General features: G+C 35.8%; 5 protein-coding genes and 1 non-coding gene across 7 annotated transcripts; 2 read left to right on the top strand and 4 right to left on the bottom strand.

The window, feature by feature from the left end:
- Positions 1-35,669: 35,669 nt before the first annotated feature.
- Positions 35,670-36,778, bottom strand: LOC143558011 (nicotianamine synthase-like). Its single transcript, XM_077046942.1, has one exon. The coding sequence runs from the start codon at positions 36,767-36,769 to the stop codon at positions 35,792-35,794; it is 978 nt and encodes a 325-aa protein (XP_076903057.1). The 5' UTR covers positions 36,770-36,778; the 3' UTR covers positions 35,670-35,791.
- Positions 36,779-38,165: 1,387 nt separating this feature from the next.
- LOC143558041 (U6 spliceosomal RNA) lies at positions 38,166-38,267 on the top strand. The gene has a single exon (XR_013139662.1). It is a non-coding gene; the product is annotated as a U6 spliceosomal RNA (small nuclear RNA).
- Positions 38,268-45,951: 7,684 nt separating this feature from the next.
- LOC143558010 (uncharacterized) lies at positions 45,952-48,332 on the bottom strand. The gene is made up of 2 exons (XM_077046941.1): positions 48,230-48,332; positions 45,952-46,855 (listed from the first exon to the last, which is right to left on the bottom strand). Exons 1-2 carry the CDS (start codon positions 48,300-48,302, stop codon positions 46,080-46,082), a joined length of 849 nt encoding a protein of 282 aa, XP_076903056.1. The 5' UTR covers positions 48,303-48,332; the 3' UTR covers positions 45,952-46,079.
- Positions 48,333-50,347: 2,015 nt separating this feature from the next.
- LOC143558008 (tRNA-splicing endonuclease subunit Sen2-2-like) lies at positions 50,348-51,127 on the bottom strand. Its single transcript, XM_077046940.1, has one exon. It carries the CDS (start codon positions 51,102-51,104, stop codon positions 50,382-50,384), a length of 723 nt encoding a protein of 240 aa, XP_076903055.1. The 5' UTR covers positions 51,105-51,127; the 3' UTR covers positions 50,348-50,381.
- A 4,305-nt stretch (positions 51,128-55,432) lies between these two features.
- LOC143558007 (uncharacterized) lies at positions 55,433-56,964 on the bottom strand. 2 transcript variants are annotated; one of them, XM_077046938.1, is made up of 4 exons: positions 56,871-56,964; positions 56,651-56,772; positions 56,010-56,125; positions 55,433-55,925 (listed from the first exon to the last, which is right to left on the bottom strand). In XM_077046938.1, exons 2-4 carry the CDS (start codon positions 56,762-56,764, stop codon positions 55,613-55,615), a joined length of 543 nt encoding a protein of 180 aa, XP_076903053.1. In that variant the 5' UTR covers positions 56,765-56,772; positions 56,871-56,964; the 3' UTR covers positions 55,433-55,612. The 2 variants fall into 2 exon arrangements, with proteins under 2 accessions (XP_076903053.1, XP_076903054.1); XM_077046939.1 differs by having other exon boundaries at positions 56,875-56,943.
- Positions 56,965-59,034: 2,070 nt separating this feature from the next.
- On the top strand, positions 59,035-60,972 carry LOC143558006 (uncharacterized). Its single transcript, XM_077046937.1, has 3 exons — positions 59,035-59,207; positions 59,290-59,396; positions 60,733-60,972. The coding sequence occupies exons 1-3, from the start codon at positions 59,039-59,041 to the stop codon at positions 60,955-60,957; spliced, it is 501 nt and encodes a 166-aa protein (XP_076903052.1). The 5' UTR covers positions 59,035-59,038; the 3' UTR covers positions 60,958-60,972.
- The last annotated feature ends 1,797 nt before the right edge of the window (positions 60,973-62,769 follow it).

Below are 62,769 nucleotides of genomic sequence, written 5' to 3'. Positions count from 1 at the left end.
GGTCCAAGTGGAAGTGGTCCTGAGGCTTGATCTTGAAGATCCCTTTCCACCATTAGAGTAGATTTTTATTTTTGTATAGCTTCTTTTGTATGCGGGTATGTACCCAGCAATCTTTGTAATAATTGAATTTCGATGGAGTAAAGATTATTTGCCAATCCCTTGCCTTGTTTATTTCACGCATATTCTGATTTAACTTAGCAATTTCTTTAGTACTTAGATAATTTAACTTTTCAACGTGGTAGATAATAAGTTAAAGTTTTGCGTCCTCTTTCATGATTGTGCGGATAAGACCGTCACTTGCACTTAGTAGGATGGCTAAACTTTACCTATATCTGACCTGCGTTGAAGTTTTCTTCATCTTTTCCTTTGAAATTTTCTAAGTGTTTAGAATAAGTTAACCTTTGAACGTGGTAGATAATAGGTTGAAGTTTTGCTTCATCGTTCGTGATTGTGCGGGTAAGACCGTCACTTGCACTTAGTAGGATGGCTAAACTATACCTATATCTGACCTGCGTGGAAGTTTTCCTCATCTTTTCCTTTGAAATTTTCTAAGTGTTTAGAATAAGTTAACCTTTGAACGTGGTAGATAATAGGTTGAAGTTTTGCTTCCTCGTTCGTGATTGTGCGGGTAAGACCGTCACTTGCACTTAGTAGGATGGCTAAACTATACCTATATCTGACCTGCGTGGAGGTTTTCCTCATCCTTTTGTTAGAAATTTTCTAAAGTATTTTGAATAAGTTAACCGCTCGACGCGCGGTTGTCAATAGGTTCGGTTTCCTCTCATGATTTGTGCGGTTAGGACCGGCACTTTCATTTAGTGGGATGACCAAAGTTTACCTATGACTGACCTGCGTGAAGGTTTACCGTTTTTTGGGTTTATGCGGGTTTTGCCGCCTTCCCCACGCAACGACTTTCCACGTAATTATGCGGTGAGTACCGGCATCAGTGTTGAATAAATTAACCGTTCGACGCGCGGTTGTTAATAGGTTAGTGTTCAGTTTCCTCTATCATGATTCATGCGGATAGACCGGCACTTTCATTTAGTGGGATGACTGAACTTTACCTTTAACCGACCTGCGTGAAGGTTTGCCGTTTTTTTGGGTTTATGCGGGTTTTGCCGCCTTCCCCACGCAACGACTTTCCCCGTAATTATGCGGTGAAAACTGGCATATTCGTGTGGAAAGTTCATAAGTATAAATGTAAAATCATCAGCATCGATGTTCTAATGAGAATCATTTCCATTAGAAGTGGCTCTGGGCCTTTTCTTTACAAATTTGGAATTGATCTACATGCAAACTGTGTAATTGAGCTCCCTTCCATGTTGTTGGGATGGGAGTGCCATCGAGCCGATATGCACCTGGTTCGGGATCTCGTTGTTTACGCAGTATGTAGTCTCCTGCATTGAAGCTGCAATGCTATTCGTGTTTTCCCCAGCTGGGGTTCTACACGCATCAGCCTGTTCAGCGTTCGTTACGCCACGAGGTGTGCGAGCGTCCCATCTCTGACAAATGCTTCGACGATGTCCTTTACGTCTGTGCATTCTTCAGTGTTGTGGCCTTTTGTCCTGTGAAAGTCACAGTATTTGCTCCGATCAGCATTGTGACGATGTCGGATTATTGGAGCCTTTGGCCATGGGAGCTCCTCAGTGGCGAATATCTCGGTGACGCTTTTGGTGAGTGGCGTCCATCTGGAGTTCTGGTTTGACTGTACGTTATCCCTTCCGCCTAACCGATGTTGCAAGCCGGATGTGTCAAAGTTTACCCTTGACTGCCAAATGCCTAGCTTCCGCTTTTTGTTTAGTCGGGCGGTAAGGACGTTGTCTTCTCTTGTTTTCTGGGTGTAAAGGTTTGTGCTCTGGGGGAGATCTCTACCCAGTTGCTTCTCCGTTTCCGCAAAGCGTTTAGCTGCTGTCATGATGGCATCCTATGTGGATGGCATGCCATCTTTACCCGTTAAGGTGCGGATGAGCTCTGGGTCGTTTGCGCCTTGGATGAAAGCAGCGCGAACAAGATCTTCGCCAATATTACCCAGACTTAGCTTCTTTGAGTTGAAGCGAGTGATGAAGTCTGGCAAAGATTCATCTTCCTCTCGAATGCATTTGAGGATTGTCCATTGCTCTTCGGTATACTTTCTTTGTTGGCTGAAGTGTTGGCTAAATTTTTGCTGGAAGTCTTCCCAATCGTAGACGTGATGGACCGGTAGACGATCGAACCACGCTCTAGCTGCCCCAACAAGCGTCATTTGGAACATGTAACACCACGTAGGTTCCGTCCAGCTACTGACGGTTGCCCCCGCTATGAACCTGTTCAAATGATCGTCTGGATCAGATATACCATCGTAAGTGCCGATGTTGGACATCTGTTTGGCACTTTTCGGGACGATTGCTTCCGCAATGTCCCTTGCAAATTTGGACGTTCCCGCCTTTGCAGCAGTTGGTGTAAATGTTTTGGAGAAGTCACGTGGGTTTCCACCTGCGTTTTTTGGTTTGAAGGTTTCTCCAAAACGCCTTCTCGGTTGGGAGTCCGTTTCCTTACGCTTCCCTTTCGCCCTATGACGAGGGTTTGCGTCACTATCGGATTCCTCCGAATCATTGTCTCAGTACTCTCCGAATTCCTCAGGCTGTTGGAGTGAACGTAAGCGTTCATCCAACTCGGCTTGGAATTCTTTTTGACGTGCTTCCGCCCACGCTTTAACTTCATCGAGTGTTTGGCGGGGGAGCCTCGTTCGTTGTCTCTCTAACTGGGTATCGGTGAATCCCAGTGAGCGATTATTTACCGCACTTGCCCCAGCTTGGGTAACTGGGGTAGTGTTCGTAAAATTTACTGCACTTGCCCCGGCTTGGGTAACCGGGGTAGTGTTCGTAAAAACTGTGTAGTCGCCGGTATCCCCCTGAGTAGCTGGGGTTGTGGTTACCGGAGTTTCTTTAACCATCTTTCCAGAAGTTTGAAAAAACTGAAAAGAAATGAAGTTCTAGCTTTTTCCCACGGATGGCGCCAATGAAGAAACACTAATCGACCCTGGGCAGATTACGGATAATCTGAGGGTTAAATAGATGTTTCCCACGAGGGGTTAGATCCGGCAAAGATGGTTCTTCTGATAACCTGCAAAACAGACACCGTGAGCTCGTCACTGAGAAGGGGGGGTACCTCCTTGTGACCACCCTCCGGCGTGAGAATCAGACTAGATTGCTCTTGAATATAAATGTATATTAAGAGATTGCTAGAGCAGATATCAGGTATAAGATGTAAGATACAAGATAAGATGAGATGATCATACCATTTGGGGTATTTATAGCCGAAGGTAGGTTTCCAAGAGGATATAGCCGGCTGAATAGTATTCCTGTTCTACCAACTGTGGCCTACGCACGTGCCATGCTGGCAGTTGGTGGGTAGGCAGCGGCTGACAGTGACCAGGCCTGCTGTGTACTATTCCTTTTCCACCAACTGTAGGCTATGCACGTGGTATGACAGGAGTTGGTGAGTAGGTAGCGGCTAATAGTGACATACAGTACAAGAGCATGCTGCTCGCCATACTGTTGTCAATGGGCTGTCGTATCTCTGGTCAGATCTTTTGCCCATACCTCGTCAGGTACAGTACAAAAGGTCTTCCAGTATCGTACGGACTGGCTCATTTGGGCGGGAGTATTCCCCCTCCCGCCTTTGAAAAAACTCATATATCCAACCTAGCGTAAATCTTCTCCCATTATAGAGTACATTGTCCATACTCCCAACGATATCAATGTTTAGATCGGTGGTGAAGGTGTTTATCATCAATCTTGCAAATATTCATCCAATCAGCCGATATCACATTCTTGCATAGGAATTGTTTAGTGCTTTATATTTCCACCACCATTTAGATAATAAGACCAAATTTAAATCTTTTGAGACTTCCACTTCTCAAGCCTCCTAGATCTTACCCATCGTAATTATTCCAGCAATATTCAACAAATTTGGAAATTCTCATTGGCCACCACGGCCAATTCCTTCTCGATAACCATAATTGGTGCTTTGAAGAGCAAAATTAGTATAATTATTTTTTTATAGACCAACCTTTTAGAAATATTATTCTTCACAACCTTTTTATAATTGGTTTTTAAAACTTAAAAAGAAAATGTTTACTCGCAATCGAAAGGCTCAACTAACTAAATGGTAATATGGCTGGTTAAGAATTTAGACATAGCCTATATTTCTTCTATTTATATCGCAATTCCAAAAACTCAACTCTTGTGGAATTTTAAATTGAGACCCTGACATAGATAAAAACAATGTAAATTTTATCTCTAACTAATCATCCTTTATCTAAAGCTAATGATCAAGATAAGTTGGTCACGCACAGAGCCAACTCAAAGGGGGTTGATTAGGGCGACTGACTCGAGAGGCCGCATAATTGTTAATACATATGTGTGTGTGCTTTTTATATATATAATTTTGGTTTTAAAACATTAGTCTAAAAAATGACTTATTGGTCTAAATATTTCATTAAAGTTAAGATAACTTTTTGTAAAAATGGCTCACTCATGCCTTGTGACGGGCAGTATAAGAAAGGAATAATAATTAAGCATCTTTTAACTATAGTGTAGGACATAACCAAAGATGACAACACCAATGTCTAGGGAGCACACGTCTTGTTGATTATACCTCAATGGCCCCACACCTTGAGATAAGGCTCCCGCCCCAATGAAGGATCTCCAATAATTCTCAAAACGGCATTGAGAAATGAGAACATCAGGCCACAATATACCGCTAAAATTCAATTTCTTAAATGATTATACATTAAAGAAATATATATGTTAGGTGTAGGTGCGATCGACTCCTGTGAATTTTTTTTTTTAAAGGTGTATATATATGTTAAAATCCTGATTGACATCTATACATTTTAAAGCCAACCCTCTTTCGATCAATGTGTAATTTTTCTGGGTCCGCCACCTAGTTGCTTGGATTGCATATTTTTAAGCAGGTTATATCTTCATGCATTTACCTATACAGTTAACACAAAATAATTTTTTCACATGCCATTCAACTAGAATAGTTAACTAAGATGCCAACTAATTCTATTATCATTTATAGAATTACTAATAAAGTTACAAGTTTAACTTTAAATGTTGCATTAAATGAGATTTTTAGATATTTATGAATTATAAAATTTATTTATCATTATTTATATCTTATAAATCAATAAGGTATGTTATTACGTATATTATTAAATTTTATTTTTTGATATATTTTTTAACCACCGGTGTATCATACTAGATATATCTTAGTATATATTAATTGAAGTATTAAAGTTTTTATTTCTTGGTTACTTGGTTAATTAGTGCATACGGAATGATCTTCTAACACTCATTCAGTTGAACTGAGCCTAGATGCAAGAGGGTTGGGGCTCAATTCGGTTATTCGGTCAATTGGTCAAGTGTGTGATGGTGACATGAAATCAAATCATGATCTTGTATTTGTGCATGTCTAGTAGCTATAGTTAAGGCTGAGGGGTGTGGAGCGCGAGAAAGGGCGCAACAGGACAGCCGTTCGCGCCCCGGGGCGCGAGCACCACACCACCGAGGCGCGAGAGGGGCGCGAGAGGGGCGCGAGCGCGGAAAAAGAGGCAGGCGCGGATGGGCTAGCGGCTGAGAATGGCGTGAAGGTTTCTTGGTTTGCGTGAATATAGCCGTTTGGGCTCGTTTTTTATTAAAAAAAAAAATTTTTTTCCATACAAATTTCTCTATATATTCACCTATATCCAACACAAACCCACAACAATATAACATACAATCTTTTCTCTCTATTAACCTATATCAAACCCAAACCAACACCAATATCACATACCACACCCAAAACCCAAAATCACCCCATCTTCCAAACCTTTTTTTAAAAACATGGCTGGAAATTGGTACCCAAACCTAGAATCAGATTACAGTTACGACGATTTATGGTCGGCACCGGACCAAGCGATGTTTTATTCGGGGTCGCAACAACCATCCGGCTTTCAACCATCCAACATACAACCGTCTCCTAACTTTGTAGTTCCGGAGACACAAGAACCAGAAGGTGAAGCTGCGGGACAAAGAAGACGCGTCCACCGGAAAAAACAAATTGCAACGGACGGGTCGGGTTCGGCTTCGACCGGAAGGACGAAACGGAAAATCACTCCGTGGTCATCGGATGAGAAGGAAGCCCTGTGTCGGGCTTGGATAGTCACTTCTGAGGATCGGCGTTGCGGTAATTGTTTTAACGTTTTTAAAAATGATTTTTAATAAAAAAGTTAAATAAAAAAGTTAAATGACTTACAAATTTATTTATGCATTTTGCAGCGGACTACCAAAAGAGCAAGGTCTTTTGGACAAAGGTTAGGGAGACGTTCTATTCGCTCGTTGGGAGTACAGAGCGGAACGCCGATATGATTTCGGGTCGGTGGACCGAAATCAGAAAATTTGTCGGCTTGTTTACTAATCTGTTCAACAGGAACGCCGGTCGTATGAGACCAAGTGGCAGTGACGATTTGGCGGTTTATAATTTCACTGTCGAAGAGTGGAGGCAGGAGTGCCTGCGGAGGTATGGGACGGTGAAGACGTGGGACGATGTAAAGGTGTGGGAGAGGTTGAGAAGGTGTTCTAAGTGGGTTGAGCTGGTGGCGCCGGACGTTGATGCGGAAGTAGGGCCGAAACGGACTAAAACTAGTTCGTCTGGAGCGTACAGCACTTCCGCCGGGTCGGATTGCCGGGTTGGATTCGACCTAAACGTTGCGGGGGAGGAAACGTCTTCACCGCCGAGGAGGCGGCCATTGGGAAGGGACGCCAGGGGCAAAAAACCGGCTGAGGGGGAAGCCGTAAACATCAACGATCTTGTTGAATCCCTCAATAAATTCAACAAAACCATGGAGGTGGTCTTTAATGACAAAAAGGAAAAAAAAAGAATGAGAGATTTGGAATTCCTTACAAGAGACTTCAGTAACCTAAATCCGGTCGACCAAATGCTGATGGAAAAACAAAAGGAACGTATCCGGAAGAGGTTGATCGAAGAAGACCAAGCCGAAGAATAAGAATAATGTTTTTTTTTAGTACTTTAATTTTTTTTTAGATATTAATGTGTTTTTTTAATTAATGTGTGTTTTTTTAAATAGTTTATGAGTTTTTTTAATAATACGTTTTTTTAATACATTTATAAAAAAATAAAAAAAAAAACCGCTCGCGCCCCCTCTCGCGCCCCTCCACACCATGCCCCGGGGCGCGAGCACCACTACTAACACCCATCTTATCAAGTTTCTCTCTCTGCCACACGTCACAATATTATTGGCTGGCGCCCCCACTCGCGCCCCCTCTCGCGCCCCCCACACCCCTCAGCCTAACATGTGGCTCGAAATTGTGAAATGACAGTGAATAGACCCTCGGATTTCACTTCGTATTTTAATAAATTTATAATTATTGAAATGATGGTAAGTTTCATTTTATATATGTACTAGATTTTATCCTCCGTATTACAATGGTTGTTTTACATTATTCGTTTTTAATATTTATTTATGTATATTTGGATTTTAATTTTTATTTATTGTAAGAAAGTTAATAATTAATATCTTTGAGGTTTGATTATGAAATGGTTTCACAAATAAATGATATGTTATAATCCGATTTAAAAGCTATATGGGTTTGGTGATACCCATTACCCGTTTATTTTTTTTATTATAAAATTGTTTATTAATTATAAATAATATATTTTTTAAAATAAAATAGGATATTAATTTTTAATATATTCCTATTTTATAGGATTTGCATATCAAATATTTGATGAAATTATTTTTTAATATAATGAGATGTTATAATCCGTTTAAGAGCTATATGGGTTTGGTGAGACATTTACCCGTGAATTCGGGTCAAATGCGTGAGAAGCCTTCATTTACAAATAAAGTAATCTGATGGCTTGAGAGAATGGTTATTTTACATTTTTCGTTTTTAATATTTATTTTTTGGATTTTAATTTTTTTTTATTATAAAAAAGTTAATAATATACGTAGGGTTTGATAATGAAAAGGTTTTATAAATAAATGATATGTTATAACTCGTTTAAAAGCCATCTCGATTTGGTGACCCATGACCCGCTTATGTTTTTTACTAAAAATTGTTTATTAATTATAAATAATATATTTTTCTTTTTAAATTAGATATTAAATTTTAGTATATTCCTATTTTGTAGGATTTTCATATCAAATAATTGGTAAGATTAATTTTTAATTTAATGAGATGTTATAACCCGTTTAAGAGGTATCTGGTTTTGGTAAGACCCATACTCATGAATTTGGGTTAAATCAATGAGAGACCTTCATTTAAAAATCAAGAAATTTGGTGGCTTCCATAAAAGGGGGGAGCGACCACATCGCGACACATAGGATTTTTGGGTTTTTGTTTATATATATTATAGATAGATTATAGATATAGATTCTCAAAAGCCCATATAGTTTACCATCTTTTACTGGGATGACCAAATATATATATTAAAACGAAACAGGCGAGCTTCTAGCAAATAGCCAGAAATTGAAACATACAAAGGGTAAAAGGAAAACAAACCTAAACGAAAAATAAACGAAATAGAAGCCGATTATAGCAAAATTACAAAGTTAAACTTATACCATGTATATCAATCCAGAGCCGATTGTTTACTCCTCTATTTCACCATTGGAAGGAAGTAATTTTTATGTCATAAACCAATTTTGTAACCAATAAGTGCTTTTTAATTACTGAAAACAAAATAATTCATCGACCTCCAAATCATCCAAAATTTAACCACGTACCCATCTAGTTACTCGACACGTTTTTTCCATGTTGATATATTTCCTTGATTCCTTCTTGTCCGAAAGTGGCTTGTATAGCCACCTCTAGAGACCATCAAAAATTTTCTGAATATGGGGTTAATTTATAAGTAAAGTTTATCTAATATTTCTTTGGATGCTTTGTGTTATAAATAAATTAATTTTATCTAATATGTTTCCATTAATTTGGACATTTCCACAACATTGTGCACAATCATGTATCTTTTGCTACGTTATTCCCGGAAAAACGTTACATAATTACTTGGTCAAACAACAAAGTTGATATTAGTGTGAAAAATAATATATTTATGTATTTTATTTTTTGCAATAATTCGCCTATGTTTCTCTTACGAAATTTGCATGTGTATTTTACATAAAAAAAATTCTTACACTTTTATAATATCGGTTAAATTTATTTAACTACACACAAATATATATTCAATAATTTTTTTATTATACGTGTGCAAAGACGCAAAGTTGAAAGTTTGAAACGACGTCTCCAAATGGAATTAAGTACATATACAATAAATTTTGTTGCCCTTTGGGTTTTCTAAAAGATGGAGTTAACTCTCTTGTTGATTTATAATAAGAACACACCACAAACTATGTAATTTGTACTATTAGTGCTAATTACTAACCGTACTACATGGATCCAAAATCGAAGAAATCATCAAAATCAAAACATGCATATTCAATTTATTTTTCAGCCAGCAATCAATAATTTGGTCAATCATACATATACGTAACCGGGTTACAATATGTAATACAATACCATCGAAAGCTAGCCAATCTAGTCAGGGGATTATTTTCAAGGGTGCAAAGATAATATATATAACTGATAACTACGGAGTCCATCAACTAATATAACTCGACTTATAATAAAGGAATCGAGTTCTAGTTGACATTTTTTTTTTTAAATTATTTCAATATTATTTTTTTGTAAATAACAGGTTTCCATGGTTGTTGACGAAAAACCGTACACAGTCTCATACCCGTCCCAAATCTTTTGAGTTTTAAGTAATGTACTCGTGAGGGTTGTTGGCCGGCCATCCCTACTTAGAGCAACCACTAGCAACTTGTGTGGGCTGCGCTTGAAAATTTGAGACGCAAGAGAAACGGACAAAAAGCAGTAGAGATGGCGGTTGGCCATGCTTAAGAAAAAGTAGTTTCCAACCGCTAGTAAATCATATAAGAGCATTCTCATCCAACCCATTATAATATGTGAGTGGTGTTTTTATAATTTAGAGAGTGATTCAGGGTGTTGTGAGTGAAGAGTTTTTATATTTTAGAAAAAGTAGTGATTTTTCTGTATATTTGAAAAGTTACTGTTCATCCCCTATAATTTTTTAATATATTTTGAAAGTGGTTGTGAGTGAAGGAAAGAGAAAAGGTAATGATAAAAGGTATAAAAAATATTATTTAATTAAAATAAAGAGAGAAAATAAAGTGAATTATAGTGTAATTTTTGGTTTGAAGATAATAGATGGGATGAGAACGCTCTAAAAAATGAAAAAAAAGGTCTATAACAGTTAGTTAAAACACTAAATGATCATATTTGATAAGTTAACAGCTAGTTACAAATAAAAATATATTTGCACTATGATATAGCACCTCAACCCACTTCAAACTCACACCAATCTACAAACTCTCACAAATTATCAAATTAGTATAAATGAGAACTTTGGCACAACAAAAGTGAGTTCATTTTGTTATTGTATATATATTAATGGTTTTGAAAGATAACACATGTGTTGGTGTTAGTTGGGTGGTTGTGTTGGTTAGTGAAACTTCTTGTGCAAGTTTGCAACCCAGGTTTGAATCCTAGTTGAAGCAAGTCATTTTGTTATTATTTTAATTATGTTGTTTATGTTTACAATAGAATGGTTTGTCTTTCAACATTAACTTTAACGTGGACCAGATAGTTGTGTTGTTGAGTGAAACCGACTGAGTTTGCGTACAATCACCGCATTTTGTTTTAGCATCGGTATAGTAACGAAAATTGGCAGGATACCAATTTTATTTTTGTTTTTTAGATCCGGTATCGTAACAAATGTGACGGAGACCGACCGAATTTGTGTAGACTCATCGCCCGAGATCGACAACACTCGGGTTTTACCAAAGCGCGAGCTTTAGTAACCGACGACACCCCATTGGTCCACCTTAGTTTTTAAATTGTTTTTGTTTTAGTTCTGATGCCATAACGCACATAACCAAAACTAACGGAATTCGTGTCGACTTACCGCTTCAAAGCAGAGACCTACAATGCTTGGGTTTTACCAACTCCCGAGTTTTACCAACATGCCCGGCGCAAAGCGTCGGGTAAAATACTAGTTATGGTATAAAACATGAGCTTCGGTGATTATGAAAACTCCCTAATTTCCACCTCCACCTCCTATCCATGCCTCTTACTCCTGATACGCGATTTATGCAAATAGCGCGAAGCAGTACGAGGAATTGATATATGATGACGCTCGTAAAATGTGCTCGATTGTCAAGTAGCATTAAATAGTAGGATCAAGTTCTACATGTTCAATGGGGAAACGTAAGTAAAAAAAGAGGGGTCATGAAGAAGGAGACAATCTTCTATGGAATGACCACTTTGCTTCAGATCCGGCGCTCCTTGGTATCCACTTTAGGCGTCGGTTCTGGATGCTTGTCCAACACTTAAGAGTTGTCAATGATTTGCAGGGCCGGCCATGGCCTATGGCAGAGGGGTCGACGGCCATAGGCCCGACTACCCGTAGGCCCGAATTTTTTTTTTAAATTATATGTATTTTTATAAAAAAAACTATATGTACTTAATGTTTAATCTTAATTAAGTAATAACTAACTTGGTCTAGTGGTAAAGGGTATGACTTCCAACCCAAAGATTGTGGGTTCTAGTCTCATTTGATGCATTTTTAAGCTTATTTTTATACGTTAGTTTTTTACACAACCCAAGTCACAACCAAATAAATCAATTTAAAAAATAAATTATTTAAACCTAACAAAATACTATTTTTACTTAAGGCCCAAAATATTTTTCGCCTTCGGCCCAGTTTTTTTTTTCAATTCTCGAAGCCGGCCCTGATGATTTTTCAGCCAATTATCCATATTTTACACAAAGAAATATGCGATTAGTAAAAATAGTTTTTCCCCTATCCATCTACAAATGTGCATGGGTCATATGTCAGCTAACATGCATGCAACAAAACAACTTACCAAAATGAGGAATACATATGCACGTTGGTGAAAGTATGGCGAACAAGTGTCTACGAAATTTATGTAGGCATGCTATTGAACTACATTAAAGCATCTATAAATTAATAAGTTATTAATTTAAAGAGGTTTACGTATGACCTTTAAAATTCCAAGTTTAATGTACATTCACAAATTAATTGAATTTGTCAAGTTCGTTGTTTTTGAATAAGTAAAATGTTAGTTCATGGTACCAAAAAATAAATTACAAAAATAAGTTTAAGCCATATTTCTTTTCTATGTACATTAAACATGGTTAAAATTTGACCACTATAAAATTGTCCATTAAAAATTTTTAAAAACACATAGCTGTAATTATAAATACATTTTTTACCAGAAAATTATAGAATTTAGAATCTTTTTGTGATTATTAATTTATGGTTTCGTTAGGACTAATATATATATGCTGAGATTTAAAAAAAAATATAATCTTACTATTTTATCGACTGGGTCCAATTTTGTGATGATCCCAGGTTGAGATTGGACAAATTGCTAATTTTATCAAGATTATTAATTTATCAAGGTTTTATTGCATATAACTAAATTTAAATATTGTATACATATTTGTGATTTCAGTTGTAAAATGGTAATTTTAAAGAATTAATATGCAAAAAGAAAATTTTGGATTAAACACCTCGTGTTTGAATTCATATGTATTGTTGGAATTAATTGCCGTCCTCGAGTCAATGAGGCGGGTTGGGCCGACCCATCGAGCCTATGATGGATTGGTGTCTTGTTTATCAAGTTGAGCACATGACTTGGTTTACATAAAATAAATTACTTGGTGAACAAGTCGAGCCAATGACTTGGACAACAAGGAATTTATTTATTAATTATTATTTAGATTTGTTTTTACCAATTAGTATTTGAGTATGATTATGTTTTTTGTATTCTAGTCTAGTTGGGTTTTCTAATCTAAATTAGTATATATACCCGAGCTTGTGGGTTATATCATTATGAACAACAGTTTATGTATTGTAATTTTCGAGCTAATGAAAATTACAAAGATCGAGCTTATGATATAAATTTTCGTTTTTGTGTTTATTGATCCTGATCACCAAACTTCAATTGGTATTAGAGCTTCGTTTAAAACACGAGTTCTGTGATTCGTCTCAAGAACGTGCGATGAGTTTTTCTTGAACACAAATTAATTGTTTCGTTCAAACAACAATTAATTTGGTGATCACGTTTTTTACTTCTTTTGCTGTTTGAAGATTTTGGCACAAATCTATAGGTATTTTATTAAGCATTAATTGTTGACAGTTAATTGTTTTTTCAACGACGAATATTTGTTTGCTGTTCGAAGACCAAACCCCTTTTATTATATTTGAAGAGCAGCGTAAACTCCAAAGTTGTGAAGGAATTCAACATTAATTCGACATTATTTTACGGCGGTGATAGACTTTGGGTTTCTTTCACAGCGGCGAAAGCAAGATCATCGTCATCTTGGCATAATTCGTTTTCAAGATCGATTCAAGATTCCGGCAAACCTACGGTAGAAGACAAACCATGACAAGCTAGTCGAGTAATCAAACCACTATTTCTCTACAATGTCCGATGCTAACCAAAACGAATTACACCATGTGGGCTGTCCGGATCAAAGCGGTGTTCCGGTACCATGGAATATGGGATGTTATTGAACCGGGAAGTAAGGACGAGAAGAAGAATGGTACCGCCATCGCTCTTTTCTTTCAATCCATACCGGAAGATCAAATCATGCAAGTTGCCCTATACGAGATGGCTAAAGTGATTTGGAATGCCATTAAAGTTCGGTATGTTGGAGCGGAGAGGGTTGTAGAAGCACGTCTACATACCCTAATAACCGAATTCGAAGGAATGAAGATGAAAGATACCGAGTCTATAGACGACTTTTCCGGGAGACTATCCGGTATAGCCTCAAACTTTGCCTCGCTCGGTTCTCCACTCGATGAACAAAGGCTGGTAAGAAAGTTTTTTACAAGCATGCCTAAGCGTTTTATAAACGTTGTTGCCTCGTTAGAACAGGTTATTGACTTGAAAACCATAAAGTATGAAGAAGCGGTAGGTAGATTAAAAGCCCATGAGGAACGTGTGAAAAGTGTTGATGACGAACCCGAGAATAATGGGAAGTTACTGTTCAATAGGGCTAATACTGGGAAGTTTAAAGGGAAGAGCAAAGGAGAATATGAGCAATCCCGTGATGACTCAAAAGGTGACCGAAACAAAGAAGGTAATTCGTGGAAGAAAATGGATTATTTAGGGGTTCAATGTTTTCGTTGTGACGAGATGGGTCACTTCGCCTCGGTATGCCCAGAAAGAAGAGGAAAACGGGCCTGTAGGTCCTCTAAATGGATCTCAAGACTTGACTCGGATCAATCTGTGTTGTTGGTTAGCGGAAATCACCAACGACACTCAGATCTTAGTTTGCTTGGTTTATTTACTTAAAGAGAGAAAAGGAGAGAAGTGGGTGAGAGAATTCTTTTTATTTCCAAGAGTTGTTTCTCTTGAGTTGTGAAAGAGTTAGAAAAGGTTATGGAGAAATGGGTAAAGTGCCCTTTATATAGGGTCCCCATTTCTCCAAAGTTTACACAATAAACTTACAAAATAAACGTACCGAGTACGTACTACACCGACTAAAGCAAAATAAAATGACATATACAATCCTAAAAACAATATATAATATTGGCCCTACAATCTCCCTCTAGGATTGAGTATGTCGTGGAACATTCGTCAAGTTCTTTGCTTCATCTTTATTTCTTGAAACTTAGTACTTGTCTTGATCCAGGATCTTGAACCAGATTGGATCTTGAACAGTTTTTTATTTTTCAGTTTTATAGACTTGAACTTCAATCTTATTTTCTGGGAAGGATCGGCAACAGCAAATTTTAGAAACATCAGATGCGGGAGGCTCGACATCTAATTTTCTCTTGTTGACTTTCTTGAGCCGACTGGTTTCTTTCCTTGTCTTCAGATACAATCAGTTCCTTTTTAGGTTCAACCACCAACTTTCACGTTCTCGTTTTCTTTTAAGTGCTTCAACATCTGCAACTCCAAGCAGACTTGATCTTGATCTACCTGTCCATGTATAACTGCACAAAACTTGGAACGAATAAGATTCGTTCACAGACCCTCTCGAGGGTCAAAGAAGAATTTGTTCACAGACCCTCCCAATTTCAGTTTCTCAACTTGTAAATGATTTGTTTAATTCCCAGATTTCCAACGAACTTTGCATGAACGACCTTAACCACAAAACACGTGATTTTGAATAAACAATGTTTAATAAAATATGTACGAACACAATAAAAACTTAAAATCTTTTTGGCATTTTCATATATTTTAATATTACGAAAATATATACATAATATTTTGAAGTTGAAACAAAAAATAAAACAAAAATAAGATAGGAATAAAGATGAAATTAATATTATATATCAAAAATATTTACTTTAAAAGTTTAGTAAATTATTTTTCTGAGAAAGATCACAACAGGGAATCACATTATCTGTTAACGTTCTAGATCACACTTCTATTTGGACATTATTATGCCAAGAACCCAAAGTCGATTGTAGATATAATTTGTCCACTTTAAACTTATCAAGTATTTTGATGTCAACATGATACGTTAGGGTACAATTAGGCACAATGCTTGTGTGGTCCCCATTTAATCCGACAAATTACAGACTCCATCATACCTCGGGCTTAATTTGCTTTCACATGTCACCTCAACTTGACTTAAACCTTTCTTAGTTGATCACAGTAATCTTATTAACACACTTGACACTTTGACTTTGTGCACTTGAAACTTTGTACACTTAACTCGATCTAGAAAGATTAAAATAAAGCAGAAGTTCAGGCCATAACAATCAGGTTGGATAATACCATATTATCGCGCAGAGAAAGTCCAAGGCTTGAACAAAAGAAAGAAAATAAAACAAAGCAGAAGATTCAGGGCCTTAACAATCAGGTCGAATAATACCATATTATCGCATAGGAGAAAGTCCAAGGCTTAAATCAAAATAAATGAAGAAATAAAGCAGAAGTTAAAATTCCTAGAACTGACTCTTTTTCTGACTTTTTTCTTGATTTTTCTTTTTCTTTTCTGACTCTTTTGTTTTTCTTTTTCTTGTTTTTCTTGACGCTTTACTTGACTCATTTCTTGACTCAATAAAAATTAAAAATGACATTGATTTTTCATAAGACAACTGTGACAAGGTAAAGAGAGGCTTGGGTATGACATGTTTAATTGCATTTCAGCCTTCATTAATATGACTTTAGTTGGAGTCGGCAACCGCTTCATCACGTGTAACCACTAGCATAGGCAGATATTTAAGTTTATATCACTATGACACTTACTCATTTGTCAAGCCTATCTACACATCAAGCAATGATCTTGTTGGCTTTTTATCTACTCTTTTCATGTGCTAGAATCGTTAGAGATAATTTCTTAGCATTTTTCAATTTTCTCAAAATTTTAAAAATTTTAAATATCCGACTCCCTCTAAGCAGGAGCTCCCTCTAAACGGGACAATTCCTTTTAGATTTTCTTAAAAGTAAGATAAAATCTTTTTGGTAAATCGAATGATTTTGTTTTGCTTTTCTTAAGATGAATTGAAAATCTTTTTGGTGAGTTAAACTTAACTCATTTTCTCCCTCTAAAATTGTGACATATTTGAAAAATATTTACAATTTTATATACAAAAAGATAGATAGTTTGTTTTCATCAAAATTGATCATGCCGATCTATTCGACCCGAAATTCAAATCGAGCATGATCGATGGTTTTAGTGAAAAGGTTAGCAAAGTTGTTGTCAGATGGACTATCTTAAGCATGCATTATCACATTGTATGACAAAGTTGAAGAGATTCAAACCGAGATCCAACAGCTGATGCTGGATCCATCACTTGAGAGAAGCAGTTGGACGAGGTTGGTTTGAGAAACGCTCGAAAAGTTGTTGTTGAACCATTTAAACAAGGCTTCCCTTCCATGAAGTTTGTCCTCCCATGTCGCTTATGAAAGACTCGAATCTGTCATCAAATGGTTTAGCATCAAATAGAAAGAGTTCGTCTCCCATCATATGCCGGGTGCAATCACTATCTAAGTACCTAATACTATTGATAGTCCTCCTTGATTGACCCTTCATGCACTAAACGTTCAAATAGACATGGGTTCCCGGGATACTTTTGTCTCGGGAAGGTCAACCGTAAATCGACCAAACTTGATTTTATTTCCCGAAAACCATTTATTTCTTGTTGGAGCCTCACTTGATGAAGAACAGTCCTTAGGAATCCAAGCAAAAACTTGTTCCTTGGTTTTGTTAATTTTGGACTTTTCTTTTCTTGATTTTGAAACTATTTTTGGTGAATCCTCAGACTTTACAGTCTTAGGATCCCTTTTGATTTTATCCTTCTTGGTTTTTCAAAAAGGTTTCTTTTTGTGTTTTACTTTATTTACTTTGGATCTCACATCCATTTCACTAGGTTCACTATCAACTTGATCAGTCCTTGAATCAGGGCTACTAAAAGCTCCTTTTGGGGACTGACTAAGCCGCCTTTGAATATCAAGTTATTGCATGAACCAGTGCTTGCAATGTCATGCAAGGTGAGAAGAGTGACCACACACAAAACAACACTTTCTCCTAGGAGTGCCATAGAACTCTTCTGAACTATAATGTGGTTGGTGCGATGGGAAAGGTGATCCTTGGAAAGGAACATGATTATAAAACACATTTGTGTAATATGGATCAACAAAATTTTGTTGATAATGACCATAGTAGTTGTTGTCACAGAAGTTGTATGACTGAGGATCTCTTGATTGATTGGTTGTTTGAGAAAATGATCGTTTATTTGGTGGAACATATTTACAAGAAGTACTTGCCTTTTCATTTTCAAAAACTTTGCTTTTACATGAATTATCCTCAGTCTCACAACTTGATGATGAACAACTTGATATGTTCACCTCAACAGGCCTACTTTCGTTGACAAATTTTTCAACAAAAGTTTCATCACAAACGGTTTCATAATCTGAGTCAGAAGAAGAACATTCATTTTCATTGCAAACGTTTGTACAACTATCATCACTTGAATTATCACAAAATACATAATTTTACCTTGACTTTAAACTTCCCAACATGGATTCACAAACTTAATTACAAACTGGATTGTTAATAGTTTTGGTTAGATCCACACATGATTCAAAACGTGGTTCTAACTTTCCTTTTAGCTTACAACCCAGGTTAACCGTCCCACATTCACCACCATTTACATCACCAGCTGCTACACAAGACACATTGATGTCAGATTTATCAGATGATGGGACTGGAGCAGCAGGAACAAATTTCACAGGCTTTGGTATTCTACCAACCCCGTATTCCATTTTTTCCTCTGGAAAAGTATTATAGCTAAAGTGGGGAAAACTGGTGTAGTTATCATTGAATGGTGGTGGTACGGCAGTGTAATCGTACCCCAACCCCGCTTTAACTTTAGTACTTTTCTGGGCTCCAATAAGATCATCTAACTTCTCAGATGATGCCTCAAATTTTTCGACTTGTTTTTCCTTTTCTTTCTTATCAGAAACTTCGAGTTTTAATTTCTTAATTTCTTCTTTTAAATCATTAATTATGTCTTTATAATAAATGACATTATGCTTTTTTCGAAAAATTTCAAGTCTAAGATTAGCTACATCATCGTGATGAGTTTTAATCTTTTCAACGTAGATCTTGTCAGCTTTTACATATCAGCATTTTATTGACGAAGTTTTGCATTTTCTTTCAAAACTTCGTCTTGATGATATCTATAGTATGTGACTTTGTTGATGCATGCTTGAGAACAAAGATTGTGATTTACCTCATTAGCTGGTGATGTGTCGGGAATGATAGGACATGCATGAGTACTTTTACCGGCATCACTTGTCCCAACTTTATTACTTGTCCCAACTTTATTTTCTTTGGACTGATTGTTCATTTGAAGCTTATCTTCCATTATTTCAAAAGATTTGATGGTAGAAGCCAACTCTAAGAGTGTCATGCAGATTTGTGGTTCTTTTGATGGTAACCACATTGATGCTCCATGTATAAGGCAGTGAATTCAACAGCTTCATGTTGATCTGAAACAAACCATTGATGATACCGACACTTCAAATCTGTTGATGAGAGAGGAAACCGATTCTCCTTTAATATGTGTAAACATGTCGAATTCTCTTTTCAATATTTCCTTTCGGCTTTCTCCCATATCCAGATTTCCTCCAAGCTTAGGTTCCTAAGACATTTTTTTAACTCGATTTTTTTTAAAGAGAAAAAAATTTTAAGTTTTTTTTTTGCTACAGTACCGAGTTGCTACAGTGCCGAGTCGCTACAGTGTTTCGCATGAATTGCTACAGTACCGAGTCGCTATAGTGTTTCGCATGAGTTGCTATAGTGTTTCGCATGAGTTGCTATAGTACCGAGTCGCTACAGTGTTTCGCATTAGTTGCTACAGTACCGTGTTTCGCATGTGTTGCTACAGACCCGATGCGAAGCGATTGCTACAGTACCCGTGCGAAGCGAAACGATTTGCTACAGCACCCCCCCCCCCCGCGCGATTGCTACAGTACCTCGGAAGCGACTGCTACAGTACCCGATGCGAATTTTTATTTTTTTTTGAGAATATAACACCCAAACTTCGAAAAAGTCAAAAAGACTTTAGTATAAAAATTAATAAATCGGCCTAGATCTGAGTTTTTAAGCCGAATCTGAGCTCAGACACAAAACTTAAAATACTAAAAACTTGGATTTAGTGATTCTCGTGTGTTTCTAAGGTGTAAGGGACTCCAAAAGAGATGAGTAACACGAAATCAACCTCAAATCCAACAAAAACTAAGATCAAAACCCGAAAAGTTTGACCCGAAAACCACAAAAAGTCGAGCCGAAAGCTCTGATACCACTTGTAGCTCCTCTAAATGGATCTCAAGACTTGACTTGGATCAATCCGTGTTGTTGGTTAGCGGAAATCACCAACGATACTCGGATCTCGGATCTTAGTTTGTTTGGTTTATTTACTTAAAGAAAGAAAAAGAGAGAAGTGGGTGAGAGAATTCTTTTTATTTCCAAGAGTTATTTCTCTTGAGTTGTGAAAGAGTTAGAAAAGGTTATGGAGAAATGGGTAAAGTGCCCTTTATATAGGGTCCCAATTTCTCCAAAGTTTACACAATAAACTTACAAAATAAACGTACCGAGTACGTACTACACCGACTAAAGCAAAATAAAACGACATATACAATCCTAAAAACAATATATAATATTGGCCCTACAGGGCCGAAGCAAACTTAACTGAAGTAAACGAACCGGCAACAAATAAGGAAGTTTTGATGAAGATTAGCATCAATGATCAAGTTTTTTTGAATGAAGAAAACGTGCATCCGAAGCGGTACGAGTCGGAATCGATGGAGAATGGTTTTTGGTACCTCGATAACGGGGCGAGTAATCATATGATGGGCATGAAATCTTATTTCTCTGAATTAGATGAAACCTTTGTTGGGCAGGTGTGTTTCGGTGATAGTTCGTGTGTTGACATCAAAGGTAAAGGTTCCATTACAATTACTTGTGATGATGGTGTTGAGAGAATTATCTCAAACGTTTATTTTATCCGAACTTCACAAGCAATATTTTAAGTTTGGGACAAGCGACAGAGCATGGGTGCAAGGTGATTATGGAGGATGACCAACTTTTAGTTCTTGAAAAATCGAGAAAGGTGATTACGAAGTCGGTTAGATCAAGAAATCGGTTGTACAAGGTTAGGCTTTGGGTTGAAACACCGATTCAGGTTGAAACATCGATGTGTTTGTTATCAATTACTTCGGTTAAAAAGTTTGATGACCGAAGTACCCCTATGGTTAATCTCGGTACCGAACCCTGGAAAAAGGAATGTCGGAAGTACGGCCCGGTTCAGAACTAAATACATGTTTCTCGAGATGTGATATGTTGGGACTTATATTTTAGACCGACGCATCGAATTATTATAATTATGGGTGAAAAATAATTAATATTTTTGGTCTCAACCAAGGGTGGATGGCTTGAAGACCAAGACATGCTAGACTAGTATAAATAGATGTATTTGTTAATTTTTCTAGCAATGAGTGTATTGTGTAGTGTGTGAGATCTAGGGTTTATCTCTTTGAGAGAGCCGCCGCCTCCAGGATGAGCTCTCCTGGAGGTGGCTTATCTTTATTGTATGTATGTGTGTATGTATGAGTGATTTGTAATGACAATCTTTGATGAATGAAGTCATACTGCCACTTCTTTATCTTTGTGAATCGATTGCATATGTTTGTTCATCCAGTCTATTGTTCATTGTAATCGATTCAGGCTCTCTCCCGAACACCACTCATCCGTCCAATACCCCCTTTCAAGAGCGAATACGATTCGATCCTTGCTCAGATCCGAGCTCCACCGTTTATAACGACCTTTATTCACGCTTCCGCACCGGGGATCGGTTCTGAAAAGTGGTATCAGAGCTTGAGTAAGCTCACTGAAGACCACGTGACTGAAGGTTTGTGAGGAAAAGTGAAGATTAACTGTGCATTGCTATTGATAACATCAGATCTGATAAAATGGAAGATCAAGAAGTTTCAACCAACAAGATTCCAAGATTACTTGGACAAGAGAACTTCATAAAGTGGAAGGTGTTGTTTGAGGCTGCTGTGAACTACAACGATCCAGAACTTTGGATGGCTAATACTGAAGGGAATTACACTCCTTTAGCCGCTCCAAATAACAGTGCTGCGGTAGATCTAAGAATGAAAAAGAGGGATGACAAAGCATTGTCCATGCTGAAGTTGGGACTTTCATGAGAGATTCTAACCACTGTAAATCATCATAAGAATGCTAAGGATATGTATGATGCAGTGATTGAAATGTTTGAAGGTAATACTGAGTTAAGAGACATAAAGAAAGATCGACTGAAGCAGCAGTTGGACAGGTTCAAGTTTAAGGAAGGAGAAAGTCTAAAGTCAGTGTTACAAAGGTTCATGACCATTGTAAATGAATTAAGGACCACTGATTTGCAGATTTCCGACTTTGAGCTTAACAAGAAGCTTTTATCATCTCTATCTGGGGAATGGTATACTGCAAGCAAGTTCATAAAGGAAAAGGCAAGTTTTCCTACCTTCAAACTAGATTATGTGATTGCCTTCTTCAAGGCTGCTGAACATGAAATGATAGAAAATCACATGATTCGAGAGGACAAGCCAAGCTTTCAAATGAACAATGCACTTGTGGCACCCATGGGCAACCTCTCTGTCAAGAATCAACAGCCTATTGTTGAGGAACCATCAGATGCACACTCCTCATGTAACAATCAGTCAAGATTCAATGTGCAACTGATTGAAGATGACCATCCATCTACTGGAAATGGGCAATCAAATTTTGCATATCACAACCAGACTCAAGGAACAGACTATCAGGCCTTGTTCTCAATGTTCACTGAGTCTTATCATGCCTTTGTGGCCAAGAATCTGATAAACACAAGCATTGTGCAAGAAGACTTAGAACAAATTGATGCTGATGATTTAGAAGATATGGACATCAAATGGCAAGCGGCCATGTTGGCAGTAAGAAGTAAAAGGTTGTATAACAGAACTGGAAGAAGTAGTTTCAATGGACCAAATGAAAGAATTGGATTTGACAAATCCAATGCCATCTGTTATAGCTGTCAACAACCTGGACACTTTGCAAGAGAGTGCAACATGCCAAGACAGTGTGGAAATCAACTCAATCAAAGTCAGTTCTATCAGAATCAGAATCAGAACTTTCAGCAGCAAAGGACTCAAATGCCCAATCAAAATCCCTATCAAAATCAGAATAGAACCCAACAACAAACATTTCAACCTCAGAGAACTAATCAAATGCAGGTTCATACAAATCAAAGCAGACCATCTCAAAATGGTGTGAACCAGCAAAGAGATCAAGGGAATGTGGCCGTTGCAAGGGTGGCTCAGGATGGAGAGTTTGACTGGAGTAATCATGCTGCTGAGATGGAAAGAGCAAATGTTGCATTCATGGCCAAAATTAATGAGAAGGCTGAATCTTCAAACACTCAGGTACATTCTGATACTTCTATTTCTGATCTTCTTGCTAAAATTGAAGAATTAAATCAGGAGGTTGGAAAATGGAAAACTGAATGTGGTAGGAAGGATGTCTTTCTAAATGTGTATGCTGAAAGTGAGGCTACATATGAAAGTCAAATCAAAGGTTTGGAGGATGATTGCATGGTAGCATATCAAGCTCAATCCAGAATGAGAATTGAGATAGAAGGAATGAAGAAGATGTTTGCTGAAGAGAAACTCAAGAATGCTGATTTGTTGATTGAAATTGAGTTTTTAAAAAACCTAGTCTCTACTGGAAACATTGTTGGGCATGTTGAAAAGATGACTGAAGAAGAGAAAGTACAAGAAGGTTCTACCCCCGTTCTGTGATTGTTACCCATTGAAAGTTGATAAAGAGAGCAGAAATGAGTATCTTAAACAGTTCAAAAATGTGTTTGATGATAAGCCAGAATTTATCAAGCAATATGATGATGTGATGGTAGATCAGAATGGAGAATTTGTAATGAAAAAGGCTGACAAGCAAGAAACTGTGGTGGATGAACAGCTTCAAGGAGAGAAAAAGAAGTGGAGTGAATACTCCAGTGAAGAAAGCAATTGTAGCTGTGGAAGCTCTCAGTCATCAAAGAGGAAGAAGAAGAAAGGAGCAAAGAAGAAGAAAGGTGACAAAATTCCTCTTCTGCCACCTATGACATCAAAGGTGAGAGAGCATCATGAGAAAATGAGAAGAGAGCATGTTCCATTTGATATATGTGCTAGATCACCACCAGCCATCAAGAAGAGAACAGAAACACAAAGCAAATTCTCTTATGATCAAAGTCGTCCACCTATCTACCCAGTTTTCTCTAATCATGAATTATTTGATGTGGGTGATGTGGACTATGCTCCAAGAAGAAGATGTTCAAAAGAACAAGAGGAAAGTTCTTCACAATTGCCATCTAAGCTGAAAAAGATTGTTTTTGTTAAAGAAAAATGTTCCCAACCAATTGATCTCAGCAAGCCAATCAAGGTGGACTTTTCCAACACTTTGTACTCAAAAACATCTTTAGGGTTTGATTTCCCTAAACCAAGTGACAAGATCAAGGACAAGAAACTTCTTGAGGATTTGGGAAACTTTGCTAAAGTGTTCTGCACAAAATGTGATGCATATGGGCATCACACTGACTCTTGCTGGATTCTTGAGGATAGTTTTGAAATTCCATATGTGGTTAGTGGCTATGATATGAAAAGCTACAAAGAAATGTATGAGAGATACTTGAAGGGAATAAAAAATCCATCTGAAGAGAAGAACTATCAGTCTGAGTTGGACCAAAGACTCAAAGCAAATTTGAAGCTTAAAGAAGATGATAGAATCCTGAAAACAACAGACAAGAACAGAAGATCTCCAAATGAAGAAAAGGCTAAGAAGAGATCAGGTGTTCTTAATGGTGATGAGAAGTTTCTGTTAAAACAAGGATTTGAACCAAGAGGATTTCAGTGGAAAGTAAAGAAGGAAGTAGAAGGTGGGAAGGATAAGGTGATGGAGGAAGTTGATGGAAGCTTTACAGTGTCTGCGGTGCACATTGGATCAGAATTAAACACTGATGATGAGTGTGAAGTTGTGTATGAAGATCCACCACCAGTTCCAATTCCAACGTCTGATACATCCTCCACTTTCTCTGAATTACAAACTGATGGAGTTTGTAACTCAGAATCAAATTGATTTCTTTTGTGTATGTGCAGGATCAGTCCATGAGTAAAAATGATTTATGGTATATGGACAGTGGATGTTCAAGGCACATGACATGTGACAAGTCTGCATTAATAGATTATGTGAAGAAGTATGAGGGACCAGTTGCATTTGGGAGTGATGAAAATGGAGGAAAAATTTTTGGCAAGGGAACACTCACGAATGGCAAAGTATCCTTTGAGAATGTTCTACATGTTGAAGGACTACAGTACAATCTGCTGAGCATTTCTCAAGTTTGTGACAAAGGATATAAGGTTGCCTTTAATGATGAACATTGCCTGATTTTGAAGCCATAGTTTGTGATACCAACAGAAATGATTATGATGATGGCTCCAAGAAATGGCAATCTCTATGAACTGAGAATGAATACTGCAACTTCAAGAGGTGGTTCATGCTTTGTATCAAAGGCAACTGAGAATGAATCTGTTTTATGGCATAGGAAGATGTGTCATGTAAATTTGAAGAACATGAACAAGCTAGTGAAAGGTGAACATGTTGTTGGTCTTCCCACAAGAGAGTTCAAGCTGGAAGACAAATGCACATCTTGCCTTAAAGGAAAACAACACAAATCCTCACACAAGAGCAAAATGCTGAACACAATTGATGAGGTTTTGGAACTACTTCACATGGACTTGTTTGGTCCAGTGAGTGTTCCAAGTGTTGGAAAGAAGAGATACTGCCTAGTAATAACTGATGATTTTTCAAGGTTTACATGGGTCTTTTTCATGGGAAGCAAGGATGAGACTCCAGAGTTACTCAAGGCTTATGTTTTGAAGATGGAAAATCAACTTGAGAAGAGAGTGAAAGTGATTAGAAGTGATAATGGGTTAGAATTCAAGAATGAGACTATGAGTGAATTCTGCACTTCTAAGGGTATTTTCCAGCAGTATAGTGCTCCTAGAACCCCTGAACAAAATGGTGTTGCAGAAAGGAGAAATAGAACTTTAATTGAAGCTGCAAGGACCATGATTGCTGATGCTAACCTGCCTGTTACTTTCTGGGCAGAAGCAATAAACACTGCATGTTATGTGCAGAACAGGGTTCTACTCAACAAGGCTCAAAACAAGACACCATATGAAATTCTCTACAAGAGAAAACCTTATGTGAAGTTCTTGAAGCCTTTTGGATGCAAATGCTCACTCTTGAACACAAAGGATTACTTGAATAAATTCCAGTCCAAATCACTGGAATGTTTCTTTGTGGGCTACTCATCTCACTCAAAAGCTTATAGAGTCTATGTGAAAGAGCACATGGTGGTGATTGAATCGTCTGACATTATCTTCAATGAAAACCAGTTCAACAATACTGATGGTCCTAAATGGTTATTTGATCTTGAGAAAATGATCAAATCATTTAAAATCTACAGTGAAGACATGGATGATAGTATGTACAGACCCAGCTTTGAAGAAAAAGGAAATGTAAAGCAAATTGATTTAGACAAACCATGAACCTCAGTTGCGTCTGAAGCAAATGGATTTACCTTTGGAGGTACTATCTAAGGAGAAGATGATCTAGAGAGAGTTGGACAAGAGGCTGAAGTTGAAATCTCAAATGAAGGTCCAAGTGTTATTGAAAGTGAACCCATCCAAAGTCAACAATCTTCTCAAACTGAAGAAATGTGTCAGTTACAATCCCTGTTTGACTCATTGCAGCTAGGAGGAAATGAGGCATCTACATTAGAACTCAATCTTGTTCAAACTTCTACTGAGACTCAAGTCACATCTGAAGATGAATCTGTTGAGTTAAATTTGTCAAATCTAGAAGCAGAAGTGTGTGTACCTCCAGTTGTACAAAGTACCTCAAATGAAAGAAATCATCCTGCAGAGAACATTATTGGAGATCTACATGAAAGAGTTACCAGAAGTGCATTTGAAAAAGCAAATATCTGCCTGTATGCCTGTTTCCTATCCCAAGTTGAACCAAAGAACATCAATCAAGCTTTGAAGGACAATAGCTGGGTGGAAGCTATGTAGGAGGAATTAGCTCAGTTCAGAGACTTACATGTGTGGGACTTGGTGGACAAGCCCAGAGGAAGGTATGCAATTGGTATAAAATGGGTCTTCAGAAACAAGAAGGATGAAAGGGGGATAGTGATAAAGAACAAAGCTATATTGGTAGCTCTAGGATGTTTACAAGAAGAATGAGTAGATTTTGAAGAGGTATTTGCCTGTTGCAAGACTAGAGGCTATTAGGATTTTTCTGGCATATGCAGCATCAATGAACATTAAAGTCTATCAGCTTGATGTAAAATCTGCATTTTTGAATGGAAAGATAGATGAAGAAGTGTATGTCACTCAACCTCCTGGATTTGAAGATCCAATTCATCCAAACAAAGTCTACAAGCTCAGCAAGGCATTATATGGATTACATCAGGCACCAAGAGCCTGGTATGATGAGCTGTCTAACCATCTGTTAGAACATGGTTTCTGTAGAGGAGCCATAGACAAGACTTTGTTTTACAAAAGGAGAGGTAAGGATCTGCTGCTGCAAGTATATGTGGATGATATCATTTTTGGGTCAACAAATGAACAAATGTGCAAAGAATTTGAGCAAGTGATGAAGTCCAAATACCAAATGAGTTCAATGGTAGAAATGAATTTCTTCCTTGGATTGCAAGTGCAACAGACGCCAGATGGAATTTTCATTAATCAATCAAAATATGTTCAAGAGATTCTCACCAAGTTCAAGTGTCAAGACTTCAAGACAGTGTCAACACCAATGGACACACATGAGAAAATGGTACCTGATGAAAATGGGGAGCCAGTTGATCAGCATGAATATAGGGCCAAGATAGGATCATTGATGTATCTTACAGCATCTAGGCCAGATATTATGTTTGCTGTGTGTGTTTGTGCAAGGTTTTAAGCTAATCCAAAGGTGTCACATATGCTAGCAGTGAAAAGAATATTCAGATACTTGAGAGGAAAACCAGACCTGGGAATTTGGTATCCAAAGAACTCTTCCTTTGATTTGATGGCTTACACTGACAGTGATTATGATGGATGCAACATGAGTCGAAAATCAACCTCAGGAAGATGTCAGTATCTTGGAAACAGATTGGTGTCATGGCAATGCAAGAAGCAAACCATAGTGTCAATCTCTACTGCTGAAGCGGAGTACATTGTTGCATCTGCCTGCTGTGCACAGGTTCTGTGGATTCAAAACCAACTGTTGGATTATGGTCTGAATTTCTTACTCACACCTATTTTAATTGATAATACGGCTGCTATGTTCATTGTTAAGAATCCAGTTCAACATTCTAAAACTAAGCACATTGAAATTAGACATCATTTCATTAGGGATTGTCAGGAAAAAGGGCTTATAGAAATGAAGAGGGTAGATACATCTGATAATTTGGCTGATTTGTTCACCAAACCTTTAGATAAGACCAGATTTCACTTTCTGTTAAAATGTCTTGGAATGATTAATGCTGATGACGTATGATTTAGGATGTGTGCTTAAGTGAGGTGCTTACTGATGATCCATGTTTCTCACTATGAATGTTTGCATGATTGATAGTTGTGCTAATCTGAATTTTCTGTTTGCTTTCATCATGTGTGTGACTGTTCTGGGTGTCATAATCATGTTTGTGAATGTGTGTATGTCGAATTTCTGTTAAATCTGATATTTACAGCTGTTAGTACTTTGATCTGTGCTTGCATGATAAATTTTTATGATTCTAAGTACTTCGAGCATGAATCTGTGCTCGATGTTGTGCTTATTGCTCTTCGAGCACAAGAATAGGCTTCTCAAAGACAATTCTAACTCATTCGAGCACAGATGTCAGTTGCTCAGTTGCTCGAGCATAGAATTGCTTTGGAAAACTTTTCTAAGTATTCCGAGCATGGTTCTGTACTTATGGTGTGTCTGTTGTTCTTCGAGCACAAACAAACCATATTTCGAGCACAAATGATATGTTTTGATGTTCGAGCATGGACATGTACTATGGAAAACTTTCTAAGTATTCCTAGCACAAGTTTCTTGCTCGAGCACAATGTACAACTCTGTCGAGCACAAACTCTGTAATGATACATCTTAAGGTTGCTACAGACTTCCGAGTATGATCAATGGATTTCTAAGCATGCTCCACTGTATTATGTGCTTTGCTGATAGAAATGTGTGATGTGAGTATTATGTGTGTGACACTTGTGAAGTGTCTGCTTGTCAAATGTGACTACAAGACTATACTATTTTCAGAATCTAACCTTAAAAATGACCTATCAAATAAATGATTTTGAAAATGTAACATGTTTTATGATAAGCAACACTGTTTTGGTGATCAAACAAGAGAGATGATAATATTATCCAAGTTCATATTCAGAAATGAATATTGTTATTCAGGTGGAGATTGAATCCAACTAATGTGGGAAATGATAGCATATTGTCTGATCACCTAACTCATGGATTATAGGCTTAAAAGATTTCAGTTCGGTAAACTGACAATTTGTGTAGCTTTTTCCCATGAGTGCAGTGATTTATGTGATACAAATACGATAATCATGCTAAGTTTGATGTGGTGATTCATTTGACAACTAAGGTATGTTTTCTTACACATCTCTCCGAATGATAGGCAGAAAGGCAATTATCCAATCATACGCGAGCCTGTTGATGCTTTGGTCTACCAAAAACAGTTTATTAAATTATGAGCAGCAACTAAATATCTATACATAAATATTAAAAGGAAATGAAGCAAATGAAAAAGAATGAAAAAGAAAATGAAATATGCTTCAAAAATCATTAATGATAAATAAATATATCATGACCTTAAGGGGCACTAACAGAACTATAAGAGTGGGGCATTCAAATAAGTCCTAAACACTCTGAATGAAAGACATGTAAGTCCGGATGGCTTGTAAGTCCAACGTTCAACCTTATGGTCTGATATCTATGTATGTTATTATTAAATAAACTGCTCGGACAAATAAAACTTATTTTTGACCAATGCATCAGGGGGTTGAAGTCAATTCGGGGTGATTCGGAGAAAGCTAAATAAGCTTTGAGAAGAGATAAGGAACAACTAAAGTCTAAAGTGTGATCATTCTAACTCAAGCAACTAATTGAACCTTAAGAATATCACAAAAATTCATAAGAATCATGCTAAGAACCTATACCTAGTGTCAGCCTGACTTAACTCATAATACGGCTGAGAATGAAGTGGTGTGACAGTTATTGGACAGTCTGATCCCATGTTGAGATCTTTCCAATGAATTGACATAACTTTTGAACTGGATTTTGATCTCTTGTTCACCTCAAACCCAAGCTTGAGCAAACCGAATGATTTCATTAACTTGTAATCGTAATTATTGCAAAGTTTGAGTGTGATTTTTGTCTTAACTTCTAGGCAAATGATTTTGATTTCACCACTGTTATCTGTGTTTGTTCTAAGTATTTTCGAGTATGATCTAGGAATTAGACTGTACTTCGAGCTTGTTTTTGATGTGTTTTGTTATCTTTGATCTTCGAGCACGAAGATATACTTTGTTATTTTACTAAATATCTTCGAGCATGATTGCATGAGTAACTATGATTTCATGTCTATGAGCACGACAACTGAATGATAGGAAACATCTAAGTGTTTCGAGCAAGGTCTGTGCTTGGTGTCTTAGTGAGCGTGTAGAGATGATTGAGTTAAAATTTCGAGATTAGTAAAGATGATTTTATTGCTACAAAATTTTCGAGCACACTAGGGTACCAATTTCTGTGCTCGAGTGCGGGATTAGGAAAGATTTTAAGGCTTTCGAGCACACTGTACTTCAAGCACACAGGAATGCATCTCGAGCATAAGAAATTAATATGATATATTTCTAAGTATGCTCGAGCAAGCATTGTACCATGTCTTTGTGTACAGGGGGAGCAAGTTTTTATTTTGGCTATATACTCGAGCAAGGGAGGTACATGTAAATTTGAAATTAAATGACAACTGTAGTGTGCTAGACGACAAACCAATGTACTGTACCACCAAATCGTTAGGTATAAAAGGGGGACTTAGAAAGTTTTTCTCACATTACTTTCTAATTAAACCTAAACGAACGCCCTGTTGCTCGTGCTATCTCCCCCTTGCTCGCTGTTTAAATTACTTGTTAATTTCACTTCGATTATAGCCATTAGCTCTGTTTCGACTTCGGTAAGACATCGCAGTTCGATAATCGTCGCACCGTTTTTGAAATTAGGGTTTCCAATTGAACAAACTGACTAACTGTTTACTTGTTTTGCAGGTACGCATATTACTACAGAACAGGTTAATTGAAGACGCCATTCATCATCTATCTTTTCTCATATATATTAGTTCTGCAACTTTGTGTACTGACAACTCTTCTTGTTCTTGCAGAACTGATGACATTCAAATTCGAAAAACGGCATAATATGTGTGCTCGATTGGCGATAGACGATGACAACCGTGAGTTGGAGCCAATGATAAACTTTCTGAGAAACTCCAATCTGAGGGTGGCGTTAACTACCGACCCCACAATATACAGAAATCACATATCGGATTTTTGGGGGTCTGCAACACATGTTAATGACATCAATGGGGACAGAATTGAGGCATCGATACTAAATCATGACATTGAGATAACAGAAGCCTCAATCAGAGCTGCTCTGAACTTAATGACAATCTTGAGGATCAGCCGTCCTACTCCGTCCCAAGGTTACTGAGAGTTTTTCAAGATACTATGGGATATCAGGGAGGAGTAAAGGAGGGACAGTTTCAAAAGGGGAGTTTTCCGTTAATCTACAGATTTTTAATTCATCACGTTATTCAGTCTCTATCTCCACGACGAGGGACCTGGACTCTGTTGAGCAGAGAGCTTGGGACTCTCACTGTCGCCATCCTTTATCAGCAACCCTTCAACATTTCACGACTTATTTTTCAAGGGATGATCTCAAATGCAGAGAAGCATATTACTCAACGATTTCTGATGTATCCAAGGTTTCTTCAAATCTTAATAAACAGAGCCTTACCAGACATTCAAAGGACAGGGCAGATTTTGAAGTTGCAAGACTCAAACATATGCAAACGTATGAAGGATGCTCAGAGTAACTTCATTGAGTCTGATGACTCGGATGTACTCCCTTGGTTACTTGTTCCTGCACTGGGTGCCGTTGATGTACCGAGGACCCTTGGCAACAATGATGAGGAAGTTGATGATGGTGATGATAATGATGATGATGATGGTGCCGATGGAGGAGATGCGATGGTTGTTGATAATGCTGCTGATGCACAGGTTGTAATTGGAGAGACTGTGTATGAAATTGGTCAACAACCTCATGAGCCAACTGATCATGCTGACATTCGTATTTCCCCTGCCACAACTGAGCCAACTGAACAAGACATACCTATCCATCCTTCACCTACTACAGCACCAACTGAACCTATTCTCCTAACCCAAGTCCCAGAACCATACACCGTTCAATCCCCTAAGACCGTAGAATCTGAACCATTTTTGGACCCAGCTCCAAAACCTACTGCTGAAACTCCACAATCAAGTCCAAACCTTTATGATGTGGTGTGTGAAAATGCCAAACTGGAGTTTGAGAACATAATGCTAAGAGAGAAAAATGCCATTTTAGCTACGAAGAACTCAGCTCTGGAAGCTGCACTGAAGGAGGCGTTATTGAAAATTCAAACTCTTGAGGGGCAATTTGAGGTTGAGAAGACCTCAGATGCACCAAAACATGGGGGAGTAAAAATTCTTGAATTTCATTGCAAATTGCTTGCTTCAAATCAAGTGAAAAGACTCAAGTTAAGGAAAAGTTGATCAATAATCCAAGATTCTTTAGAGATGTTTCTTTGTTTGTGAGTATGGTACGATCGAGCATGGTTTTTACTACTTTGAGCAAGGTTCTGAACCTTAAATGGTTGGTTCTTCTAAGTGTTAAAGGCTTCGAGCAAGCTACACTTCAACGAGCAACAGTATTCTTCTATCAAGCATGGATTGCCAATCGAGCAAACAGCTTGATCATACAAGTTCTAACCAAATGTTACGAGCACAGCATGATCGAGCACATGGGGACGAGCATGGATACAACAAGAGGATGTCACGTGAATCAAAGCAAAGACTTAGAGCACAGTTCAGTTACCGAGCAAGATTTACATCCGAGCATGCTAAAGATTGCTGAACAAGAAAAGCTGAAGACATCAAGAAGAATGAGCTTGCTCGATGGACTTATTCGAGCAAAGCTTGAACAAATCAAGAGGAACGAAGCTTACTCAAAGGGAATATGTATTCTTCGAAAGAGAATATATTCCAAGTAAAATCTGCTCGAAGACACTCATCGAGCATACATAGCAAAGGAAAGGTTTGAAGATGACTTACAAGTAAAGAAACAAGAATGGAAGATTATTTGCTGATCACATAGAGTTGAAATTCGATGGCATCGGTCTAAGGGGGAGATTGTTGTGACTTATATTTTAGACCGACGCATCGAATTATTATAATTATGGGTGAAAAATAATTAATATTTTTGGTCTCAACCAAGGGTGGATGGCTTGAAGACCAAGACATGCTAGACTAGTATAAATAGATGTATTTGTTAATTTTTCTAGCAATGAGTGTATTGTGTAGTGTGTGAGATCTAGGGTTTATCTCTTTGAGAGAGCCGCAGCCTCTAGGATGAGCTCTCCTGGAGGTGGCTAATCTTTATTGTATGTATGTGTGTATGTATGAGTGATTTGTAATGACAATCTTTTGATGAATGAAATCATACTGTCACTTCTTTATCTTTTTGAATCGATTGCATATGTTTGTTCATCCAGTCTATTGTTCATTGTAATTGATTCAGACTCTCTCCCGAACACCACTCATCCGTCCAATACCCCCTTTCAAGAGCGCATATGATTCGATCCTTGCTCAGATCCGAGCTCCACCGTTTGTAACGACCTTTATTCATGCTTCCGCACCGGGGATCGGTTCTCACATGATCTCTTATGAGAAAAGAGGGTTGAACCGGGTTGATAAAAATCCTGAAAACCGAGTTAATTTGCTTTCAAGAAGCCCAAGTGGGGCTACACAGTGCTCACTTTCAGCAGTTGAATCAGTTGGGCAGGCGGCCCAATTAATTGATAGCAGAGCTGCTAGAAATCTGCGGCTGAATTCAAAAATTCAGCAGATTTGTTTCGGGCAAGGAAAAGAAAATGATTTCGATGAGCCAAAATTACTTTTAACTCAAGATGGTGAGCCGGCGAGTTATGTCGAGACATCCGGAGTAAAAGAATGGGAGAATCGAGACAAAAGAGACATGCTCGGAGTGAGATCCGCCTATTTCAAGTCGGAAATTAGGGGGTGATTGTTGGAATTAATTCCCGTCCTCAAGTCAATGAGGCGGGTTGGGCCGACCCATCGAGCCTATGATGGATTGGTGTCTTGTTTATCAAGTTGAGCACATGACTTGGTTTACATGAAATAAATTACTTGGTGAACAAGTCGAGCCAATGACTTGAACAATAAGAAATTTATTTATTAATCATTATTTAGATTTGTTTTTACCAATTAGTATTTGAGTATGATTATGGTTTTTGTATTCTAGTCTAGTTGGGTTTTCTAATCTAAATTAGTATATATACCCGAGCTTGTGGGTTATATCATTATGAACAAGAGTTTATGTATTGTAATTTTCGAGCTAATGAAAATTACAAAGGTCGAGCTTATGATCTAAATTTTCGTTTTTGTGTTTATTGATCCTGGTCACCAAACGTCATGTATGCCTCGATTTTCGGGTTCATGTCAAGTTGGACCGATCAATCCACGAGCAAGACGCGTTTAACAACACTATTTTTAGTAACCTAGAGTCTTATGGTCGGTACGTCCTTTTGAATGTAACACACCATTAACAACCTGTATAAATATTTATAAATTACTTATTATAACCATCACTAGAAAGGTAATTAAAGAGTTGCATAAACACAAGGATGATATCAACTAAGAACCTCTTTTAAGTCTTTAACTGATTAGTTGATAGTTTAAGGATTTTTAAAGATAAGATATTTAAAGAAATAAAAACATGCATGTTAGAGGATTTTTTTTCATATAAAATTTTCTAATGCAAAACCTAGAAGATAACTAAAAATAAAAACAGAAATAATTAAACAAGACCTAGATTAAATAAAACAATCCTGCGACCCTAAACACACTTTGAATTGATCAGAAAGAACAATACCACTAATCAATGAAATTCACTACCCAAAAATTACAAAATTAAACGGTTAAAAACATTACCGGCAAGTCCCCCACTCTATCTCTATAATTACATTAAAATTCCTTACATTTCTATCTTGTGTTCAATTAAATAATATTTTTTATTACCGTTATTATTACAGTTTTCTCTGTCCCATATTCCCAACCAATTCAACAAATATTAAAAAATAAATCGTGCAAACAATGTTCCTCCAAATTTAAAAAAAATCACTAACTTTTCTCTCCATTCTACTCGCAACCACTCTTAACATTATCATATAATTTACAACACAAATTTAGGGGAGCACAAACATATATATCAAGCCTGCAACTCCATAAGATCTAAAAAATTAACGAAAGAAACATTCTTCCATCTTTCTAAAAAGTAATGCCCTTGCGGATCTAGAAGAAAGTTTAGGGGTAGGGCAGGCTAAACAATTTTTGTTCAGGGTAGAAAGAATTACACTAAAAGTGTACCGTGTCAAGAAGTTAACAGGGCTGGCTATCATTCAACCTATGCTAGATTCGATCCGCCGTTGAGTGTACTACACAGGATCGAAATCTTCAAAACTAAAAATATAAAAAAGAAAAAGAAAAAGAAAATCAAGACATCTAAAGAGCAAGTGGCGTAAACATAACCTAACTTAATTACTGAAGTTCTTTATTTCATCAATTCTTACAAGATCACACAAAATCAAATCCACTTGAAATCACAAAGTGTTAAACATTCACAAAAGGTAATTTTTAGCAAATAGCTTCATAAATATTTAGTTCTTATCTTGGATACATATTTTTCTTCATAATCATCTAGTCATGATCAACTGGCAACTCCTTAATCATGCTCCTCTGGTTAAGTGGATTATTAAACATTTGGAACTCACAGTACTTGCAACTTGAAGGCATGATAGATTCAACCTCCAATTGATGATGATGATGATGATGATGATGATGATGATCAATCGGATTCTTACGCGCGATCACAACCGAATTAATCACATCATCAACCGGATGAAAAACCGAAAGAACCTCAAACCCATGAAGATCTTGAGTGTCAACCACCGGGTAAAGAAAAGCTCGAGCACCATGAGCACTCCTTAACATCAAGATCGAACCCGGAGCCATGCACTTCTCCAAATGCTTCACAACTTTAACCTTCTCCTCAACATCCATCCCCACAAGTGCAGCCATAAAGATCACATCATACTCCTTCAATTCATCACTCACGTCCAAAATATCACTTGTGTGAAATATCATCCTTTGTGACAAGTCAGGATCGGTGGAAACGAGGCGGGATGCCATAGCATTCGCCGCTGGGTTAATATCATAATTATGGAAAGTTGTTTCCTTTAGATGATAAGAAGCTAGTACAATAGATGTAAGCGGCAAAGGACCAGACCCCACAAACGCAACACGCTTAGGGGGTCTGGTATGAGCCGAGCCGTGTCGAATAAGGATGTCATATTCGACACGGCTAAGTTTGAGGTAGTTTGAGTAATAAGGGAAGACATCAAGATGGTTAAGAGGGTTTGGGAAAGAGGCTAAAAGGGTTGAGAAGTGAGCCTCTAAATGGCCCTCAGCTTCACCACAAAGTCTAATGAGTTTTGCCCTGATTTCTTGAATATTATTTGGAAGGTCAGAGATTATGATGGAAGAGGGTGGGATGCATGTGAGGACTAACTCTGTGAAGAGAGTGTCGACATTTTTGGATGGTTTTAGGGTTTCAAGCTTTGAAATTTGGTCATAGATCCGGCACACTTTCTGAACCAACACAGTGTGTTCTTCCATGTCGACACTATGAGGAGATTAGGGCAAAAGATTCTGTTATTGGAAGACTCAAAAAGGGTGTGTGAGTCAGAAGACAGAACCAATGGTATTAATTTGTGTAGTATTGTTGTGGGGAAGTGTGCCCTATTTATCTGCAAACTCCACCATCTACTTCATCATAATTGATCAAGAGGGTTGTAATAAAATATTAAATTCATAGAATATATATAATATATTACCATTTAATCTTATTTATTATACATTAAATGATTAATGATTTGATTAAACTTACTTAGACATAATGATGCAGTTATATGTAATTTATAGATATGTTATTTGTCATAAATGGAACGAAACGCTAATGATATGATTAAATAAAACCATGTTTAAACAGCCTTTATAAAAACAGTGTTTTGAGTGAGTTCAATCTGCTTTACTCCTTTATATCATGATAATATATACTTGTACTAATCATGTTAAACAGATTAAATGTTAACACGACACACTTGTAGCATGTTTATCAAAACAACGAAGTTTTATAATTTTTTTAAGTAATTAAATATATGAATATATCATGTTAACCTAATTAAGGACTTTATAGACTCTAGTTATTGTTAACTTTTATTTTATCCTGTTATATGTTAACCGTGTTAAACATATCGTGTCGTGTCATCTCATTCGTATTACTGAACTAGTTATATTAATCGTATATAATAACTTGTTCATTAAACACATTCATGCTGGTTTTGATATGTTTAGTTTAACATGCCTTGCATGGATTTAATACATATGTTAATCATATTGTGTAGTGTCATGTCATATCAGCCCCATTTTACAACATTTTTCAGCCATTCTTAATTGGCAAATAGAAACATGGCATATAAGGTTGAATTTTTTTTATTATTTTTCAATTTGAGAGAATCGATAAGTTTGGACAGGTTTAACAAGACCACATAAATGATTGGATGAAATGATCGAAAGCAACAAAATGATTTGTTGCTTTTTTACTTGAAACTCAATAAAGCGTATCAAATGTATTATGCTTAATATTAGGTGTTACAAAGACATTTTTGTGTGTATATATGTGAAAGTTCAGATATATATATAAATTTTTGATATAGAAATTTTTGATTTACATATATAAATCCCAAGTTTACATATATGTAAAGTTTATGTAATAACAAACTTCCATACGTGTAAAAGAAAATTAGATATGTGTAAAACCTAATTTTTATAATTGTAATCATATATATAAATATAAAAAGTCATAAAACTACACTCAAATAATATCAACATACAAATTTTTTTATAAAAAACGTTAGTTATTATGAGTTCCTTAGAGTTTTTAAATAATTTAAGAGTTCTTTAATGATACTCATATGTATATATATATATATAATATTAAATAGCTAAAGTTGTCTCTTTGAGGACATCCGATAAATTGGAACGATACAAAGAAGATTAACATGGCATCTGCACGAGGATGACACGCACAAATTGAGAAAAATGCCAGAGCTATGAAATTTGAAGTATAATATCATTTTATATTATAGAAGTGCCGCCTTTTACTTTAGTTATTATATATACGATTGTATCATTTGTTTTTCACTATTAGAAGAATTGTAATGCACATTTTAGTTACAAAGATTGGAAACCTAATCTTTGCCACATCATTTAGAACAAGTTACACCTTTAGCATATTAACAAATTTCTTGTTTCGCCCTTAAACAAAAGGAATAACGGAGACTGTGTTCATATTCAATTTGCTAATTTATATATTTAGTATACATGCACTGCACATTAGGTTTATTCTTTTTACATTAGGAAAATTGGTTTTAAATAATCCCAACTATTACCTATTGGCAAATAACAGGCCAGACTTTGCACTTGGCTGGTGACGGTCATAACTAAAGGGGTATTTGTTTTTAACGGGCCGCGACTAACGGATGTTAACCCCGTTAGTGATTTGCTGATGTTGACCTTCTTCTCCGGCCAGAAACCTGCAACTCACCTCCATTCTCCCTAATATCGTTACACCGTCTCTCTCTCTCTCTATCTTTCCCCTCATATGAAACCTAACCGACGTGTCGCCGTTGTTGTCTCCGGCGAAGTCCACCCCCGTCAATCGTGCGTCATTCAAGGTAATTGACACTTCATTTGACTTGTTTTGACCCCCGTAACAAAAGCCCTATGCTTATTTTGTAGATCGTGTAACATTGATTTCGAATTTTTGAAAATAAGATCACATTTGGTATCTAGGGATTGGCCATGGAAGAAGATGTCATGTACATCATTTTCAAATTTCCGATGTGCTTTGAAGAGGGAGGGAGACGGTGTGATGATATTAGGGGGAATGGAGGTGAATTGCAGGTTTCCGGCCAGAGAAGAAGGTCAACGTCAGCAAATCATTAACAGGGTTAACATCCGTTAGTCGCGGCTCGTTAAAAACAAATACCCCTTTAGTTAGGACCACCACAGGCCAAGTGCAAAGTTGGGCCTGTTATTTGTCAATAGGTGATAGTTAGGATTATTTAAAACCAATTTTCATTTAATAAAAAAATAAAATAACTAAAAAATGTTAAATATTAAAAACCTATTCTTTTCTCTACTTTTACTATCTAGTTCCTCTCTTCCTTTTCTCTCTACTTCACCTGTTTGAAACGCATCACCACATAACCGCTGGTGGCACACGTGATTAAAGGTGGTGTAATTAGTTAGGTAGTAAACTTTTAATACCTAAATTCTATATTTGCCTTGCATTTGCAAGAATTACATGTCACCGGAACAATAGGTTATAGTTGTAAGGATTTCATGCCACTAGATGAAGTCTAGAACAATAGGTCATAGATAGTTATAGTTATAAACTAAAAGCCTATTATAGTTCAAAGTGTCAATAATTAAATTTACTTATTTCCCTTAAAAAAAATAATAACAGATCGAGCCATAAAATTAGTTAAGTTGATTAACAATTTTATTGACTCACAAAAGTGTAGTAGTTCTCTCTCTCATATATGTGTACTTATATATATAAATAACTAGTATTTTATATGACGCTTTACATTTAGGGTGTTCAAAGACGGATATCCGGACTTTTGGATAACCGAACTTCGTATATCTGAACCTTTCGGACAATAGATTTCACTATTTGAATCCGAAAATTTCGGATTTTCGATTGAATGGTGAACCGGATATCCGTAAATCTATAAAAATAGTAATACTAAAAAATTGAAAGGATTAGTTTTAAAAATATTTCGGATATTCGAAATATCCAACAAATTATCCGAAATATCCAAAACAATTATCCGAAGTATCCTAAAATTATTCGAATTATCCGAAAAATTGTCCGAAATATCCAAAAATTATCCAAAATATATGAAAATTTGTCCGAAATTATAATAATATTTATTTATATTAATAGTTAAAAAAAGCATTCCGTCCAAAAATTTCAAAATCAGTATCCGAATTCGAATCCGAAATTTCGGATATGGATAATTTGGATTCGGATTTTTTTGAATATCCCTAGTTACGTCGAGACAGGTCGGTAAAATTCAGGCGGTGAGAAACCCAAGCATTATCGGTCCCGAACGTTGAGGCGACAAGTCAACGCAAATTCTGCCGGTTTCGGTTATGTGCGTCATGAGTGTTCGTCGATCGATAATACTCTAGCGTTGGGAAGGCCTGAGCGTTGTCGATTTGAAGCGGTGAGTCTAAGCAAATCCGGTCGGGTTTTGAGTGTTCGTCAGCTTTCGATACCATACCAAAAGTATAACAAAACAAGATACCGTTAACCAATATGGTGCCACCCACTCACCAAGTGATCCAATGGGAGCTTAACGACACCAAAACTCTCAAATATTATATTTATATATAGTAATATGATAGTGAAATCATTGTTATGTTTATTTTATGAATTTAATATATGTGGAGATTGGTGGTGATTTAGCCGCGGAAGCTTCATCTTTCCTTGAAATTTTCACATGTATTTTTCGTATATGTTACACAACCTTTTAGAGGTTGTCACATATTTGGCTTTATGTTTAATTTAAATAATATCCACTCTAACATGTGACATCAAAATCTATTTCTTGTATAATATGTTATAGTTACTATACAAAAACATCGACACACCCTTTTTGTCATGTTTGATGAATCCCATATTCTGTGATAACTACTTAGATAACTAAAAACACAGGACCATTTGATTGAAACGTCCAACCATAGATTAAACATATCGAGCCATCAATAAAACTATTAATTAAGCGAATCGGACGCAAGTGTTTCTATTCTGGTTTTTTTTTTATGATATATCTATAAAATAAATTTGAAATTAAAAGGAATATATTGATGCTAGTTGTTAATTCACAACATTATCCTTTCTATTAAAATAATAAAAGAATGAAAAGTAAATTCTACAGACAAGGCATATTGACTTGGTATGGACGATGCATAATAAAAGTAGAAGCAAAGGATAGTTATAAAAGGTACTAATATGCTAATTAATTATACTGGGGAGCAATTAATCCTTTCAATGATACGAAGGGGTAGTTATAGAAACACAGTTGACACTTAGTTGTTTTCTTGTTTCATCTAAACAACACACGTATAATATATGTCATACTATGTATTCCCTTGTTATTCCTAGGAAGGAAAGGTATATGAAAGTAGAACCATATACTTACGCCTTTTTTTTTTAAATAGAAGTAACAACAAAAAAAAAATATTACAAAGAAGTGGATAAAGAAGATTTTAAGTCACAACTCCTTTTATCTAGTTTACAATTACATATGGGACACGTTGGATTCAAACACAGAGCAGTCTATTGGGCTATGAACTAAAGCAATGTCCATTATATATATATATATATTAAGTTGGATAATTTAATTTGGGTTGAATGAATTATACTATATATTATTACAGGAGAAGCACTGCTAAAGTACCCAGGGCATTCTGGTAATTTCGTTGCATTTTCTTTAAAATTAAAAACAATAACATGGCCGGTACCCATCCATTTACATGATTGAAAACATCCAGTTGAAGGAAGGGTTTTGCGGCGACGATGGATTCTTCCTCCGGCAAGCGAAAGCTCGTCCGTCAATTCGAACGCCGTTTAAAACACAACATCGCCGGCCGCCTCAAGCACCCAGACAACCCCGAAAAGTTCGCCGACTCTGAAATCGAACTCCACGAGGAAATCGAGAAGCTCAAAGCCCTCGCCGGAGCCCCCGAACTTTACCCGGATTTAGTTAGCCTCAACGTCATCCCCCCCCCCCCTCCGGTTCTCGACCTCCATGGTTTCTGTACGAGAATCTGAGCGGGCTGGTGATTGCTGACGCTTCGATTTGTGCCTCCATGGCTTCTTTGCGTGTTCCTTATGTCATCACCGACTCCACCTCCAGTTTGAACACCAGGTAACTTAATTAGTGAGGCCTGATATAAATACTCAACTATCTTTTACTTAATTAATTGTGTACATTCACTTGCAAGGATTTAGGACACAGATATGTTAATTGATTATAGGTTTCAGGCATGTTATCGAACCAAGAACCTAGAAAATATCATAGTATAGAAATTGGGCGTCTGTTTTTTGAAATTAGCTCTTTAGATAGTATTATTTTGGGTGCACGACAGTTGCTCGATGAAATGTCGGTTACTTTTTTTGTTGTTTTTAGTATGGTTTTTTTACGATGAGTATGTTTGTTTGTCCTTTTGCATTTGTGATTGGGTTTGTTAAATTACGTTTTAATATAGTATCGTTGTTTGTTATTTCTCTCTTTCAATCTTTAAGGTTTTATATTTTGGAGATTTTGCATTAGAAACAGATTTGTGTTTCTTTGTTAGCAATTTCAATTTGCAGTTACATACTGTATAGTATAATAATAGGAGGCTACGGTGACAAAAAATTGCAACTTTAGTTCGAACCGTGACGGCAAACATTTGTGTTTTCTCATTGCAACAAGTACCTTTTGTTTTGAAGCAACAAGTGAGCCAATGGATGACATTGACTACATTAGTACATATACTTTTATAGTTGGGTACGTTGGTAGATATTGAGTCGACCCCATGGTTGAATATATATGAGAATTCATGTTAAATAAGTCACTTAACCATGGTGTTTGAAGTTTTGTGCATGCAATGATTTCCAATACAGTTATGTCCTTCAAACATTAAAGACATTCTTTGAGATTGTTGGTCACATTTTTAAACGGGCCAAATTTGGACACTTTTTTATGACAAATGATTTTAAATGGGTCAAACTTATGTTTTTGGACCTAACATGTTTTTACCTTTTTTGCTTATGCAACATAGACTTATTGACATGCATTTTGATGCTTTCAGCAGCTTTAAGTAGGTTTAAACCAAGTTTGTTAAGTGGATTCTGTATATAGTTCTATTGTAAGTTTTCATGTAGCTTTCGAGTGGATTGTAATTTGTAAACTGTTTTGTGTGTATAGCACATTTGCAAGGTTGTATTCATGTGTGTTTAGGATTAACATGGGCATAGGATGTAAGCAGTGGCGGACCCAGGAATTTTATCCAACGGGGTCCCAAATTTGGGTGGTTTGGATTTTTCGGGTCGGGTCGAGACAAGGAATATAATTAAAAAAAAACAATATTGTAATAAACAAAAATTTGATCATTACCGTTACAAAATCAATCAATTAGCTCTAAAATTCAAGTTTTTAACAAAACTAAGTCATAGTTTGATAATACAACATAAATTACCATTACAAAATCAATCAATTACTCATAAAATTACCTTTTGTGGCTTGTATGAGACAAAGTCGGAGACTAGGATAAGAGGGGCGGAGGCTGGAGATGGCATAGTCCGGTGACGTAGAGGAGGAAGGTGAGCCGTAATTTTTTGTTGTTTCATTGCTGCAAGTTTAGCCCTAATAAACTTATATCTTGTAGGAATTTGTCAAATAATACACACACGGTTGTTCCCAGTGCTACTTCATATAAATATAGGAATTTAAAAAGAAAAAAAACAAGGTCTATAAGACTTAAACACATGACCTTTCAGTTAGAAAACAAGGAAGTTACCACTCCACCACATAGAAGTTTGTAGTATGGGGTCCAACTACTAATTTATATGGGGTCATTCACAAATTTAATATACCATCTCTAAAGAATTTTTAAAAAACATTGGTGTCCCGGGACCCCGATCTCATATATGCGGGTCCGCCCCTGGATGTAAGAAAGGCGGTTCTTATGTATGTTTGCATGTAGGGTGTATTTTTTTTAATTTTGTTTCTTTTTTTCTTTTTGTTTTTTATTAAGCATGCTTACTTTGTATTAATGTGTGCTGCTATCGTGTCTAATTATTAGTTTACGTTTTCTATAGATTTTATTTGTTTGTTTCCTTAGGTTAGTTGTGTGGTTATGGTTGTGTACTTGTGTTCTAAAAGCATGAATTATAAACAATCGCCAATGTTTTAGTTTGATATTGCTATTAGTGATTATGGATTTCGAACCGATTTTTATTCATCATCGTACTCTATGCTCAGTATGTATACATCATCTTATTAATCATTCGACTATTTTTGCTAACTGAAGGTTTTATTAGGTTTTGACATTAGCAATCACTTGGTGGCGCAACTATAGGTGTGGTTAGGCAGATTTACATGGCATACTCTTTAAGTCTTAAAAAGGTAATAGCATGAAATGTCAAACCCGCAAATATTATTGTAACAAATTATCTTTCATTTTTTTTATATAATTTTGATGCTAAATTATCTATGTTTTTAACTACTGCAGGATCGATTGGTAGTAAGTCATAATGTTTATTTGGATTTGGGGGTTGCAATTTTATTTGATGGATTTAAGTTAGAACGATTTGATTATTATGTGTTGAGTTTTATTCAATTGTATGTAGGAGTTTACAGAAACTATTAGTGCCTACAGATTGTATAGCTAGATTCGAGCAAATTTTAGATTTGTTTGCATACAGCTGTGAACTTGTAATTTATACATACATTTAGACTACCTCGCCGGGCACCCACTAGTTAAGTTTATAGGTTAGCATGGGTCAGCTACTATTGACGAAAGTGGGCAAACAGTCTGAGACACCCAGGATCAATTCTTGAGCAAAGTGAGGGTTTTACAGTTTTACTCAATATCTTTGATTAATTATCGTACATATGTAACATTTTTCATTATTGGTTTAAAATGATACTCGTTTGAATTTGAGTATATCATATGTTCGTTAATGGTTGATGACTTTTATCGGATCAGTTTCTATGATCTAGTTGCAGGCTTTGCTCCTTAGGTTTTTAACCCAGCGTAGATATCAACTTTAGGTTCACTTAATATCTTCACAAATGGTATCATCTTTAGGATTTTTAAAACTAAAAGTGACATACCCAAAAGGCGGCATGCACTATTATACGCAAAAGCATATATTGATCCTTTTTGAGAGTTATTGATTTTGGTAAGATGTAAATGGATGTAAAAGGGATTTGTTTTTTTTCTTGCTTAGGTGGAGACTTTCGAAGACGTATGATGTAGGTTATTCTTTTTCAGGAGCAAGAAAAAACTCAAGTACCATTAGGCATTAGCAATACTGCAACGCAACCCTACGCACAGGCTTCGTGATCCCGAGTGTGGACAGTGTCACAATGGACATGAACAGCGAACATAATGTGTCGTTTTATGTACCTTACAATAGTGTGCTTGCATAGATTTACCTTTCGTTCTCATATACATGAGTCACAATATACAACATCACCTTACGCCCATATTTTGTATTAGTTAAGGTTAGTTGTATGGCTCAAACCGTGATGAATGTTGGGACTTTAGCCATGTTGGTTCACAGATTGCATCCGTTCCTTTTGAGCGAACCAGTGTGACTACACAGTTTTGACAACATCGCAAGTGTTTGAAGGGTCGGACTTTTTTCTTAGCCTTTGTGATAGGTCCAAAGTGTGCCACTAATGACTACCTTGGGGGATGATGTGAAAAGTGGTTCCAACAAGCAATAGTGACTTTAGAGGAGTGTCATGATTGTTTATACATCCTCCTAATCACTTGCCTACAGAACTGCAAAACTGCTATTTTTAGCCACTAACCATTTCATACTTACACTCAAACCTCTATGTTTTAATACTAGATTGATGACTTTTGTTGCTATAAACAAAACTATATAGCATCCGGAAACCCTTGATAACACGATAGTCCACCTTGTTTATCACCACCCATTCAGCGTTAATAAAGTTCTACATTCAGCTTTATATCATACGAGTTTAATGAATCATTCTACACTTACTACACAAATTATCAAGTACTTCAAATAATAAAACAAGTATGTAAACTGCAAACCACATTTACCTCATCAAAGTTCTTCATTAGACTCATAGCTTTCATAGACCGGCGACTCATACGTTTCACCCTCCTCAACGGTCTCAGAGACAGCCTCTTTAGAAGCTTCCGACACATACGAACCCACATAACCCATAACAGTTTCAAGAACCGCAGCCCCGATATCATTTTGTTCCCCTGAATTCTCCTCTGTTTGACCACCCTGTAAAAAGTCAACCTTTTCTCCTACATTCTCCACAGGTTGACCAAAGTGAAGCAAGAAATGAACACCATTAACAATATCATACACCATTAGCCCCATTCTACCACCAATCCAACTCCCAAATTGACTTCCAATCAAATACCCGAATCTACCAAATCTTTCTTCCCCTAAATACCCGATAAAATATGTTCCAAATAATGTCCCGGTACCTCTTAAGGCCCCTTCAGTAACTGTTCCACCATAATAAATGGCTTCAAAGAAATCCCACCCGGAAGAGATAATTGGGCCTATGATCCGTTTGGCCTTTCGGGTCGCTTGTTTAGCAGCTTTTGCTCCATCTTGTTGGGCTTTTTTAGCAGCAGCTTTGGGCTCCATGCCTTGTGAAATTGCATCTGCTATTGATGCTTCAATTGCTTTGTTTCTTTCTACCTCGACATGGAGTGTTCTTATATTGTATGTGTATAATTTCACGCCTTCTTTTACTAGGCATGCTGCTGTTCCTGATCCCCCGTCGAAACAGTTGAAAATGGTGAATTTACCACTCTGCGATGAACCGGTTTCTCCCACTAATTGTCTACATTTTTCAGCTAAAGAAAAAAATATATACGATATTGTCAGGAATGATTTCATACATAATGAAATTTTGGCTCATTTATCTCAAAAGGGTTAACCCAAGATATTTAGCCAAAAGGGTAAACGGGGTGAAAGCCAAACTATTTTTAATGCATAAAACCTCCTAAATGGTTTTTATGCAAAGCCCATATTATACTTGTAATAGTATACCTTTCTGCAATTATAATTAATGTATTGAATTATTGATTATTTATATAAAACGTTAAACAGGAAGTATAGTATCAAAATATCCATTGCATCATAGTAAACAAAGAAGAAAAACTAAAAAGAAGGCATCTAGACTATTTTAAACGAGAAAATCTGTCAAAGTACCAAATTAATACCTAAAAGCATGTTTAATGGTTTATTGGGTAAAAAAAATGTTTAAATTTCTATCATTAATGTAGCAACATAGGTCTTTCACATAAAGTTGCAACATAATGTTTTTTTGACACTTTAGCTGTTAAAGGTCAAAGCAAGCACCTGATATATATATGACATACGGAGTAATAAAACTACCAAAACAAAGATGCTTGATCAACTACAGAAAAGACTAGATAGTACAAAAACTGCTAGGCAATCAAACATCAAATTAAATCCACACATAATATTAACGATACCACCTTCATCCAAATAACCATGCCAATGCCACACTTCAGTGTCTCAATTAAAGTGGTTACAGAAATTATCTGCGGTAGACCTTTGTCCAAGTATTTAGCTTTATAATGTTTCAATTATGTGGCATCACCGAATTTAAGTGATGACAACTACATACTGTATGCTAATAAGTTTTAAATAACAAGTCCACATAAGTTTTAAACCATCATTTCATAGTAAGAAAATGATCAAGTCATCAAACTAGCAACTCAATAGACAAAGATGATCAAAGTAGTTGAAAAACAGACCCTCATTTCATAGCATCTGATTTCAAAAGCACAGGATTACACATTTGCTTACACTTTTTATACAATAATAATAATAATAATAATAATAATAATAATAATAATAATAATAATAATAATAATAATAATAATAATACGAGTTTAGAAGTTGACATCAGTAACAACTAACAGCAAAATCAATATCAATTGCATATACAAGGTTCAGTGAAGAGTGGATTGAGTATACAAGTTTAATCAGTACAGTACGTATGACTTCAAAGGTGAAATGATGAGTCGTTTTTCAGATCTTGCATAAAAAAATATATATATATATATATATGAATCCTAGACTACTTTGATTGATTGATAATTCGGTGCTTCAGCAGTTGATACTAATTTTCTTCAGACTAACAACAAAGTGCATACAAATTGAAGTGAATAATGTAGAGAGATTGAAAGAAATGGTACCAGTAAAACTGAGGACAATAACGCCGATGATAAAACCAAGCAACTGAAACCTCTTCTTCTGGAAATCCATCATCTTTAAATAATAATAACCCTAAAATCGCTACTGATTTATTTAACCGATTGGATTGGTAGTGTATAATAATAATATAATATTAACGAATGAATATGAGGCAAGGTATCGATTCGTCTTCTCTGCTCTTCACGCCACGCCACAAAGAAAGAAACAAAGAAAATAACCAACTGCTGCTTACTATTTTCAGATTTATGTTTTATCAGTGACAAATTTCCAAATCACGTTTGTCCAGCCAAGACCCGGGTTATTATCACTATCACCATCCGGTCCCGATTTTTGACTACCAATTTTTTATACGGGTCGGTTTTGGAGAAAAATTAAACCGGGTTATAACGTTTTGGTTTTAACGACTTACTTTAGCACCAAATAATACTATTATTAGTTTTTTAAACGTTATGGGAAACTTATGTGTAAAAAATGATCTCCTTGCTATTTTTTTTGGGAAAGCTAAGAATGATCTAGTATAGTATTCTAAAGAGTGAAGAAAACCACAACAAAGGTTTTAAGACATATATTGGAAATATGGTGTAACTCATTGCTAGAGTGACTTAGATTTTGGTTTTTCTATGGCAACCAAAATGTGGGGGACTATCAGGGGTGGATTTTGGAATTTTAATTGTGCTTGATTCATTTGTGGTTGGTGTGTAAGTTTCTTGTTTGTATTACATATATACTCTTTTTTAACTCTGCGTTGATTTTATTTCTTTTGGTCTTTCGATTAAAAAAGTATTTCAAATTTCATAATCCATATTATGTTGTTTTCAAGAAAAATAAGTTTTTTTTGTCATTAGAGCCATCGTTAGCCATTAGTTTTTAAGGTTTATTCTCAAATTACCAATATCTACTGTTATGGCAATAGGAGCGTGATTTGGTAATATGCCAATTTGTCCACTATTAGTAGATAAAATATTTTCTTTCACTTCTGAATCCCAAACAATTCGATAAGGGGTAGGACGAGTTTTAGTAATACCAGTCTCATATCTTATTGTAAATCCATGTCTATATTATCAGATATATCCGTTAGTTTGTTAAAACTTATCTATTGGCATTTTTAAATGTTTCCTCCTATTCAACCACACACCTCAAAGATGTTTATATGAGATGCCTCAAAGAGATGTTGCCACAAAATACATTGCAAAATCCAAAATCCTTTGTGCGTTCATAACAAACCATCCATTAAACTTGCTATAGTTTTTATATTTAATTCAGAGAAAGTTAATATGTTACGTAATTACTAGTTTCTGCGTTCCACTTTGCATCGTGTGGGCACCTTTCTAGTTATTACAAATGAAACATAACGAGAAATGTGGGAAGTCTTAGGAGAGTTTACACAACTATTTTTTCAAACATAAACTTTTTTTGTATCGCAAACTAAGCAATAATATTTTACCAGGTCTGTATGGTAACGAGCATGGATACTGACTGAAAAATATTACAAAGATATTTCTGCTGTATACACGCAACATTGAAACTTCGACCAATATATACACACATATATAAAAACATAATATATTTATTTTGCAGAATGTGCCATCATCCACACAGACAATCCTTGTTAAACATATACTATATTCAATTGATGCACAACAATCCTAGTTAATGATGGTTTAAAGAACCCAACATAATATAACCATGGTAGTCCCTATAATTGCTTGGCTGTTTATTCATATCACTCTGTTTTGACTCAAACCAAAGCATAACTACTTTTAAACCGACTCGTTTTGACCAAACTCATTTTTCTTAGAACCTATTTTGACCCAAGCCCGCTCACCTCGCGCAGTTTGCCAGGCTTATCTACAACCTGTTTACAACTCATTAATAATCTATCAACTAGCTTTTGACTTGTTTGTTCGAACCGTCAAGTGCAAGTCATGTCAGGATTATCTTGGTTTGGTTTTATTATAAACATTCAAACTGTATCTAAAAGGAAAATCTGAAAAAACTTACAAAGATGTAAAACTCAGCAGTGTTGTCATAAATCAGTACATTATAAATTTATAATCATAATAACCATGTAGTCAACTAACAAATTATAATCAAACAAACAAATCATATCACAAAAAAAGTAAATACACCTTATCAGTTAACAACCGCTTGATCCTCCCTACATCGTTCAGGACTCCACCGCGTAATCGTATGCTCATCAACACTCAACCCATCTAAACAAGAAACCGAAGAACCCGTCACACTCTCACCATTCCTACCTACATAAAGAACCAACAACGTCTTCGCAACACTACCACAAAGTCTAAGCGTGCACTGAAAATCCGACCAAACCCTCAATCGATCATTCATCCCGTTCCCTTCATAAAACACCAACACCCCATACTCAGAATGAACAAGTGACGGATGATGCCGATACGCCACAAAGTCAACACCATACTGACACCCGGACCTCACAACCCAATTCTTGACCCGGAGATGAGCATAAGCCTTGAAAGAATGACAAAACGACGCCCGTTTCGAAACCATGTACTCCCATAACTCGTTAGTCGTTTTAACATTGTCATTACTGTCTACTATCTTTATGCAATTTAGAGAATAACATAGATAAAAGGCTTCTTCAAATGTAAACTGAAACCATTGTTTATCTTTATCGACTGTGATAACGGGCCGGCCGAAACAGGTTTGATTCAGAAGCTCGGTTTGTTCCGGGTTAGCCGCAAGCAGAACACTGCAGCCCGAGAGTATAGCTTGAGAATTGGATTTGATTAATGAAGATTGAAGATTTGAAATTGAGTTAGAAATGGGAATTGCAAGTGCTTTTGCTTCTGAACCTTTTCCTTTCCATCTTGGTCCCATTAAATTATAATAATACAACCTTAAGACAATATATAATACAACCAGATATTTATAATTATATTCAAATTACAATCATCAGAAGTAAGAAAAGATACAATGGGATTACTCATAAACAGAAGGTCAGAATGAAGGAACGACGGCGGTGATAGGCGGTTGACTTGTGGTGTATTAGGGTTTTATGAAAGTAATAAGTGAGATGTGAAGGTGAAGAGCAGGAGTATAAGCGGGTGTTTATTTAACAAAAGAATTATAGCTTTTTTAGTTTTTCTTTTTTACAAAATAAGTTTAATTTGGTGTTTGGTTTAGCTTTTTAAGCTTATTCTTATAAGCTTATATAAGCTAATTTTAAAAAGCTTATTTAAAGATGGTTGTTTAGCTTATTTGATGGATCTTATTTATGTAAGGGTGTAAGTTACTCATTTGCCACAAATGACGATAGATTAATACTTATTGAAGCAACTTATTACTCTAACAAATTAAAAAAGGATGGATTTAACAGCTTGTTATCAACTTGTAAAATATAAGCTAATCCAAACACTTAAAAAGAGCTTATCAAATAATATAAAATAAACTATAAGTTATTTTAAAATATAAGCATAAGCCAAAATTTAAAAGCCAGGCCAAACACCCCCTAAGTAATATTGTTTCTGTTTCACACTAAGTAGATTGTTTTTACTAGAGTAAACGAATTGAATATTACTGGGCCAATTGTTTGACTGGAAGTTTGTTATGTTTGTTTGTTTAATAAATGAGCATGGATATGAAGAAGAAATCTTGTTCGATTAACTAAATGAATGAACACAAATAGAGGTCATGCTTGTTTTATTGTGTTCGTGAAGATTTGATAAGGTGTCCGGAACATTCGTTTACGTCCGTTTATGTTTGCTAATTTTTATTTGTTTATATTTGTCCATTAAAGTTTTTTTTTAATATTTTTAATAACTTTTATAATCGTATCATATAGATAAGGTATTATTTGTACTACTGTCACCAAGCCGGTACAATATCGGTTATGGGATTTTGTAATGGTACTGAGCCGTTTGAATGTGCTTATCTGTAACTAAGGGTGTGCATGGGTCGGTTTGGGGCGGTTTTTGGTCAAACCCGTAACCATAACCGATATAGCGGTTAATAGATAACAATAACCGATCCGTCATGGCGGTTTCGGTTAATCGGTTTTACGATTATAGCGAGTCGGTTATGGGTCGGTTAACCGTGACCAAAATAAACAATCATTTCGTATGCTTGTGAACACTGAATAGTCGCTAACTGTATTGTGGAATTCAAATATATTTTCCTTTTTTATTGCCATTTATGGAATATGCATATCTAACTGACATATTAAATAACTGAAATGACAATTTGGATGGAATTTCAGAACGATAATTATGGAACATTGGAATGATATGGTAACCAATATCACTAATATTATTGGCCTAAATCCTAGTAGGCGTGTAGAATTTTTTTCTGTAATGGCAATAGGTAGGGATGAGCTCGGTACTGTACCGGTACCGAAAATCCCGATCCCAAAAATCGCAAAATTTTGCTACCGGTACCGGTACCGAAATGTTCGGTTCGGTACCGGTATTTAAGGTGAAATTCGGGAAATACCGGTACCGTACCGTAGCGGTCCCGAAAACTCAAAACCTTGGTACCGATTCGGTACCGACGGTACCGGTACCAATCGGTACCATACCGATTTTTGCTCATCCCTACCAATAAGTGTAAAAATATCATTCTCATGCACTAATTCTAATTTCCAAATCCTTGTTTTTTTTCGATTAATAGTTAAATAAATAGGGCGGTTCGGTTATGACGGGTTTGGAATTAGCATTAACCAAAACCGACCCACATTTGGCGGTTTTCAAAATTTCATTAAACTGACCCCCGGTTATATCGGTTATCGGTTAAAATTGGTTCGGTTATGTTAGTTATGGTTCGGTTTGCGGCTATGACGGTTAATTTGCTCACCCTATCTGTAGCTCAACAAAATATAATTATGCATTTTGACTACCCAACGGCAATGAAGACTAGGTATATATTTTTGTATTTTATTTTTATGTTACTAAATAATTTTTTCAATCGACGTAATACAATTTTCGCATTTCGACTATCTCACGACGTTGAAAACTGGATGTTTAGATTTTATTTTGTATATTATGTTTGTGTTTATTAAATAACTTTTTTGCGAGATGAGTACCCCTCGTAAGTCGTAACATATCACTTATAAGACTACTCACTATTACAATCCAATCTTTTAATTAAAAATTAATTTCTCTCTCTTTCACCTACACAACCCAACTCAATCCAATATTTCACTCACACTCAAAATTCAACCTAAACCAATATTTTATTAACTAAATAAGATTTATAATTATTATTTATCATATAAAAAAATATCAGAGGTATAAAAATAATATTTTTAGAAACTAAGTAATTACTTATATTTAATATAAAAATAAATAAATATTTTATAAATAAAAATTTTCAGTAAAATTAAAAACATAAAAAAGCACTTAACATTAAGATTAAAAAAAATATTAAAGTAATAAGAAAATATTATAGATAATGAAATGTAAATAATTAAAAGAAAAAGAAAAATATAAAATAAAAGAATATATTAAAATAATATAATGGTTGGGTTGCAACCAAGAGTTGTGTCCACAACCTAATTGTTCTCATTTTTTTGTTTTTAAATTAAACATTTTCATTTTTGTCATATTTGCCACATTGCAACCAATTGAGGGAAAAATCATAATAGTGGGTAGTCTAACATGACGTGTTTATTAAACGAGTCAGACATGACAACCTAAAACCTTATTATATTTATATATGCTATGCTTTAAGAATTGGAAACACTTATGTTAACCGTTATGAAATATATTGAAACTTATATGGTTTTTAAAGTTGGAAAAAAGGTTTGTGACTTCCATTATTTTTTTTATGGTTTTCAACCTTAACTTTTAACACAATTTATTTTAACCTAATGACAAGGAAAAAGATAACCGGCAATTCATTTTCCGATGATTTTTTTTGCTAAGTTGTCATAAAATCCTATCATATTTTAACCAAGACACATTTATATTGGAAAGTCACCAAAACCAATACATGTGTTGACTATCATTAACTTGGGCTCGAGCTCAAAACTATGAGTCAAATCAGCTTGGCTCAAACCTACCTGGCCAAGCTAAAAAAAAAACTCGAACTTGGCTCAATTACAACTCCAGCTAGTTTGTTGCAAGACAAGCTGACTAGTTTAAAAATTAAAAATCAATAAAGAAGAAACCTAAGGGAGGTCCGAGGTTGGTAAGCCTTTTGTGATCTGGGTTTGATAGAGGACACTTGGCATTGTAAAAACATTGGTATGGTTGAGAGAATTCGATTCACATAAAACATTATGATTTGATTTGAGCATTACTGGCGCCACATCATCGTCCCAACATGTAGATTCATAAAATGGTTTAAAGATAATTTTTGATTCGCTAATACAGTACAAAACATGTTAAAAGTAAAATACATTTTGATAAAGTTAACTCACTATGTTAGGGCAAATCATCATAAATAAGATGAAAACCGCAAACTGAAACATGCATAACCAAAATAAGCCAGGATAATCGTTACACTAAGCCAGTTAACATTCATTAACTTCTATTTGTTTAAATATTCTTGATAGGAATTACATTACCTCAGTTTAACTTTATTTGGTCAAAACCACTAAGCCAAAGAAAATTTTACTACACCTAAAATAAACTCAACATCACAAACCGAAATGCATCGAGTAGCCACTGAAGCGTCTCAAGAGGTCACCACCAGTTTTGTCTGTAGCCACTGTAAGACCATGCAGATTTGTTCCCTGCTTTTAATCAATCATCACATTTTAGTAACATTGAAAAAAAACCTGAGTATTGAATTTCCAACTGTAGAAACACAAAAACTATGAAAAAGTTACTGCAATGTCAAGTTAAGTTTTCTGCCTTTTTTTACTACATCATTCAATTTCACTGTTTGGTCACTTCAATGTGTATTAATATTCAAGAAATTTATTGAAAATGCTTAATAACTATTAAAGCTTAAAGATATGTTAGTGATAAACATAATCTTTTTCTGATTATCTGCATGCTAAATTGCCAAATTTGAACAATCAGTCATGAATCAGTTTTAAGAATAAATTGACCTATTTACCCTTCTTTGATCCTAAGTCCTAACTTGAGACACTTTTACTAAAATGTTTCTTCTTTTTCCACCAAAATGCCTTGTTTGGTCATTTTACGGATTCATTTCTTAAGAATCTAGAATTTACAAACCAACCATTCATATTATCATCTAACTGTTGTCTTTTACAAGTTACAACTTCAAAGAGCCTGACATCCAAACACTAACCACTTTATAAAGATACCAAACATCCCTAACTACCATGGGAAACAAATAAAGCAAGTGAATAAAGATTATTAGTTAGTGACACGTGCCTTAAGGTTCTTAGATTTGATAACTGAAAAAGCATGCGTAAATCAGCTTGCAACTTCTTCTGCAGAGTCTTTCACATTCGTCGCCTCAACCAACTTTCGTTTCTTTGGTGTAGGGTCCGCATTATCCTTCTCGTTTTGAATTTCCTTTTCCTTTTCTTTTCCTTTGCCCTTTTCAGCCCTCTTCTCTTTTCCTTTTTCAGATTGAAATTCACCATTGGGAGCAAACAATGGCGGTTCTCTACCGCTTAGCCTACAAAACACTTTTTCAACCGTTTCGTTTATTTCTCTCCCTAATCCATTACCGTCCAAGATCAACTCCCAAACAGATTTAGAAGCCTTTTCAAGCACAGGGGTCCTGCATTACATCAAAACCAATATATATTATAATCTCAAACAGTAAAAGTTTTCAAGTGAATTATAATTATATAAAAAAGCTTACTCGAGTTCTTGGCGAAGAGCATCAAAGAGTTCTCTTTTAGTTTGTTTCTCAGCTCCCGGTGTGTTGAGAACCTTGCTCTGTTCTACCATTTTTATAGTGGTACTCTTTAAATCTTCCTGTGAAAAAAAAATACCAATTTTATTTCATATAACTTCACCAGAAAACGATAACCATGTTTGAATGTTGTTCCAATAAAGACACACATACTTGAAAGTAATCACTAGTAAGTAACCAAGTTTCATATTTGTTCTCACCACTTAATTTTAAAAATTAAACATTTATAAAAAACTTCACAACAATATAACAATACCGAAACCTTAGTAGTTTTTATAATAAGAAACTTGGTTACTATTAAGTAATGAACAATTCTATCTGGATATCCAAAACCCCAAATCAAAAGATCGAGAACACGGGTGAAAGCCACTCTTCACCAACAAAACAGCAGATTCTTTATGCATGTTGCAGCTCATTTAACAAATAGAATCTTTATTTCAAATACCATTCTCTCAGTTTTTTAAAGTTTTAATTTGTTAAGGTGTTGTAACAGATACACTAGCAAGACTGAATATTATTAGCATAAAACACAAACCCTAATATAATAATAATAATAATATAAAAAGGAAAGTAATATGAAAACCCACGTTAGCTTTGAGCTGATTAATGATCTTCAATCTCAAGGTGTCAATTATGCCGTCGTTCATCAACGACTCCAACACATCTTCCAGAGTTATCACTGAAGATGACGATGATTCCATCTAAACCCCTAAAAAAATTCAAGTATGTAATTGATTAAATTTACTGAAATCGAAAACTAGGGTTTTGGAATTGAAATTGAAATTGAAAATGAAGAAAGTGAGATACGTACAGATTTGGAAGAGTGACGATGGAATTGTACGAGGTTTGAATTTTGGTACGAGGATCCGACGAATGAATGAAATGAAGCAGTTGTTCCTTGCGTCTCTCCCTCTTGGGCTTTTTTTGATTGAGTTTGAAACTTTTGGTAGGATGTTGAAACTTTTAAAAACCATCTTTGAGTTTTTTTAATTGAGTTTGAAAAATGTTTATTAACTTATTGGTGTTTTTAAAAAGTCAATAAGTTGAAATATGTTTTGTAATTATAATTTTTTTTTATTTTAGCTTTTTAAATGGTTAAAAAATAGTTTTTCAAAAGTCTTAAATTCTGACTTTTCAAAATGGCAATTTAAAAAACCAATAAGTCAATAAGCATTTTTCAAACTCAATGTCAAAGATGCTCTAATTTTATGTTGATTTATTGAAATTTAATTGTTTGGGTAGCGGGGCGTTCCTCGGGTTTGCGACCATCACCTCGTGTTCGGGGTTTGTGTTGGGGACTCGGGCAAGGAAGGGCGAAAGAGAGAAAGACATGTGAGGGTGCTAGGAGTGAGTGAGCGAGCTTGACCAATCAAATGATATTTTAAATCATTAGATTATTTAAAACACAAAAAACCATTGGATCTTTAAAAAATAGTTCGACTTTTTTTTGAATAGTGAATATTTTGGAAAGAAGGTGGAATAAATGATCGTTACCACTGGAGCATTTGGTAGGTGGTTTGATTTCATTGGCTAATAGCTCAAGCGGCTAGGATTCGTAAACAAAAGAAACAGTTTAATAGTGGATATTTTGGGGATTTTTGAATTCTTTCGCCAAGGGGGTGGGTCAAATGGCCATTTTGAAAATTTTCTCTACATTTTTTATAAAAATAAAATTATTATTTAATTCTTAGTGAAAACATTTAGATGAAATAAATTTTGTACCTTTGCTTCTAATTTAAGTGTATTCATCATTCTATTTCAAATCAAATATTAAATAATGGTTATTTAAATTCAATCATTTTGCTAAATCTAATTACGACTATTGTCAATTTTATTTAACCCAAACCAATCAAATAACTTAAAATTTTACAAATTAAGGAAGAACAACTGTTCGGTTGAGAACAAAAAAAACTAAACTAAATTCAAATATGAATTCGATTTCAAGCAATAATAATAATAATGATAATAATAATAATAATTTCAAACTGAATAACCCAAACCAAAATTATAACCCCACCAATGGCGGAGCTACCTTTACGGGGCCGGGTTCACCCGAACCCGGTCTATTTCGGTTTTATATATAACGTATAGTATCGTGTTAACGACCGAAACCCATTCTTTTTCGACGATCGAGCCGTTATCAGTTTGAAATGAAAGGACGAGAACACTTAAGATAGATAGTCAGAGTCGTGTTTTCAATTTTCACGCCGTTGAACTAATTCTAGTTCTAGATAAAGAAAGACAAAGGAAAGTTTAGAAGAAGATCATGGTCTCCTGGAGAACATTGACAGTACACTTAATTAAATTCAATAGTTTATAGCAATTCTATAGTATTTCTTTTTTTTTCCTATAAATTGTTTCTTGGCATATTTATTTTAGAATTTTTACGATGAAGCTATATCTTTTATTCTCGTTAACAATAACCGTGATAAGTTCCATACGATGATATTTTTATTATTGTTAGAGTAATCGATTCGGTTAATATTCGATTATAGGACGTCATTAACTATTCGTTAACTTTGTTTTCTTTATTGTTTAACTTTATATGTTTGCTGCTAAACTAACTTTGTGTTTATGTATTGTTATCATAACTTTTTATTGATCTATGAGAGAAAAAATTATATAAAGGTTTATAATTTTAATACACTGAAGTATCAAAGACAATCCTAAATAAATCAAGGACTAAAAAACACCGAATTCATAACGTTTTTATATTAAAAGAAAAGAAGAAGACAAAAGGCAAAACAAAGACCGAAAACCGGTGTCAAAAAAACAAAACCATCAAAGCAAATCAGTTAAAGAGCATGAATACCAGAAACCGCCGCCACACAGTTTACTTAGTTGACGACACTTGTAAATACTCTATGGGACCAACTACCTTATTTATTATAATAAACATCAAACACCCACTTTTATCCATACAATCAATTAATCGAACACCTACACACTCTAGATCTTGCAGTTGACAAAAATCAATGGCAACGAATGAACGGAAGATACTTGTAGCAGTCGACGAAGGAGAAGAGAGTGCTTACGCACTCTCGTGGTGCCTCAAAAACGTCGTCACCGAGAATTCTAAAGACACCCTCGTACTTCTCTATGTCAAACCACCGCATGTTGTCTACACAGGTCTCGATGGAACAGGTATATATGAGATTTATTGATTAGTAATTGATTCAGTGATCAAAGAGTAGTTAAAGTTACATGATGATGTTGTTTTGGTCAGGATACTTGTTTTCTCAAGAGATAATTGCGACGATGGATAAGTACAAGAACGAGGTAGCTGAGACTGTGATCGACCAAGCCAAGAAGCTTTGCCTAGACCTTCAAGATGTGAGTTTTTTATTTGTTTCAGCTTAATGCTAGAAAAATACGTTTACCATTTTTTTAAATGGAAGATTGGAGTTAAATAATTAAAATAATCCCCCCCCCCCCCCCAAAGTCCCTAACGAGTTTGCTGCTGAAGGTCATATTTTAATATATTTGTTGCCAACGAGCCGCGACTAAGAGAAGCTTAATTGTGTTAGTCTTTGGTCACCGGAAAACTAAACATTTTCGTCTGAAACCTATGTGTAACATTAGACCAGACATTTAGAAACCTTTTTCTAGTAAAACCCCTGATTATTGAGGTTTTCAGAACCCTTGAACCACCGTTGGAGTTAGCGGCAGTAGAAAAAGAGGGTCACACCAGCTACGCGATGGTTATTGACGGCGGTTTGAGGCAAATCCGGCGAGCATCCAACCACTTAATACGGCAAACTAAGGCTCCGACGTCAAGGACGAACAACTGTTCATTGGTCTAATCGGTTGAGGATTAGACAAATCCCTAACACGCAAAAGGTTTCTAGCAATGGTGGTGGTGGTGCTCAACGGTGGTTTTCAGGTGGTGGTGTTCAGGTTTAGTTTTCTGGTGAAAAAGGTTGAGTTTTCTGGCAAAAACGTTTTTCAGCAACTTGAGACTAACGGAGTTAAGCTTCCGTTAGTCATGACTCGTTGAGAATAAATATGTAGAAAGATGGAGCCAACCCGTTAGATGAGACTATTATTTGTCAACAATCCATAATTGGAATTATTCAAATCTAATTTTCCTTTTAATATTATTAATTTTTTAACCGTGAGATATTATAAGAAACGAATTTTGGCAACAAGCTAAAAATCAAAACAAACCATTTACACCAAGAGGGTTTTTTTTTAATACTTTTTTAGGCCCCGTCCCAACTTCAAAGAAAAACTTATTTTACGGTTTCTATGAACATACCAAACTACCAAAGAGATACGAATATTACAAACTGGAATAGAAAATACTCTTCGTTCGTTAGATTGTTTTGCTGAAATATAGACATGAAAAATACTAAAAGAATATTTAACAAACTTTTGAACACTAAAATGAGATATTTCTCGTAATATCAAGTCATTCGGATAATAAATAGATGATCTAATTTGTTTATATACTCAAAAGTCAATACTCGTTGACCAATTGATCGCCAAATTTCTTCAATCAGAACTGAAAATTTGTGACTCATCACAATACACAATCAAATTTCTAATTTGCTTAAAACTCATTATGCACCCTGATGCATGCATTTCAAAACAAAATTTTTTCTCTCTTTTGCTTTTGATCAAGATGCTTTGGTGAATCTGATTCAACATATTGGGTTGGTGTGTTCAGGTGAAGGTGGAGACGAGAGTGGAGATCGGTGATCCAAGAGATGTGATCTGCAATGTGGCAGAGAAGATGAGTGTTGACATGGTGGTGTTGGGCAGCCATGGGTATGGTTTGATCAAGAGGGCGTTGCTTGGGAGTGTCAGCAATCATTGTGCGCAGAACTGCAAGTGCCCAGTCTTGATCGTCAAGAGGCCCAAGAACGTTGCTGAAACTTCCACCAGCACTTGAGGTGGAAAATGGTGTTATAGGTAATGAATTGAATCTGACAGTTGTTTCTTGTCTAGTTAATGGTTGATATTACTGAACTGTTTGTTTTTATGGGCTTTATAGTTATGAGCCTTATGGCAGCAGCTGCAAATCGCAATGTATATTCGTAATGAAAAGGTATGAATGCTGGTGAAAACATACAAAAATGACTTTAGTTATTGAAACATATAACTTAAAAAAAAAACAAAAACAAAAACACAAAAATAATAATAATAGAAATATACTTTTACGCAATTCTTTGAGCGGTCGACACAATATACATACGTGGCAGGTTTTAGTTTCGAGTCTACCTAATTTAACATAACCCGACTTGCATTGGAATATATATGGCTGACCACCATTTCCAACATAAACGGCTCATTCATGTTGGTGATTCCCAGTTAAACCGGACAGTCCGATTTGGTCCTAGTTCAACAACAATGTTCGTTGAGTTCTAAATACCTGCTTGCTTTTCCAAGTCCTCGATAACTTGTAACTTGTCCTCTATTGTCTGTTTTGCCTCACAACTGCCAAGCTATTCGCCACAGTCGATACTTTTGTACTTGCAGATGATAAATCACCATGACCCAACTGTAAATGAAAAAATCTATAAACAACTAAACAATAACTAAAAAAAACTATAAAAATGCCAAAATATAAACAATAACTAAACAGCTCCAACCTTAATTGCCCATCTGTCATTGCAGCCACTGCCTCAACATTCTTCTGTTGTTTCAGTTATCAGCAACAATCTTTAAATGATCTATTTCCTGTGTACTTGAAGAAAGCTTCCTAATGATTTTACCTCGCTTATTGCGGCAGATTTTTCACCCTAACCATGTCACGACTTCCCGATTTCAAAGCAACCAATCCGGTAATACACCATTCCTATTAAGCGAAAAGTAACATCGACTAGTTGACGTGAAAAAGGTTATTCCGTTAACTGCGATGAGCCCGGTCGTAAATTCCACTCTCCTAAGTTTCTATGCATGCTAATTAACACCAAGGAAGTTGATCACAATGAGACTGAATGAATTGATGCAAACCCAACGTAATATATTTCATACTACGTTGGGCAGCCCAACTTAAGCTTTGGAATGGGCTGGAACGCTCAAGTCTCAACTGGTTCCAACTTAGTATGTACATGTGTCCAAAACTGAAATTAATGGGGTACACTTAATTTTTGTGGGTCACGAATCTCACGATAATGGTGATTGGTGAGGCAGGTATGGTTGTCAAACGGAATCAACAGCGAAAAAAGAATAAAAAGACGGTCACTTGATCCTTTCCGAATCAAGTGTAATCACATGTAGTGTGAAACATGCAGTGTTTCATGGCCAGACCAAACCCGGTTACCATGTAATATGTACTTTTATTCAATTATTCCCCCTTTTACATTTTTTATGAAATTAATGCTCTTTCATTAAAGTTAGTTAAAACTTTTATTTTATTTTTAAGTATTAATAACTATTTCCACCTTTTGAAACCATTTGTGATTTTTAAACTAGTCTAATAATTGAATTTTAATAGTTAAAATTTAATGATATTTGGAAAATTTAAATAATTTTATGTTTAAATATGGAGTCAAGTACGTTTTTAGTACTAAAGTTTGCTCAAATTCTTGTTTTTATTCGATTAGTTTTCTAAATTGCTAGATATTATTGATGATGTATGTTTCTACTATTTGTCTAGTTAAGACATTTTTTAGGTGAGGCAAGATGACCAACTAAGCAAGTATATTCATGTATAATTAATATTGGGTTCAGTAGTCAAAATGCATGATGTAAGGGTGAG

The sequence above is a fragment of the Bidens hawaiensis genome, unplaced genomic scaffold (assembly GCF_021521415.1).
Source record: "Bidens hawaiensis isolate Kalapana, Puna unplaced genomic scaffold, B.hawaiensis_p1.1 tig00019314_1, whole genome shotgun sequence".
Classification (NCBI taxonomy): domain Eukaryota; kingdom Viridiplantae; phylum Streptophyta; class Magnoliopsida; order Asterales; family Asteraceae; genus Bidens; species Bidens hawaiensis.
The sequence above is the reverse complement of the archived record's forward strand: the minus strand, read 5'-3'. Positions and strand labels throughout refer to the sequence as shown.

Bases quoted from the DNA above. Each gene is read 5' to 3' on its own strand.
- LOC143558006 (XM_077046937.1), top strand. From the start codon at position 59,039: ATGGCAACGAATGAACGGAAGATACTTGTAGCAGTCGACGAAGGAGAA. The intron at 59,208-59,289 runs GTATATATGAGA...TGTTTTGGTCAG, and splicing joins CACAGGTCTCGATGGAACAG to GATACTTGTTTTCTCAAGAG. The intron at 59,397-60,732 runs GTGAGTTTTTTA...TGGTGTGTTCAG, and splicing joins TTTGCCTAGACCTTCAAGAT to GTGAAGGTGGAGACGAGAGT.
- LOC143558010 (XM_077046941.1), bottom strand. From the start codon at position 48,302: ATGATGGATTTCCAGAAGAAGAGGTTTCAGTTGCTTGGTTTTATCATC. The intron at 46,856-48,229 runs GTACCATTTCTT...TTTTTTCTTTAG, and splicing joins TATTGTCCTCAGTTTTACTG to CTGAAAAATGTAGACAATTA.
- LOC143558007 (XM_077046938.1), bottom strand. From the start codon at position 56,764: ATGGAATCATCGTCATCTTCAGTGATAACTCTGGAAGATGTGTTGGAG. The intron at 56,126-56,650 runs GTGGGTTTTCAT...TTTTTTTCACAG, and splicing joins TTAATCAGCTCAAAGCTAAC to GAAGATTTAAAGAGTACCAC. The intron at 55,926-56,009 runs GTAAGCTTTTTT...GATGTAATGCAG, and splicing joins GCTCTTCGCCAAGAACTCGA to GACCCCTGTGCTTGAAAAGG.
- LOC143558008 (XM_077046940.1), bottom strand. From the start codon at position 51,104: ATGGGACCAAGATGGAAAGGAAAAGGTTCAGAAGCAAAAGCACTTGCA.
- LOC143558011 (XM_077046942.1), bottom strand. From the start codon at position 36,769: ATGGAAGAACACACTGTGTTGGTTCAGAAAGTGTGCCGGATCTATGAC.